At 44.3% G+C, this 71,191-nt stretch overlaps 2 protein-coding genes across 16 annotated transcripts; both read left to right on the plus strand.

Annotated features, from left to right (window-relative positions):
• Positions 1 to 9,827: 9,827 nt before the first annotated feature.
• Positions 9,828 to 20,412, plus strand: MON1B (MON1 homolog B, secretory trafficking associated). Of its 2 annotated transcripts, none has more exons than XM_024233626.3 (6): positions 9,828 to 12,014; positions 12,232 to 12,389; positions 14,192 to 14,518; positions 15,079 to 15,898; positions 16,279 to 16,426; positions 18,865 to 20,412. In XM_024233626.3, exons 2-6 carry the CDS (start codon positions 12,242 to 12,244, stop codon positions 19,063 to 19,065), a joined length of 1,644 nt encoding a protein of 547 aa, XP_024089394.1. In that variant the 5' UTR covers positions 9,828 to 12,014; positions 12,232 to 12,241; the 3' UTR covers positions 19,066 to 20,412. The 2 variants fall into 2 exon arrangements, with proteins under 2 accessions (XP_024089394.1, XP_024089395.1); XM_024233627.3 differs by having other exon boundaries at positions 9,828 to 11,980.
• Positions 20,172 to 47,511, plus strand: SYCE1L (synaptonemal complex central element protein 1 like). 14 transcript variants are annotated; one of them, XR_008514699.1, is made up of 12 exons: positions 20,179 to 20,271; positions 27,077 to 27,136; positions 28,841 to 28,900; positions 29,096 to 29,170; positions 29,728 to 29,775; positions 30,048 to 30,102; positions 31,845 to 31,908; positions 32,758 to 32,827; positions 32,910 to 32,997; positions 33,202 to 33,274; positions 33,465 to 36,236; positions 37,058 to 37,770. XR_008514699.1 is itself a non-coding variant. In XM_054534165.1 (12 exons), exons 1-12 carry the CDS (start codon positions 20,211 to 20,213, stop codon positions 46,674 to 46,676), a joined length of 864 nt encoding a protein of 287 aa, XP_054390140.1. In that variant the 5' UTR covers positions 20,179 to 20,210; the 3' UTR covers positions 46,677 to 47,511. The 14 variants fall into 14 exon arrangements, 13 of the variants coding, with proteins under 13 accessions (XP_024089396.1, XP_054390140.1, XP_054390138.1 ...); XM_054534165.1 differs by lacking the exons at positions 33,465 to 36,236; positions 37,058 to 37,770 and adding exons at positions 38,855 to 38,972; positions 46,585 to 47,511; XM_024233628.3 differs by having other exon boundaries at positions 20,172 to 20,271; positions 33,485 to 37,770.
• Positions 47,512 to 71,191: the final 23,680 nt, after the last annotated feature.

The following is a 71,191-nucleotide window of genomic DNA, read 5'->3' on the forward strand; positions in this document are numbered from 1 at the left end:
TTCCATATTCTCATCATCTTAAGTACATTTTCTTTTATTCCTAGTTGATAAGAATGTCTTTAATGAATAGTAATCAAATTTTGTCATATTCTTCACTTTTGATATGTCAATATATTGAATTCAATAGTCTACAGATTTTTGAATCCATATTCTTGAAGAAATTTGATCTGATTTTTCATTTTGATAATGTTTGTTATAGTTTTATTGTTATGGTAATTATCAAATTATAAAGTTGAAAAGTTTTTCCGTTTTTTTGCTTTTCTGAACAAAATTATACAACATTTGTAATACTTGTTACTTAAATATTTGAATCCACCATTGATGTCATCTAGGCCTGGAATTTTTATGGGAAAACTTTTAATTATAAATCTAATTTACTTAATGATATAGAGCCCTCAGGTTTTTTTAGTTCCTTGTGAATAAATATTTGTATTGGCGTCTTTCAGTAATTTTTCCTCTATATTCTCAAAGATTTTGCCATTAAAGTGCTCATAGTAGTTTCTTACTACCCATGTATGTCTATGGGATCTCCAATATGTTACCTTCTTTCAACCCTGCTATTGGTAATTTGTCTCCTGTTTTATCATTTAAGCAAAAGTTTCAGTAATTTTATGGACCTTTTCAAAAAATATATATATTGGTGCACTGATTTTCTCTTTTGATTGTATGTTTTCTGTCTCACCAAATTTCACTCTTATCTTTATTATTCCCTTACTTCTTAGTTACTTTGGGTTTAATTTCCTCCTTATCTTCCAACTTCTCAAGGTTCACATGTAGAACATTGATTACAGGCATTTCTTCCTATGTACATAAGCATGTAGTCATACATTTTCTTATAAGCACTGCTTTGTATCTTCCAAATTAGTTGTTGTGTCTTTATTTTCATTCAGTTCAAAATATTTTCTAATATTCCATGAGATTTATTTGATCCATCTGTCAATATGAAGTGTGTTGTTTTAATTTTCAATATTTAGAGATTTCAGATATTTTTGTTAATAATTTCTATTTTAATTCTATTGTAATTGAAGAACATGTTCTTTATAATTTTACTTGTTACAAATGTATTAAAGCTTGTTTTATCTTCCAGCATATGCTGTACCTTGCGAGTGTTCCATGTACAGTTTAAAAGGATGTATACTCTACTATAATTGAGAGGAGTACTTTTACAAATGTCAATTAAGTCGATTTGGCTGATAGTTGTTCACATTAGCTATACCCTTACTTGTTTCTACCTTAGTGTTCTGTCAATTACTGAGCATGGAGTGCTGAAATCTCCAACTATAATTAGGGGTTTGTCTATTTCTCCTTTCTGTTCTATTTGACATTTGTGTATTTTGAAATTTTGCATTCATATATATATATTTAGGATTGTTGTGTCTTCTGGATGAAAACATATTCTTGACCTTTGTATCATCATGATATGTCCCGTTTTAATATTTCTTATTTTGAAGTATTTTTTTCTGATAGTAACATAGACCCTCAGATGTTATAATACCTGCATTATCTCATAGTTTAAAATGTTTTGACATTTTACTTTTAAATGATCTGCTTTTTTTATATATATATATTTACAGGAGTCCCTTTTTTGGTTTTTATTTATTTATTTATTTATTTATTTATTTTTATTTATTTTTTTTGAGACGGAGTTTTGCTTTTTTTGCCCAGGCTGGAGTACAATGGCATGATCTTGGCTCACTGCAGCCTCCGCCTCCCAGGTTCAACTGATTCTCCTGCCTCAGACTCCCAGGTAGCTGGGATTACAGGCGCATGCCATCAGGCCCAGCTAATTTTATATTTTTAGTTGAGACAGGGTTTCACCATGTTGGCCAGGCTGGTCTCGAACTCCTCATCTCAGGTGATCCACCCACCTCGGCCTCCCAAAGTGCTGGAATTACAGGCATAAGCCACCACACTTATTTATATTTTGTATATATTATATATTTATATTTATAAATTTATTTTTATATTATATATAAATATATAATATATACATATATATTAATTGAAAATATTCGTTGAAAATATAAATTATATTTATAAATAATATATAAATATATAAAATATATTTATATTTTATAGCCCATTTATATTTTTATAGACCACATAATTACATTGAGATCTTGTAGCGAGCCTATAGTTAGGCCCTGATGTTATATATAGTTGGACAATCTCTGTTTTAATTCTATTTATTTGTATTTAATGCGATTTTTAACATAGTTGAATTAGTGTCTTGCATCTTGCCGTTTGTTCTCTATTTGTCCCATCTATTCTTTGTTCTTTTGTTCCTCTTTTTCGTCTTTCTTTTGGATGGCATACACTTAGTATTCCACTTTATCTCAACTCTTGGCCTATTAGTTAAATTTCTTTGGCATTTCTGTATTTTTTTTCCCCATGTTAACAAAATGCTTCTTTAATTCCTCACAATATATCTTCAAATAATAATTCTTCATGTAAAATGTGAAAGCCTTACAATAATGTGCTATCATTTATAACTTCGGTCGTTTGTGTTATTGCTGCCACACATTTTATTTCTACAAATATTATAAACCTCACAGTACATTGGTTTTGCATTTAGATAATCAATTATATTCTTAAATGAGAAAATATACTTTACTATTTATCCACGTTAACAATTTCTAGTATATTTCCTTCTTTTACATACATCAGTTTTCCAACTATTATTTAACTTTTATTTTCAAAAATTTTTATTAACTTTTCTTATTGTGTAGATCTGCTTGTGAAAAATTCTCACAGTTTTTCTTTGGAAGTCTTTATTTTGCCTTCATTTTGAAAGCAAGTATTACAGGGTATAGAAAGAAATCCTTAAAATTCCTGCTACCTGAAGCTCAAACACACCAATAAGAATAATACTAACCTCTCCATAGAAAAATAGACAAAGAATTTTATAGAAAATTCACTAGGAATACTTTCAAATATCCTTTGAAAACTTCCATATTTTTATCAAATATATAAAATGCAGGTTAACAGATTTAATTTTTTCTACAGCACTTAAAATAATGTTCCCATTTTTTTCTTGCTTGAAAATAGTTTTTCATAAGAAGTCTGCTTTAATTCTTATCTTTGTTCTTCTTCTTGTAATGTGTCTTATTTTTTCTGACTACTTATAATTTTGCTTTTCACTGTTTTTCAGCAATTTGTTGAGAATATGCCCTGGTGAGATTCTTTGCATGAATTTTGTTAAGCTGCTTGAATATGTGAATTAATTTTTATCAAATTGGAAAATATTATTTGCTATTTTTAAAAATTTTTTCTGTACCCCCTAATTCATCTACCCTGGGACTTCAATTGTATATATATTTGCCTCTTGGTATTGTCAAAAAATGCACTGAGGCACAACTTATCTTTCTTTTTAGTTTTTTTCTCTGTATTTTTAATCACTAGTCTTTTGTTTTTCAGTGTCTAATATGCTGTTAATCGTACTCATTGAAATTTCTTTTAAATATTGCGTTTTCCATTTATAGCTTGTTCCATTTGGTGATTTAATATCTTCCATTTCTCTTCATTTTTATTCATGTTGTCATGGATATCCTTGGATATGTTGGCCATATTTATAATTGCTAACTGTATTTGTTTCTAAAGACTAATTTTTTTTTCCTGGTTTTGGTCACACTTTCACACTTCCATGACTAATAATTTTAATTGGATGTTTGACATCAAAAGTATTATGCTGTATTGTTTCTCAAATTCGTTTTCTCATTTTAAGAGTGTTAGGCTTTGTGTTGTCAGGCAAACCAGTTACTTGGAGATCAGCTTAATCTCATATGACTTTGGGATAGTTTAGCACTTATATTATGGCGTGACAGTTCTGCAGTCTCACACCAACGCCCTAGGTAATTAACAAGGACGTTCCATTCTGACTATTCAACCAAATGCATGAGCACATTCACTGTGTGAGATGGTCATCTTACAGCTCCCTAGCTGTTCTTTGCCCAGCTAATGGTTGATCCCATATGCTCACTCAGCTTTATATCCAGCAAATATTCAAGGAGACCACTCTACAGATATTCAGAGCCCTTTTTCTGCAGGGCTCCCTCTTCTTAGAGAGTTGTTTCACAACTTTTAACCTTTTAAACTTTTATATTATAGTTAAAACTGTAAACTTTTATTTAATAGATGTTATATGTAGTACATATTCATACATTATAAACGTCACAGCACAATGTTATTTTTATTTAAACATTTATATGGTTTGTGTAGAAATTAAGAGAAAAAAGAATTTAAAAAATGAAAGTGTCTCTTGCATTTACCAAGATATCTAGCATTTCCAATGCTTCCCCAAGTATTCCCGATGCTTTTAGTTTTCCAAAGATCTAAGTTTCTGATGCAATTTCCCTGCAGCAAAAGGAACTTGATTTACCATTTTTTTGGAGAATAGGTTTTTAACTTTTTCATCATCTCATTTCACCAGCTGGTCCATCCAGTAAATCTTATTTTTATTTATTTATTTATTTACTTGTTTGTTTGTTTGAGACAGAGGCTCGCTCTGTCACCCAGGTTGGAGTGCAGTGGCACGATCTCGAACTCCTGACCTCAAGTGATCCCCCCACCTCGGCCTCACAAAGTGCTGGGACTACAGGCCCCACCCCGCCTGGCTACTTTTTGTAATTTTAGTAGAGATGGGGTTTAGCCATGTTGGCCAGGCTGGTCTCAAACCCCTGACCTCAGGTGATCTGCCTGCTTTGGCCTCCCAAAGTGCTGGGATTACAGATATAAGCCACCTCACCTGGCCACCATCCAGTAAATATTTAAATTTCATATAATATAGTTTTCAATTCCAGAGTTTTCAATATATTTGTTTTTAGAATTTTTATTTCTATGCTAAGCATATTGCCTTGCTTCGCTAAGAATTACTATAACTATTATTTTACAATTCTTGGCTGGTATTTTTAACATCTGGTTCATCTTGTGGTTGCTCTAGGTTGATTTTACTTTTTCTTGACAAAATACTCCATTTTCCTGGTTTTCGTATGCCCACTAATTTATAAAAATTAAGCTGAGAAGATGCTGTATTATTTTGTTTTATATATCAACCCACAGATCAAGAAACAGAACATTACAAGCATTCATAATCAGAATTTGATGGCATGGAGGAAACTGTGGGAAGGATGTAGCTGGTGACCTTGAGCAGCTGCTGAGCTTGAGGAAAGGCTTACTCAGCAGGCTGTGGGCAAGTATAAGGATCATAACGACTTGGAAGACTGGAATTTAAGTAGGTCCATTTGCAAGGATCAGACACCAGGGAGAGTCATGTGACTTCATGAAAAAAACATCTGTTATCATGTACTGGTTATTTCACTGTTTGGTTTCTCTAAAAGTCTGCACATTGGAATTCAAGCTACTTAGTTCATCAGAGGAGGCAAAGATGCACCTATATGTGGAATTATGGGACATTGCTTACTGGAATTTCACCAGAATTCCAGCCCATCTTAAGAAAACAAAAGAAGAAGGAGCCTTGATGGACAGGCAGAGACAGAGAGAGAGAGAGAGATACCAGAAAGGGAGCAGGAAATAGTGATATGGAGAAAGGACAAAGTGAGACAGCAAGGGACATAAAGGAAAACACAAAATAGTGCCTAGGACTTGAGGACAGGAACTCAGTTAGACCCTCAAGTTGAGCCTGAGCTTGATCTCTTACATACCATTTCTGTTTGATAATAAAGCATCCAACGTCAGGCCAGGAACAGTGGCTCATGCCTGTAATTCCAGCACTTTGGGAGGCCAAGGCAGGCAGATCACAAGATCAGGAATTTGAGACCAGCCTGGCCAACATGGTGAAACCCCGTCTCTACTAAAAATACAAAAATTAGCAGGGCATGATGGCCGATGCCTGTAATTCCAGCTACTCGGGAGGCTGAGGCAGGAAAATCGCTTGAAACCAGAAGGCAGAGGTTGCAGAGAGCCAAGATCGCACCACTGCACTCCAGCCTGGGCAAAAGAGCAAAACTCCATCTCAAAAATAATAATAATAATAATATTAATAATATTAATAAATACATAAAGCACCCAACCTCATAGCTAGGTGAGTATCCAACACCCAGCCCATGATCAAAATCTCAGGCTGTGCAATCACCTGACATCCCATGGTTAGGTGCCCATTCTTTACCAAGGCCTGGTCCCAAATCTGTTCAAAAGAAGAATCATTATCTACAGAAGAGAGGATAGATTTATTTCAAAATCTTACACATCTGTGTAGTGTTTTTTTTCCTATTGTTGCTTGCCAGATGCTCTGTAGTGCATCCCTATTTGCCATGGACAGTTTGAAAATCTATGGGTCTGCTGGATCATAAGCCCCAAGTGGTGGATTAGCTTAACCTGCAGTCTCAACTTGCTTTCTTTTGTTCTTCTCACTTGAAATCTACAGGCAATTCTGTAAAAGAGTCAAAGTCACACACTGAAATGTGGTATGTGTTGCCTCCAAAATCTAAAAGGCTTCCAAAATATAAAAAAACCTATCAAGCTGTTATAGACTGAACGTTTATATCAGGCTCAAATTCATATGTTAAAATCCTAACCCTTCAATGTGGTGGTATTTGGACATGGAGCCTTTGGAAGGTATTTAGGTCATGAGTGTGGGGCCCTCATGATATTAGTGCCCTTATAAAAAGACACCAGAGAGCTTGCTCCACTCTCTCCCTGTGCACACACAAAAAGTCATGTGAGGCCAGGTGCGGTGGCTCAAGCCTGTAATATCAGCACTTTGGTAGGCCAACGAGGGAGAATCACAAGGTCGGGAATTTGAGACCATCCTGGCCAATATGGTGAAACCCCGTCTCTACTAAAAATACAAAAAATTAGCTGGGCTTGGTGGCAGGTGCCTGTACTCCCAGCTACTCGGGAGGCTGAGGCAGGAGAATTGCTTGAACCTGGGAGGTGGAGGTTGCAGTGAGCCAAGATCGCGCCACTGCACTCCAGCCCAGACTACAGTGCGAGACTCGGTCTCAAAACAAACAAACAAACAAACAAACAAAAACAAACAAAAAAACAGTCACGTGAACACACAGGGAGACGGCAGTTGCCTCCAAGCCAAGAAGAGGCCTCAGAATGAAACTCATCTTGCCGGCACCTTGATCTTCGATTTCCCAGCCTCCAGACTGTGAGAAATAATTTTTTGTTGTTGTTTAAGCCACCTAGTCTATGTTCATAGCAGCCGAAGATGACTGAGACACAAGCATTGTGCATCTTTTTTTGTGTGGTAGATAGTGAGAGGTGTAATTTGTCTTTCTTCTTGGAGGAATAACTTGACATTGTCATGGTCATTGAACTCCCAGAAACTTCACTGAGGGGACATGCCATTTGTTTCCTACCCTCTCATTTGCATATGGCTTTCTAAGACATCTCATGTACAAGCTCACCGGATCCACTCAACATAATATCAATGTAGTAGATCACTGTGATGTTTTGTAAAATGTCAAGATAATATCAACAATATTGGAAATATGTTGATAATTGTTGAACCTGGGTAATGAGTAATAGGGGTTCATAATACTATTCCTTCTACTTTTATGTGTTTGAAATTGTGAATAATAAAAGATTAGGGCTGGGCATGGCGGCTCACGCCTGTAATCCCAACACTTTGGGAGGCCGAGGAGGGTGAATCACAAGGTCAGGAGTTCGAGACCAGCCTGGCCAACATGGTAAAACCCTGTGTCTACTAAAACTACAAAAAGTAGCCAGGCGTGGCGGCACACGCCTGTAATCCCAGGTACTCGGGAGGCTGAGGCAGGAGAATTGCTTGAACCTGGAAGGCGGAGGTTGAAGTGAGCCAAGATCATGCCTGGGTGACAGAGTAACACTCCCTCTCAAAAAAACATATAAATAAATTAAATAAATAAATAAATATATAAAAGATTAAACTACAAAGGTAATAAATACTCAAAATTCAAAAAAATGATCAATATCTTTGAGGACTATATTATGGCAGATAGCAGGTGAACTATAGGCCTCAGGAAATACCGTGAATGTATAGTCCTGGCCCTGCAAGATAAAAGAAAACTGCTTTTTGTGATTCTTGTAGACTGTTATGGAGAAAAGACATTGGCCAAGTCAATAGCCCTAGGTGATGGACTATGATATGTCCAAGATGATCAGGCAATTCTATCCCCTGGTTAGACTCATCTGTAGCTTGGGATTATCTGGGACTTACATAGTGTCCACAAAGTCAGGAAGTATAAACATATATAATGTCACAAAGACATCTTTGATCTGTTAAAAAAAAAAAAACAGAAAAAAACTCTGTGTCTGTGTGTGTGTCTACAATTTGTAAACACTCTGCAGTTCAAGCCATGAGCCGTAACTTAAAATCTACTGGAGAGGTTTGTTGAGATTTTTTTGGTCTTTGCTTTTCTGATTTAAAAAGAAAAAAAAAAAAAGGCAGACACACCAGAGATGGCTCTATGTTCCTTCACTTGTTCCCATCTCTCATCTTTGATTGCAGAAATTGTTTAGAGTGGCAAATCATCAAATATGGAATGCTAATAAAGCTCCATAATCTTACATCTGCAGTTCTGAAATCCAAAAAGCTCCAGAAAAATAATTTTTAAAAACTCACTTGGAGGTAAAACCTGAACTAAACTAACATAAGACGGCTTAGTGTTTCTCTTAGTGGGAGCAATAAAAAGTTTCACTCAGAAAAAATGAGTTTAGTTATCAGGTGTTTCCCAGTCCCTTACTGGGCTCTATATAATATATGGCACATGCACCTAATTTCATTTCTAAAATCAGGAAAAAGTGTGAATTTAAAACACATCTGGCACTAAGGGTTTCAGATAAGAGACTGTGTGACAACTGTTCTTAGTTCTGCCATTTTCCCCGGAAAACAATCATTAAAGTTCACAGAGCACATCAGCAAGAATTTTTAAAAGGAGCCTAATTGTGATATGGTTTTGTTGAAATACAAGGCAGGTGTAAAAGGAAAATAAATCTCAGGACCCCAAAATTACTAAGTCAAAGGGAAAAGTCAAGCTGGGAACTGCATCAGGCAAACCTGCCTCCCAGTTTATCCCTAAATAAGATAGCTACAAAGATGAGAAAGCTACATACTTCCCTCATAATTTGCCCTCTAGGGATTCCTTGTGGGCCGCAAGATCTTTACCCTAAAACGATTCTGTTGAATTTTACCCTGACAACATAAATTGATAGTTTATCTTCACAGGTGCGAGACAAAGGACCGAACCCCAAGTCATCCCTCTGCTCACCTGAAACAAATGCATATCTGATTGCTTCCTCTGAGGTAAAAATGCAGATTCACAAAGCTAGATGAAGGCGTGACTATTCCTCTACTCCCCTGATAAGGTTTGGATCTATGTTCCCACCGAAATCTCATGTCGAATGGTAATCCCCATTACTGAAGGTGGGGTCTGGTGGGAGTTGATCGGATCTTGGGGGTGAATCCTTCATGAATGGTCTAGCACCATCCTCTTGGTGACAGTGACTGAGGGAGTTATTGCAAGATCTGGTTGTTTAAAGTGTGTAGCCCCGGGCTGGGCATGGTGGCTCACTCCTGTAATCCCAGCACTTTGGGAAGCTGAGGAGGGTGGATCACCTGAGGTCGCGAGTTCAAGACCAGCCTGGCCAACATGGCGAAACCCCACGTCTACTAAAAATACAAAAATTAGCCGGACGTGGTGGCGGGCACCTGTAATCCCAGCTACTCCAGAGGCTGAGGCAGGAGAATTGCTTGAACCCGGGAGGCGGGGGCTGCAATGAGTCAACAACATCTCGCCACTGCACTCCAGCCTGGCTAACACAGCGAGATTAATAAATAAGTTTGCTTATGAGATGTTATTTTATTGTACTTTTTTACATGTTTATTATATATTATGTACTTCTAAATGTATTAGGTAAATATATTTTGTATGCACATAAATTTATTGTTTCTGTTATATAAATTTAATATTTATTACTTATCGATTACCTATTGTATATAAGGCACATGTGCTACATTGGTATTTGGAGTTCATTACCCTAACTATACTGTAATTAAAATAATTATCCTAACTAGTACCAAAGGCTTCCACTTAGCAATCACTCGAAGTGCGCCAGCACCTCCACTCACTTCACGTCAAGCGATTCCCATCATTGTTTCACTGGTGGAGAAACCGAGGCCCAGGGCACTTGGGGCAAGGCGTTCAGGGAGCTTTCGGTCCGGAAGCAGCGTCGGGGCGGGAATTCGAACCCTGGGTTCCCACACTCGTCCGTGGCCCAGGCCTTTTCCCAAACTGATCACAGGAAGTGACGACCCGTTCGCCCGGCGGACCGGGGGCGTCGGGCGGGTCCTGGTCCAAGTGAGTGCCCGCCCCTGCCCAGGGCTGGCGGAGTTCTTCCCCCAGCTGCAGGTAGACGTGGGAACTCGGCAGGGTACGGAGCTGCGGGATCCGATAGGCCCTCGAGGGCCCCTGGGGCGCCGCTGTTCTGCCCTGGGAGAGGGTGGGAAGTAAGTGAAATGCCGGAGAGAAAGCTAAAGAACGACCGAGAGACCGAGACCTAGAGAAAGAGGCGGAGGTAGGGAGATGAGGAAGGAAAGCGCACGTGGATGAGTAAAGGTGTCCATTTACACATTCAGAGACACAAATACAGGAAGAGACAGGGGCGCAGGCAGACACCCCGAGACAGGCTCGGAGAGTCGCAGGAAGAGACAGAGTTAGAGACGCCTAGAGCAAAGGAGATGGGCAGTCTAGACCAGGCGCGTCTACACCTGCGTTCGCCCTCAGGCTAAAATTGTCAGCTAGGACCGCCTTCCTTCCCCTGGCAGCCCAAACCCCTGGCAGCTTGCAGACTGCGGCTGCTGGCAACACCCGAGTAAGATCCTATCCGGCGGCTGCGCTCTACTTTCCAGGGAACAGTAGACCTTACAGGCGACGGGCCGCAGCTGCAGGGGCCGTCGTGCTAGCCAAGGGCGGCGCGCGGAGAACGGCGCGGCCTTGTCTTCGGCCAATCAGGACTCAGCGGCCTCTTGGCCGCGCCCACACACGCACCCCCGGTGGGCCTGGGCTTTGCTCTGCACGGTTCTGCCCGCTGACGCTGCCCACGCAAATGAGGTCAGCCGGGCTTTTTGCGGGTCTGGACAAATCTAAATCAGCCTGAGCTTTGCCTTCGCAACCCCCTAGCCAGGCACCACGAGGATGTCCGTGACTCACGCTTCCTTTTTTCCAAAGGCCGCCGAGCCCTTTGGGTGAACACGGAGAGACCAACGAATAGTTCCTCCTGCGAGACCTGCCTCTTACTTTAGGATCCGAGTCCTACAGACTGACCAGACTTGGCGCGGCACGCTGATTAGAAGCGGCGACTGCCCGTCAAGCATTCGCGCCTCTCCCCTCCCTTGACTTTCTTGGCAGGGTTAAGGAATAAGAGAAAGTGGAGTTGCCTCAGTTCTGGGAGAGCCCGTTTGTGGGTCCGGCACAGGTATCCATCCGGACTTAGGCTCCAAAAGTCCCCTTGGGAAACAAGGAATAGGCTCGAGCCTTCGATTGAGTCGAGGGAGATGTCAATCAATGCATGGGCGGGTGCAAACGCAACACAACGCACAGTATTGGTTAGGGTTTGGCGGGGGGAGTAGACAGCGGGGAAATAAGGCGGCTTATCTCGATTGGCCCAGAAAGAAGGCGGTCGCACCCTATGTACTCCGGGATTGGCTAGAGCGAGCCGCGCCCTCCCCTCACGCCAACCACCGGTAAGCGAAGTGGGCCTCGCTCTCCCCGGTTAGCAGCCGTAGCCAGATCCGTTGAAAGGAGTGCAGAGAGGTCTGATTGAGCTCCCGAACAGACCTGACGTAGATCCGGAAGTGGCCCGCGCCATCTCAACTATGAGGGGACACCCGTAGGCGGCAGCAGAGGGACGCCGCGAGGAGCCAATAAAGCTCCGCAACCGGAAGTGTCTTCTGGCAGGCGTCGCACCCGGAAGTGTGGCACCTCCCCGGCCGCACCCGGAAGTGTGATGCCACCGCCGCTACGGGGAAGTAATGGTATCCGGCCAATTGAGATTCGGGGTTAAAACAGGTGTTTGTATATCTCTATTTCCTGAGGCCCAGTAGCGTCTCCTCTTTTCGGAAAGTGTGGGAGGGGGGATGTATTTGGGCATGATTTTGAATGTCTCGTCCTATTGAAATCCGTGGGGAAATGAGCAGGAGGAGTGTGTCCAAGGGGGCCTGACTCTATAAAGGCTTTTCAGAAGTTTCTTTCACCGCCCGTCACCCTCGATTCCCCTCCCCCTCAGGGATGTGCAGATGGAGGTCGGAGGAGACACTGCTGCCCCGGCCCCCGGGGGCGCGGAGGACTTGGAGGACACGCAGTTCCCCAGTGAGGAAGCTAGAGAAGGTGGAGGGGTTCACGCGGTCCCGCCGGATCCCGAAGACGTGGGCCTGGAGGAAACAGGTATGACTCCACTTAGTGGGGTCTTAAAAGGAATCCTTAGGAGTTGTCATTGTTGGACGGGGGTGGGTGACCAGTAGGGAGTCTTTTGGGACTCAAGAGAAGTGGCTTAAATTAACATCGCTGGGTCGGGAGGAGGTCACTGTGGACACATGGTGCAGTTTACATCATTGAGGAAGTCATTGGGTGTCAACGGATGTTCACTGGGGGTTTGGTGTGAGTTTAGGTCATTGAGGAATCAAAAAGGGGGCTGTTAGGACCAAAGAGGGTCACTGAGGATTTAGAGTGTTTAGGTCAAAGAATGCGCTGAAGAAAGTCAATAGACTCCGAGGAGGACTGTTGAGAAGTTAGTGTTTTTGAGGAGTAGGGTGTTATTTATTAAATAAGTGGGAAGGGGAATCAGTGGCGTTCGATGGGCACTCAGAGTATTTACATCATTGAAGTCACTGGTAGGCTGTTGGGGAAGTCTTTAAGGAACCAAATGTTAGTGGATGTGTAAAGTAGTTCATTTGGGATTTAATGGAAGTCCCTGAGAAGTCTGTGCCATTGATCACTTTGGAATTAGTGGATGTAAATGGAGTCATTGGGAAGGATCAGTGGACATCACTGAGAATAAATGTGGGTAGGGAGGTTGAGGACTTGGGAATTAATAGCAGGTAAGAGCAGTTATTAGGAGGGAGTAATGATATTTGGGGACATGGGAGTGTCAGTGAATGTCAATGACAGAATATGCAATTATTGGGATTTTATGGGAAAACTATTGAGACATAGTTGCGCATGGACAATAATGTTTGTCATTGGGGGATGAATGGAAATCAATGGGAATAAATGGATGTGTCAGTAGGGGCTGTTGAAGTTGTGGGTTTTAGTGAATGTTAATGATGGTCATGGGTAGGGGCAGTGGAAGTCATTAAAGTCTTGTGTGTTAGTGGATATTATGATGGTTACTGTAGGGAGGGGAGTGGATATCAATGAGATTGAAGGTGGTCAGGGGAATGACTGAAGGTCTCTGCAGTGCTGGGTGTTAGTGGAGCTTAATGATGGTCATTGTTGGGGATGGGGGGAGTGGACATGGAGTAGAATAAATTGTGGATCAGGGCAGTCATGGAGGGTCATTGAAAAACCAGGTGTTAATGATTGTTATTGTGGGGTCACTGGGGTGTTTGTGAACCACAGTGGGAGTGAATAGTGGATTAGAGGAGTCCTAGATATCTGGGTGTTAGTGGATATTAACGACAGTCATTGGGAGAAATAGTGGACATTACCAAGAATATAAATGGGTGGCCAGGAGAGTTAGTAGGGTCATCAGGTATCAGTGGACATCACTGATAGGGTAGTGGCGGGGGTTGGGGCATTCAGACACTTAAGATATTAATAGATGTTAATGGTGGCCATTGGGTGAGCAGATATCAGGAGAAAAAATAGGGGTCAGAAGAGTTAATGGGGGATCATTGAAGATGAATAATCGTCATCCAGAGTCAATGGGGTGCTTTGAAGACTTTGGAATGACAGTTATTGAAAGGGAAGTAATTGGTCTGTAGGAACATAGCAGGTCCAGTGGAATAACAATGAGAATATGTTGGTTTATTAGGGTTTTAGGAAGATCATTGGAACCTAAGTGTTAGTGGAGATCCTTGCGGGGTCCTAGGGCAGTCATTGGTCATTGAGGGGCATAGGAGACACTTGGAGTTCTGCGTCAGCATGCAGGGGTCATGGAGGGGCTAGTAGATATTTGGTGGGTCCTTGGGGATGTGGGGTTAGTTAGGAGTTCACATGCAGATGACCCACCAGGGGCTCCATTTCAGGATCCAAGGACAAGGACCAGCCACCCAGCCCATCACCACCGCCCCCGTCAGAGGCCCTGTCAAGCACCTCTCGGCTCTGGAGTCCTGCAGCCCCTGAGAATAGTCCCACACGTAGCCCTGAGACTAGCTCTGGAGGCCAGGGCGGGGACCCCAGTGATGAGGAGTGGCGCAACCAGCGGAAGCATGTGTTTGTGCTGAGTGAGGCTGGCAAGCCCATCTACTCGCGGTACGGTAGTGTGGAGGCGCTGTCGGCTACCATGGGTGTAATGACCGCCCTGGTGTCCTTTGTGCAGAGTGCAGGAGATGCCATCCGTGCCATCTACGCTGGTGAGCAAACAGGTGGGAGGCAGAATGGGGGACAGTGACCGGGAATATGGCTGGTACGGGTAGGTCTGTCTGCCTCAGGCACTATCCAGCCAGCCAGGGTTGGGTCCATGTGTGTGGATGGTCAGCCAGGGCTCTAACTGTCAGTGGTGGGAGGTGGGGGGTTCATCTCTGTCTGGCCTGCTGGTTTCTGAATGATTGACTTGCTGGGATCTGAGTGACTAGCTGGATACTTCTGTGTCATCTGAGAGGATGACTGTGGGGGCTGTGTGGCTGAGCTGTGTCTTTCTGGCTCTGTGTCGGCCCTTGTACCATCTCTCCCCGCCTGCCCCTGCTCTGTGCTGTGTATCTAACCTACCTGTTCCTTTGTCCATCCCATCATGTCTCTGCAAATGTCCAGATTCCTCCAGCTTGTCCTTACCCCAGTCCAGGGGCCCACAGAGTGAGCATGTGGACTCCGGCCCAGTGTGTGTATGGTAGGAGAGGGCGGAAGAGCCCCACTGTCTCCCCCTGGTCATTCCTGATCCAGCTGTACCCCCCCTTCTTACCCCTTCCTTCCCCAGAGGACCACAAGCTGGTGTTCCTACAACAGGGCCCACTGTTGCTCGTGGCCATGTCACGGACTTCTCAGTCAGCAGCCCAGCTGCGGGGGGAGCTGCTAGCTGTGCACGCACAGATCGTGAGCACACTTACACGTGCAAGTGTCGCCCGCATCTTCGCACACAAGCAGAACTATGACCTCCGCCGCCTGCTGGCTGGCTCAGAGCGCACACTGGACCGACTTCTGGACAGTATGGAGCAGGACCCAGGAGCCCTTCTCCTGGGTGCCGTGCGCTGTGTGCCCCTTGCCCGCCCGCTGCGAGACGCACTGGGTGCGCTCCTCCGACGTTGCACAGCGCCTGGTCTGGCGCTGTCAGTGCTGGCAGTAGGCGGTCGACTGATAACAGCAGCCCAGGAGCGGAATGTGCTGGCCGAGTGCCGGCTGGACCCAGCTGACCTGCAGTTGCTGCTCGACTGGGTGGGTGCACCAGCCTTTGCGGCGGGTGAGGCTTGGGCACCTGTGTGCCTGCCCCGCTTCAACCCTGATGGTTTTTTCTATGCCTACGTGGCCCGCCTGGATGCTATGCCCGTCTGCTTGCTGCTGCTTGGCACCCAACGTGAAGCCTTCCATGCCATGGCCGCCTGCCGGCGCCTGGTCGAAGATGGGATGCATGCCCTCGGTGCCATGCGTGCCCTTGGGGAGGCTGCCAGCTTCTCTAATGCCTCATCAGCCAGTGCTCCTGCCTACAGTGTGCAGGCTGTGGGGGCGCCGGGCCTCCGGCACTTCCTGTATAAGCCGCTGGACATACCTGACCACCACCGCCAACTGCCCCAGTTTACCAGGTAGGCCCTGACCCTAAGGCAACTGGCTGGGTGGGAAGGCCTGTCAAAGCAGGAAGTTCAGCATCTCAGGGATGTGACTCAGGAGAGATAACCGGCCATGCTTAAGAAAGAGGGAAGAGAACAAGTCTCTGTCTGATGATGGAGCATCAGCCACAGACCTAAAGGAATCCCCCTCTTCTGGTGGAGAGCAGGGCCCTAGTACTCAGGGAATCCCCTAGTTTGATGAGGGAAGGTCAGCCTCCGACCCCTGAGAATCCTCAAGTCTCATGGGAGAGGCTCAGCTCCCTAACTTAATTGAAATCTCTAGACTGAGGGAGGAAATGGGCCAGCCAAGAAGGCCCTGGACTAATCTTGCCCTCCACCTCCCTCCATCATGGCAGCCCTGAGCTAGAGGCCCCCTACAGCAGAGAGGAGGAGCGGCAGCGGCTATCGGACCTGTACCACCGCCTGCATGCTCGTCTCCACAGCACCTCCCGACCCCTGCGCCTCATTTACCACGTGGCTGAGAAGGAGACACTACTGGCCTGGGTAAGTTGGGCAGGCCTCTGAGTGAATTAATTCCCCACTTCAAGCCTCCTTTCCCCATATTGTATCCCCTCCAGCCATAGCGCCTCCACCACACACAGCAGGCCTCTGGCTGGGCTGTGCCTTGCCTGCGACACTGTCCCTGCCTTTACACACACATCTTTGAAGCCCCTGACAACTAATGACCATGTCTCTAATCTGACATTAGCCTCACCCTCCTGTGTGTTTCTCCCCGATTAGCAATCAAGACAGTGTCTTTGACTTTCCAGAGGCCCCGTTAACTACCATTGCTGTGCCTGCCGATTCCCCAGCAGCCCAATCCATGTGTCTGTAGGTACCCCATTCATCACCAGCTCATTGTGACTCCATGAGTCCCCAGCACTCCTCAGACACTACAGGCGTGGTCCCTTGCTGTGCCCTCCACCTGGGGTATCCTTCCCTTTGGTCTCCTCTGGGCTCCAGCCTTCACTTCCTATGGGTTTGCTAAAGGTCAGCTACTAAGGGAGGCCAGTGAAGGGGACCTCATCAGAAATGGCACCTGCCATGTAATGCATATTTATTAATTTATTGCATGACTGCTGTGAATCAGGCATTGTCCTAGGCTAAGAATTTTGTTTTTAAATTTTTTTAACTTTCATTTTCAAATAACTTTAGACTTAGAAGGTGCAAAAACAATATAAAGAGTTTTTATATTTATATTTATAAAGAGTTATAAAGGGCGTGGTGAAAACCACACCTGGTCAGATGGTGGTTTTCCTAACTCCATCATTCTTTCTACATTTATTGGCTGGGATTTTACTATAAAGAGTAACATGGGGCCGGACATGATGGCTCACACCTGTAATCCCAGCACTTTCGGAGGCTGAGGCAGGCTGATCACTTGAGGTCAGGAGTTCGAGACCAGCCTGGCAAACATGGCAAAACCCCATCTCTACTAAAAAAACAAAAATTAGCTGGGCATGGTAGTGTGCACCTGTAGTCCCAGCTATTCACGAGGCTGAGGCAGGAGAATCGCTTGAACCTGGGAGGCGGAGGTTGCAGTGAGCCGAGATTGTGCCACTGCACTCCAGCCTGGGCGACAGAGTAAGACTCCATTTCAAAAAAAAAAAGGAATAACTTTTCCTTCTCCTATTTATTGAATTTTTAATTTTCTGTCAATATTATCTCATGGATTTTTCTTTAATTCAGTGAGGTAAAATCCTTCTCTAGTATTTATTTTGGTGTTCAAATTGCCTCTGATTTAGCCAGTGGGTAGCCTGATTTAGCCAGGCTGATCCCTGTGTCTGTGACACGTCCCCTTCACTATATGAGCACATCTTACTTGACTTTCTCTATTCCAGTCCTCAACTCAGCCATTTTTCCATGGAGCCCTTGTACCTTTTAGTAGAGATTGGAATTTTAAAACCAAGATATGGGCCAGGCACGGTGGCTCATGCCTATAATCCCAGCACTTTGGGAGGCCGAGTGGGGTTGGGGTTGGGGGTGGCGGGGGGGGGGGTGGCGAGTCACAAGGTCAGGAGTTCGAGACCAGCCTGGCCAACAGGGTGAAACCCCATCTCTACTAAAAATACAAAACATTAGCTGGGTGTGGTGGCATGCGCTTGTAATCCCAACTACTCCGGAGGCTGAGGCAGGAGAATCGCTTGAACCTGGCACACGGAGGTTGCAGTGAGCCGAGACTGTGCCACTGCACTCCAGCCTGGGCAACAGAGTGATACTCTATGTCAAAAACAAAAAAACTAAAACAAACAAAAAAAAATATGTTAGGAGCAGAATTTTAAACCAAGTGATCAGGGTGGCCTCCCTGAGCAGATGGCATCTGAGTGGAGTAGGGAGGTATTGAGCTACATGGATATTAGGAGGAAGAGTACACCTGGCAGAGGGAAAGGACTGATATGCTGTGAGGTGGGACTGAGCCTGGCTATGTTTGAGGAATAGCAAGGAAAGGGTAGAGTGGCTGGAGCAGAGGGAGTGAAGGGGAGAGCTCTGGGAGGTGGCACAGGAAAGGTGCTAGTGACTTTGTGGGGTCAGGCCTCTCCATGTGGTATGAGGCATAAATTGAGTTCCTCTTTATATTATTCCCTGGCTGTAGATGATGAAAACATAGTTGTAGGAGCTTAGAGCAGGACCTTGTACACAATAGGTTACTGACAGAATATTAAACATTGTTACTGTTTTCCCCAGTCCCCAATGAGCAAACAGGTCTAGTGAGTACCCACACACACAACCAGCATCACCCAGTTGAAGTCACTAGGTCCAGCTGAAATTGCACAATATCAGCTTACCTACCTTAGCCCAGTATCTAGGCAGCACCCGGTAGGAGGTGCTGCCAGGTACAGGTTCCAGGTTGCAGGAGGCAGACATGCAGCTGCACTGGGGTAGGCAGGATTGTCCATAGCCAGCTCTGGCCCATCTGACTCTGTCTCCTCCCAAACCCCCAGGTGACCTCCAAATTCGAGCTCTATACCTGCCTCAGCCCTCTGGTGACCAAGGCAGGTGCAATCTTGGTAGTGACCAAACTCCTGCGCTGGGTGAAGAAAGAGGAGGACCGGCTCTTCATTCGTTACCCACCCAAGTACTCCACACCACCAGCCACCTCTACGGACCAAGCTGCCCATAATGGCTTGTTCACTGGACTCTGATAGTTGGAGCTCCCAGACCAGGCAGTGCTGGGAGCAACCACCTTTGTTTTTTACCTTCTGTCTACCCTGGAAATGTGTGTGGTGGTGTGTCCATGGCCAGTCATTGTCTCCCTAAGCAATGGGGCAAGGTCTGAGGGCCTGCCGATGAGAGAGATGGTGGCAGCCGCCAGGCAAGCAGGCTGCTTTCCCTGCCCGGTCATGCACCTCCTACTCTGGGGAAATCCTTAGGCCTCCCTCTCCCTTCCCTCTGTCTCATCTCCTCCACTTGGATGATGCTCTAGCGTCTGTCAGGGACTGTCCCCTCCAAACTTGCTTCCGTGGTCTGCCTCCTAGTTGAATCTCAGCCTTGAGTGTCCAGATCTGGCCAAGGTGTCTAGGGTGGCCCACAGGGGTGCTGGAATTGGCACTTCAGGGCCAGGCTATGCTTGGAACTGGCCTGAGGGTATTTTAAAGAAAAAAACTACATAAAAGGCCTAAAAGTAAGACCCACAAGGATATTCCTTTGCCCTTCTTGTACTTTTCTTCATCTTTACCCTGCCAGAAATGACTCCCCACTCAATGCTGGCTGCTGCTAACATTAATGAGAAGGTGGCCTCCAGTGTCCACCTGTGGAACCCAGGACACAGCACCTGACTGCACACAGTGGCTGAAATCCAGCATTTTTACATAGGAGATGCACTTAGCCTCTAAGCCTCATTTTACTCCTCTGTGAAACAGAGATAAGTAACCCTCTTTCATGAACTCTTTGATGAAGATTTGTAAACGAAAACAGACTCGAACTATTGTGTACCACCACATAGCACATGCACATCTGTCCCAGACTTTGACAACCTGCACAAGACAAGCAGCCTAAAGCAGGAGAGACCTCCCTAGGGTTTTGTATGTGTGCACACTACCCTCACTCCCCAACTGGCCATTACCCTAGTTCTGCCCTTGTTTGTGGAGTTACAGCCTCAAGGCTGCAGCATGTGTGCTGGCAATCAGGGCCGCAGTGTGTTCCGCGCCTGCCCAGAGCTGACTCCTGATTCAACCAATGGCGTAACCGCGGGTTGCACGCCTGCGCGCTGAAAAGCCTTTCACCCTCACGTGGTTTCTTTTTTAACCAGTCATCAAGCAAGGCTCGCGCGCAGGCTCTGCGTCGGAAAATGGCGGGGAAGCTGAAACCTCTGAATGTGGAGGCGCCAGAAGCCGCTGAGGAGGCTGAAGGTATTGAGGGCAAGTGGGCTGCACTCCTTTCTCTCCAACCAGGGCAGAAAGGAGGGAGGATTCGTCCCATTACAATAATGAAATAATGATACTCTAATTTTTTTTAAATAAAGTGTTAAGCCTTTTGTTATTGAAGAAAAACAATTTTTTAACCGTTCAGCAGAGTGGAGATAAATTAACAGGCATATTCTTATCACCGAGATTAACTTTTGTCAACTCTAGTGTATACATTGTTGAAAGTAAACAACACGTAGTTCAGTACGAAAGTCTTCAAACAAAAGTGGGGCGGTGGGGATGTTCTCATAAAAATCACCTTGCTGGAGCCACCCCTTATTAACAGTAATTCCCAGTGTCGCCGTTTCACACCTAACACATATGACACTTTGATGGACTCTTAAACCTCCTAATCGAACATGGCCTCCCCCACAGCCTCTTTTCTCCAGAGTATTGACTTGAATGACAGGCAAAGGAGGGTGGAGGGGTGTCGGCCTAGACACTTGGAAATTGTATTCCATCCAAAAGAAAAAAAAATCTCAGGCCGGGCATGGAGGCTCACGCCTGTAATCCCAGCACTGGGAGGCCGAGGCGGGCGGATCACGAGGTTAGGAGTTCGAGGCCAGCCTGACCAACATGGTGAAACCCCGTCTCTACTAAAAAACTATATATACATATACATATATATATGAGTGTATGTGTATATATATATATAATTAGCCGGGCGCGGTGGTGTGGGCCTGTAATCGCAGCTACTCAGGAAGCTGAGACAGGAGAATCGCTTGAACCCAGGAGGCGGAGGTTGCAGTGAGCTGAGATCATGTCACTGCACTCCAGCCTGGGTGACAGAGTGAGACTCCGTCTCAAAAGAAAAAAAAGAAAAAAAGAAAAAATTCTCCCTTGGCCGGGCTTGGTGGCTTATGCCTGTAATCCCAGCACTTTGGAAGGCCGAGGCGGGTGGGTCACCTGAGGTCAGGAGTTTGAGACCAGCCTGGCCAGCATGGCGAAACCTCGTCTGTACTAAAAATACAAAAATTGTCCGGGTGTGGTGGCGGGCGCCTGTAGTCCCAGCTACTCAGGAGGCTGAGGCAGGGGAATTGCTTGAACCCGGGAGGCAGAGGTTACAGTGAGCTGCCATTGCGCCACTGCACTCCAGCGCGGATGACAGAGTGAGCAAAAAAAAAAAAAAAAAGAAAACAAGAAGAAAAAAATCTCCCAAGGCAGTAATGCATTTGTATGCCACTAGCATTTTTTTTGTTATAGAAATATTCAAAGGGTGTCAACGTAGAGAAAATAGCTTTAAACAAAGCCCGTGTGTACCCATCAGTATGCTTTAACTGTTGTCACCTTTCTGCCCTACTTTTATCTATCTTGAACACCCTTTTCTGCACACTCTTTAAACCACTGTATTAATAAACACATTAGACTGCATCCTTCCAGACCTACCCATACAGACATCAAAGTAATGATTATTGCTTATTGCCTGACCTAGGATGTGAGCTCCATGAGAACAGAGACTGTTTACCTCTCGCTCCCTTGCACCTAAAACAATGCCTGCTTGGTGTAAAGTAAGCGCTCAGTAATTTTTTAATGTGTGACTAATGAAATAACTTCAAGAGCAGAGAGCTCTTTTAGATTAGAGGCACATACTAAGTGCCAGCATTCAACAAAAGACAGACAGAAATCAGACGGATGCAAATAGATCTCATTTATTAACTGTGTAATGCAGCTGCCACTGCAATTAAAAAAAAAAATTTAGTATCAGCCTTTCAAATTCCTCAAAATTAAAGTTATGACTAACTTCACCAGCAAAGGAAAAATTGAAGGATGTATCAAGTTGCCATTTCTAGCTCATCAAATTGGCTTTATAAAGGGAAGAATAGTATCTGGTATTGACGACCTTGTAGAGAAACAGGCCTTTTCCTGCCTCAGGGAAGAGAGCTGACTCAAAGTAAAGGCTTTGCTAGAGGCAATTTGGCAGAGTATTTTTAGCATCTAAAATGCTCTTCCACTTCTGCAGTGACCATGCTATGTAATCAAAGGCAAATACGTAACTGTATGGACCAGGAATGGTCACTTGAGTGTCGATGTCGGCACAACACAAGAAATAGTCACAGAAATGGCCAAGTCTAGGTTTATGTGTGCATGCTGTGGAGCGTCTCTGTGGTGGATTTTTTTTTTAAGAGGCAGAAAAAAAAATTCTAATTTAAATGTATTAAAATTCAATTATAAGTTGATAGGATTATTATTGACACACAAGGAGCTCCAAAAGAGATAGTATTTTTATTAGAGACAAGCCAGTTGGGATTGAAACAAAAATGGAGGGGGGTATAGCCCTGTGTATGTTGCACAGAAAAAGTGTCTGAATGGTAAAGGCCTAAGTGATAACTCTGGACAAGGGATTTGGATTTTGGGAGTAGTGCAGAGGTAGAGGCATTTTTGTGATTTATTGTTCTATTTTTCTTTTAGAAAAATGTAAGTAGTCATATATAATTTTAAAATATAAGGGAGAAGAGGCAAAATTTTGAATGGCAACTGAGGATCCTATATTCATATTGGATCAGTATTAACATCCAGGTTTTGATTGTTGTACTGTGGTTACCTGGTAGATTCCCTTTGTATATAGGAAATAGACACTGGAATAGTAAGGAGTGATGGGCCAAGACGTCTGCAATGGGGAATCTGATATAAGGGCAAAATGGGAGCACTGTGGCCTATTTTTACAACTTTTGTGTACATCTGAAATTATTTCAAAATAAAATGTTTAAAAGGGTGCTCTTACTGTGCTGGCCGTTTTCTTTTGTAATGGACTTTGTGTGTGTGTGTGTCAAAATGTTAGTTGGATTATTTAAAAGATTTACTTATTACCCACTCTTGGCCTTATTTCATGACTAGCACTAGAAAGCAGAGAGAGGAAAAACATAGATGGAGCTTTTGCAGAAATGGTTGCAAATACCAGCCATAAAAAAGATGTGGAGACAATCGGGAAATTAATGCATAGCCTGGGTAGTGGGAGATATTACCTAATGAGTATTAATCTTGTCAGTTGTGATTATAGGATTGGGGTCATCTAAGAAAATGTCCTTAAGTAGTTGAGACTCCTAATGAAGTATCTGGGAATAAAATGTCAAGAAGCCTGGGGCTTGCTTAAAAATAATTTGACACTGGAAAAACATAGCTGAAAGAAATAGGGTGAATATTAATGATTGTCAGATCTGGGCAACGAGCATATCAGAGTTAATCATAATATCCTCTCTACTCTCTTGTGCATTTGAAAGTTCTCATAATAAGGTATTAAAAATAAAACAATCACAAACACCTCCCCTTGTTATTAAAGTAGCTTTACTTTTTGTCTTATTTCCAAAATATTAAGAATATTTTTAAAATTAAAAAAATCTCAGGAGAGGACATGCCAAATTGTTCGAAGTGATTGTATCAGGGGAAGCAGTGAGATTTAGGATTAAGGAGAGAAGAGAAAATTTCATTTTTAACGTCACTTCTTTGTTTGAATTTTTTTAGAGTTTTACTTAGTAAGAAAGTAAAAATTAGAGCAATACATGAAATGTATTTTACTAAAAGACCAAGTGTTGTCACCGAACTGCTGGCAGTGGTTACTTCTGGGAAGGGGAGCGACTTGGAGAAGGGGCTGCTGGTGAGGGGAGACTTTTCCTTTTTGTTTTATTCTTCCACATTTGTTTGTTGTGTAAGTTATTCTACATGTGTTTATTTAATTTAAAAATTAAAATAATACGTACTAATTTATAAAGGATTTCAGGCTAAACAAAAAGACATAAAGAAGGTGAACATACCACCAAATATTTCAAAAAAGATCTAATAAGCTCAGGTTAAAAAAACCCTGATTTACAACATGGATTTTAATGGCTGCAAAGAATTTCATCCTACAAACATGCTGTAATTAATCCCCTAAGTTATCTTCAAGTTACTTCCTTTTTTTTTTTTTTTTTTTTTGAGATGGAGTTTTGCTCTTGTTGCCCAGGCTGGAGTGCAATGGTGCCATCTCAGCTCACTGCAACCTCCATCCCCCAGGTTCAAGTGATTCTCCTGCCTCAGCCTCCCGAGTAGCTGGGATTACAGGCGTGCATCAACACGTCCAGCTAATTTTTGTATTTTTAGTAGAGTCGGGGTTTTGCCACGTTGGCCAAGCCGGTCTTGAACTCCTGACCTCAGGTGATCCACCCGCCTCAGCCTCCCAAAGTGCTGGGATTACAAGCGTGAGCCACTGCACCGGGCCATCACTTCCAAGTTTAAAATTATAAGCGGTAAAACAACATCTCGCCCACCATTCTTAATTATGTCCTTAAGACACATTCCTAGGAGTGGAATTTCTGATCAAGAGGAAATGAATAAGGTTTTGGTATTTATTCATCAGAAAGTTTGAAATGAAACAGTTTTTGCCTGTCCAGTTGGCAAAAAAAAATGAAGAAGATTAAAAACATACTTTCCCGGTAAGAGTGTGATTTTTGGGCCTGAGACAGGTGAAAAGCAATTTCCTATCAGCCAAATTCCATAATATACATTCCCTTTGATCCACCAGGTAGCATCTTGGTAGTACTCTATGTGTACCCAGTAGATGTACTCTAATGCAAGCACAAGGAATAATGCACAAGGATGGTGTACTAGGTTAAATTGTGTCCCTCCAAAATTCATGTCCACCAGAACTTCAGAAATGTGACTTATTTGGAAGTAGGGTCTTTGCAGTTATAATTAGTTAAGATGAGGTCACATTGGATTAGGGACGGCCATAATTCAATGGCTGGTGTTCTTATAAGTAGAGGGAAATATAGACACATAAAAATATGAGAGTGGCAGGTGAAGACACAGACAGGGAAGACCCAGTTTGTGGTACTTTGTTATGGCAGCCTGACAACACAAATGCAGATGGTCATTGTGGCATTCTTTGTAACAGCAAAATAAGGTAAACAGCTTAAATATCATCAATAGGATATTGCTTTGAAATTACGGTATATCCACACAGTGGAATGCCATGCAGCCACTTAAAAGAATAAAAAGATCACTGGTGTACATTGTCAAATGAAAAATACAAGATGGGGTGCATCACGTACAACATGCTACCACTTACATAGAAAATGTGGGATGTGGCGGGCCATGGTGGCTCACGCCTGTAATCCTAGCACTTTGGGAGGCCGAGGCAGGAGGTTTGCCTGAGCTCAGGAGTTCGAGACCAGCCTGGGGAACACAGTAAAACCCCATCTTTACTAAAATACAAAAAATTAAACAGGTGTGGCGGCGTGCGCCTTTAGTGACAGGTACTCAGGAGGCTGAGGCAGGAGAATCGCTTGAACCTGGGAGGCAGAGGTTGCAGTGAGCTGAGATCGTGCCACTGCACTCCAGCCTGGGTGACAAAACAAGACTCCATCTCAAAAAAAAAAAAAGAAAGAAAGAAAATGTGAGAGGTATATTTGTATATACATTGAATTATCTCCAAGTACCTACACATAGCTTGTAATGCTAGTGGCCTCTGAGGAGGAGAATTGGAGAACTTAAAATCTGAGGGAGAGGGAATTTTCACTGTATACTATTGTGGGTAAGCATTTCTTCATTAACTTTTTGGCTATCATGTTTTGTGAGCTGCCTTTCATCTTCTCTGTTCAATTTTCCTTAGAGAGGCATAGGTCACTGAGATTTGACTTTTACCACTGATTTCAAGACTTAAGGTTGTTTTTATGTTAATATTTTCGTGTGGTTTTTCTTGTTTGAATTTTAGAAGTAACACAGGCTCATGTTAAAATATACACAGAAGTAAATATATATATATATACACACACACACACACACACACACATACATATATACATAGAAGTGTATATGGTGAAAAGTGTGGTGAATCAGGGTTCAAGTAAGGTCTGTTCATTTAATTGATTGATATATGCCTCAAGTCTTTTTTAATCTGTAGGATTTTCCCTCTCCCTCATTTTCTTCTTTACAACTTATTTGTGGAAGAAACCAGGTTTTCCTGTGCAGTTTCCCACAGTCCACATGATGTTGAGCGCATCCCCAGTGGTGTCATTTAATGTGTTTTCCTGCCCTTTGTATTTCCTCTGAATTCATATTTAGATGTGGAAACCTGATGAGATTCCCCACACCAAAAGGTGGGGGGTTTTGGGGCAAAAATCCTTCATCAGCCGTGTTGTGTTCCTCCATCTAGAGGCTCATAGGGAGCACTCCCCAAGGCAGCTTGTAAGTGCATCCTAAGCTGCAGTCCTCAAACTTAGCTGAAGTAAACTCTCTATATTAAAAATAAAAATGAAAATCCTTTGAGCTGGAGCTGCAGGGTATAAAAAGAAAAAGAGAGAGGCTCATAATATCCAGTTGTCTTTTTTTGATGTTAGTAGCCATTAGTAACTGTTACCTAGATCTATCAGTTCATTAAGAATTTATAAATAATGAGCTATAATTATTTCAAAGAAATTCATATGAAATCTTCCTGCCCTATTGTTCTGGTTAGAACTTCATAATGATCTTGAACAGCAGCATCAGCAAACATGCATTCCCTTCTCTCACCCCTGAGTTTCATTAAGGGGAAGTTTGTGGTGGTGTCTTTTAACCCCTCAGGGAGAAGCTGACCTTTAGGGATCCTGATTTATCTAGCACACACTATAAACCTCAAGGGCAAGAGACGGGGTCCCTGCCTCGGATGGAAACCTGTCCCTCATCCCATCCTTAGCCCCAGCCCACGGGTGTCTGCAGAGCTCACTGGGACTTCCTACCTCCCTTCTGTCTCCCGTCTCACTCTCGCTGTGTCCTGTAATTTTGATTTTCCTTTCTACAGGGCAAGCCAAATCTTTGAAGCCTGAAGACGTGCTGGCAATGGTGATAAAGCTGCAGAAAGGTCATGTGTCTCTTTGTTTCTGAGCCTCAGCCTGGGGTTTCAAGTCAGAAAGACTTGGTACAAATTCAGCCCACTCAACTCACAACCTCAGGAAATTATCCCATTGCACTTTCTCCCTCTTATACAATTTAATTATTTGAACCAAGAATACAGTCCCACAGTTCAAAATTCAAGAAGTTTAAAGGAATGGAAAAACCAGTTCCACCACCATCCCTACTCCCCCCACACACCAGTCATCCATTTCCCTGACTCACGGGCAAGCAGCTATTGTTTTTCAATTCTTAAGTATCTTTCCAGAGATTTTTAAAAAATGCATTCATGGATGTATATTTTTTGTCCTCCCTTTACATACAAATGGCAATGCAGCTGGTTTTCCACCTTGCTTTGCTTTTTGCGGGAAACCTGGGAGCCAGTGTGCACCCAGAATCTACATCAGAGCTGAGGCAGTGCTGGCCAGAGGTTAGACCCCCAGCCCATTCTCATCTTAAAATACTATCACATCAGTCTATTCCAAACAAAAGCAGCAGCCTCCGCCTCTCCCATTCTGTGGCTGCCTGCAGAAGAAGTGCACTGGGACTGCTGCCTACGGTAAAATTAGGGAGAGAAATTGCAGGGCCAGAAATGCAGTGACCCAACCTGATCATTTCCAGTAAAACAAAGACACCCAGAGATTTCTGTCAGTCATAATCAGCACCGTGGAGAGCACCCACTCTCCTGGAAATCACAGAAGCTGGAGTTGGTGACCTCGGAAAATCCATGGTCTGAGTTTATTAACCCCAGAGCGTCTGAGGGGTCAGCAGTGAGACCTGGCAAGGGTTGGGCAGCTTTTTGCCCCAGTTCCATGTTGGCAACCTTGAAGCCAGAGAGGGATGAGAAGGAAGTCTTCTGCATACAGAGCACTGAAACAGGGGCTATGAGAAGTTAGAGGTGACTCCCTAAAGGGATAGTGATCACCCTGTCACTGGGAAACTCGCAAGCTGCCACCAGCAGTGTAAAAGCAGGGTTTCCCCATTTCTCAGATGAGGCCAGTACCAGAGCCCAGACTGACAGAGTGACAACCCTTCCTGCCTGGCCTTTGACAGGGCGGGGCAGATGGGACGTCTCCATTGGCTCACACCACACTCAGAGTTACATCTAAAGGCTTCCACGATGGCCAAAGAGGCCCTAGTGATATCACTTCCCACTTCCCCCACCTTACCTTCTGCTACTCTCCACTTGCTCACTAGACCTGAGCCACACCAGCCCCTCACTGTTACTTTGGACACGTGCCTCACCCGCTCCTGCCACACTACAGAGAATTTGCACTTGTTCCCTCTGCCTTGCTGCACTCTGCCTGGAATAGGTCCCCCCTCCACACTCTTTACCCCCACAGAACTGCAGGACCTGCTTCCCTCTTCTCATCTGGGGCCTTTCCATATCTCCAGACATGCCTTTTACCCTTTTGCTCTTCAACACTTTGCCTCACTTTATTTCTCTTCACAGCAGTTACTGCCACCTGAATTGATTTATTTATCTTTGCTCATTGTCCATCTTGCCAACCCAGAATGCAAGCCCTTCAATGGGCTCTGGCAGAGCTCAACACACAGCAGGTGCTCAATATATGCCTGTTAATTGATAGCAACAGACACAGTGCTTCTCCGTTCTGCCTTGGACAGCCAGACACCAGTCTTCTCTGGCTCAGTCTTTCTTTCTTTCTTTCTTCAGAGGGAAGCCTGGAGCCACAGATAGAGGACCTGATTAGCCGGATTAACGAGCTTCAGCAAGGTAAACTTGGGGACCTAGACTGGCCAGCTGGGGCCAGCAGGAAGGGCCTGGATTTATAATGAATCCACTTCCTCATCTATAAAATTTAGGCCCCTCTAGGGTTGTTTGAAGATGAATATGCAATGTCATATTTGCGAGAGAACAGCAAGGCTAGAGACTACACTCACACAGTGTCTTCTTCCCTTCTTGGCCCAGCAAAGAAGAAATCCAGTGAGGAACTGAGAGAGACCCACACTCTCTGGGAGGCCCTGCATAGGGAATTAGACTCCTGTAAGTGGGGCCAAAAGAGGGACCCATCAACACTGAGGATGTTCCTGTGCATACCTCAGGGCCTTTGCACAGGCTGTTCCCTGGCCTACAGTGCTCTTAGCTCACATATTCTGTATGGCCTCTCACTGTCTCATGTCATCTTTCAGCTTTCAGCTCAAATTTCACCCTGACAGGCCTATCTTGATGGTCTCATCTAAGAATAGAATCCCGCCCTCTCTTGGTCATTCTCACGCTCCTGGCTGATTTGTTTCTTAAGAGCCTTTATGTCCACCTGACATTGTGTGTGTATTTCTTTATAGCCATCTCTCTCCTCAGTGTAAACCTTGTACATTCTTCAGGGTCTTCACTCCTTCAACATTTACAAGGAATGTGGGCATAGAGGGGGAGAAGCTGGATCAGGATGGTCCTTGTGGGAGATGGTTGCAAGGGTGGCAAGAAGATACCTCACCTCTCCTAGGGCTGTACTACACCTTCTGTGTGGCTTTCCCCTTATATGAAGTTGCATTGGGGATGGCAATGGGGTGCCTGGAGGCAGAAAGTGTCATTGTGTTTTCCAGTGAATGGAGAGAAAGTGCACCTAGAGGAGGTCTTGAGCAAAAAGCAAGGTACTTACCAGTTGCTGTGTCTTCCTTATTCTACTCTTCCACCCCACACAAGTCCATACTCCTCAGAGCAGCCACAGGAATCCCACTGAAACCTAAGGCAGGGTGCTTCCCTCTCTGCACAGATCTCTCCCTGGATTGCTACATCACTTGGAGTAAACACCCAAGTCCTCACAGTACCCTCCAATGCCTCACCTGATGTGGGGCCCATTACCTCTGGTCAACCCTGACTCCCCAAGACCTCTCAAAGGGTCCCCTTGGTTCCTTCCCCACAGAGGCACTGAGGATCCTCCAGATGCACTGCCAAGAGAAGGAACGCAAGGCTCAGAGGTAAGAGGCCCTGCCTCAGCTCTTCCCTACCTCATTCCCCAGCTGAAAAAGGAGGGAGCAAGAGCTGTGGAAATGAATCTTGGACACAGAAGCCTCATTTTACCTTTCTATAAAACAGAGCAGCCAGACAAAAAACTTCCTTGGTTATCTCTGATATTAAATGATTGTGTTAAGATTAATTTACTCATTTAATTATTTGTTACTAATTTCTTTATCAAATATATTCCATCCATTGGTGTTAGCCTCAGTCTTTCTCTGTTGGCTATCCAGCTCCTTTGATATCCATTCACTTGCTTATTTGTCTGCTTATTTTAAGCCACAGTCATCCACTTGCCCACCCATTCATCTACCCACCCATCTAGCCATTCACCTACTCACTCATTCATCTGTTCATCCAACTGTCCAACCATGTCATCCAGCCAGATGGCTATTTTCTCTCCAACCTTCCACCTAACAGTCTTCCATCCATCCAATCATGCATTCATCCTCTCTCTATCCTTCCCATCATATATTCACTTAGCCAACCATCCATCCAGACATCTATCCTTCCTTCTAGCAATCCTTTCTTTCTCTATCCAGCTATTATTCTTCTAGTCATCATTTCTCTAATCAACTATCATTTCTCCAGCCAGCAACTCACACTTCCAGTCAACTGTCTATCCAGCCATGTATCCATCCATCTCTTCATCCTCCCGAGTAGCTGGGATTACAGGCATGCGCCATCACACCTGGCTAATTTTGTATTTTTAGTGGAGACAGGGTTTCTCCATGTTGGTCAGACTGGTCTCGAACCCTCGACCTCAGGTGATCCTGCCTGCCTTGGCCTCCCAAAGTGCTAGGATTACAGGCATGAGCTACCACGCCTGGCATCCTCTGAACCTTTACTTAGCACATTCCTGTTACCAGAGGTCTCACATCCTGGTGCACCATGATTTTAATTGCATGGGGAAACCTGATGTTAGCTAATGTGTGTATACTTAACCACACTACTCACACTGTCTGATGAGCATTTATACTCATTTATGTAACTAATCCTCACAATGACAATTATAGGAGTTAAAGGCTAATGTCACCTTCCCACCACTACCACCATTTTACATACGAGGAAACTGAGACCCAGAGAGGTTAAGTAACTTGCCCACGGTCACAGTGAAGTAACAGATCAGGCTTCAAGCCAGGATGTTATAGAATCTATGGTGCCAAATTACCACACGCCTCACAAAGCTTTCTTGGGAAGGCAGAGTTCATTCCATGGGGGACAGGATGGACAGGTAGTATTCTCAACAGAGGCCCATGAAGGTTCTCATTCAACAGGAGAAACGAGAAAGGTGAATGCTGTGAACAGACATCCCACCTCCCACTCCTGCTGGAGTGAATAATGGGTCATTCAGAGAATATGACTGAAGGTTGTCTTTCCCTTCCCAGGAAGCACATGTTGCAAGAGTGCATGGAACAAATTTTTTGTCCATAACTCTCAGGTTTCAGAGTCCCAAACAGAGGAATCTGGGGTAACTCCCAAGCCTGGGGCCTGGCAGGCCACTGTGTAGAAAGTGGGGACAGGGCTTGCATCAGGGAGAGTTTGTTGGAAGAGGTGCTACGGGAGCCAAAGCTTAGAGGATAAAACCCATGAAGGGGCTCCCAGCAGAGGGAGCATGGGCAGGATCTGAAGGCCTGTGCATGAGGAGCCCCCGTCAGGGTGTCAGGCCTAGCATGTGTTCTCATTCCTGGGTGTCGGCCTCCAGGTTGGATGTCAAAGGACAGCTGGAGGATCTGATGGGCCAACACAAGGACCTCTGGGAATTCCACGTGAGCCATTATCATTGCCTGCAACCAAAGCCATTCCTCCCCTGGCTTTAGTGTCCCACTGACTGGCCCAGAGACCACCCCTGCCCAGGCCCAATGCCGCGGGATAGTCCTTGATTCCTTGCTTCCTCTTGCCCACCTATTCAGTCCCTCAGCTTTTATCTAAAATCAACTTACGTCTCACTATGCCCCACTGCCACAACCAGCATCACCTGCCCAGACGGGTGCAGTACCATTGTGATCCTGCTTTCCCCCTGCTCACCTAGTGTATGTTCACCTTGCAGTGGCAAATGGCAGCCCAGAGAAAGCCATGGTCAGGTCATTCCTTCATTCAGCTAATGTCAATGGTTGCACCGGTCAGCATTTTAGGCAGGGAGAGAGGGTAGCAGATCAAAGAGGCCACGTCTTTGCTGTCCTAAGCTGGTTGGGGACAGTGGAGGCACCAAGAAAGTTAGTGGCTAGATCGTGGAACTTCAGTGGGAAGGCCTCTAAGCAAGTGACATCTCAACGCAGAGGTGAAGGAAGTAAGGGAAGAAGCCGTGCAGGTATCTGGGTGCAGAAGGAAGGCTCTGGGGCTGGACGGTGCCTGAAACCTTTGAGGAGCCGCAGATTGGGGAGTGGAGGATGAGGAGAGTGGGAAGAGTTCAAGTTTGAGAGGTGCCTGGAGACATGGAGAGCGTTTGGTGGGGAGGTCTCCAGCCACAGCAGAAACTGCACATTGAGTTAATAAATAGTTGAATGAATGAATGACCTAATGTAGGTGAAGACTTCGCGAGAAGCACAAAAGGGGAGGGGCGGGCCGTGTAGCCAAGAGGACGGCCAAACGGGGAGGCCTCCTCTTTGTCCTCGCAGATGCTGGAGCAGCGACTGGCCCGGGAGATCCGTGCCCTGGAGAGGAGCAAGGAGCAGCTGCTCTCGGAGAGTGAGCCTCCCGCGCCAGGTGGGCGGGGGGAGGGGGATGTGCCCGGGCCTCGGCCCTGCCCCTGACGCCCGCCCACCCGCAGGGAGGCTGGTGCGCGCCAAGCTGCGGGAGGTGGAGCGGCGGCTGCGCTCGCCGCCTGAGGTCGAGGGCGCCAGGGCGGTGAATGACGGGTGAGAGGGGAAGGGAGGCGTGGGCGAGGAGGGCAGGGGCAGGGCGGAGGGGAACCGGCCCAGGTCCCCCGCTCCGCCCCCGCCTGCCCCTTCCCCGGCCTGTGCCTCCCTCGGCGTCGTCGGGTCTCCGCGTCTCCGTGGCTTCCTCCTCGTACCCTGGACTCTCGCTCTCTTCCTCCTGTCTTCTCGGCCCCTTCTCTGCAGGCTGAAGGCGGAGCTGGAGATATTCGGGGAGCAGGTCCAGAGCGCCCCCGAGGTCGGGGCCGGCAAAGGAGAGGTAGGGAGACCGGGGAGGGGAGGTGGGGCGGGCAGGGACCGAGTCAGGAGACAGCGGGCGGGGGTCCTGGGAGCGGCCCTTGAGAGTGGGGTTTGTGGGGAGCAGGGCGGCCCCGGGGACAGAGGAAGCCGCGGTGGAGGCCTAGGGCAGACACGGGCGGAGGCGAGGAGCGCGGGAACCTGGTCCGCAGCCTCATCCCGCCCTCGGCAGGCGGGACCTGAGCTCCCCCGCGCCCGCGACGAGGAGGATCCGGAGCCGCCGGTGGCTGCCCCTGACGCCCTCTAGGCCAGCAGGACCCGCCCGGTCCCGACCCTCCCTCGAGACCCGCCAAGAAATAAAGGCGATGATTTCCGCACATGCTCGCGTTCTCCCCGGAGTCTGTGCTACACGGTGGAGCGGGGAGGGGCGTCCTGGGATCTCGAGGCGGGGCCTCTGCCGGACCCCGCCCACCAGTCGAGCCCTGGGCGCCGTACAGAAGCTCTGTAAATGCTCCTGAGCTCAGAGAGAGTAAGTGGGTGTCAGGATCCCCCGCGCCACGGCCTCATCTCGAGTTCCCAAACCATCTATGTTGTCAACAAGGGCTAGAGGGCAGGTGTTAACCCATTCCGGTCCTCGGGGCCTGTGCGTCTCCGGTGGTCTCAGGAAACCCAGAGTCTCTGCAAAACCCGCAGGCTGGCGCTGGCTCTGGGACATGCCGGCCCATCTGAGCTCCCCTCACAAATTGGGTTCTAGCCAAGGCTGCCTCTCCACCCTTCTCAAACACTCCAAAACACGTGTCCCCTCGGGGCCTTTGCCCTAGTTGTCCTTCTCTGGGGTCACATTCCCCAGGCCACCTCAGATCTGTTAAATGTGTTCGCCACTCCGGAGGCCGGCCTTGGGGACCCAACTCCAAAGGCACCCAGCACCAGGCTGCTGCCATTGACTGAGCATGTACTGACTAAACAGGCACTTGCCGATTGCCTGCTGGGTACCAGGCACCGTTGTAAGCCCTGGATTTTAAACAGCGCGGTCAGCGAAGGCCTCACCTAGGAAGTGGTATCTGAGCGGAGAAGCGAGGTGGAGAAGCCAGGTAGAGAAGCGAGGGAGTGAGCCCTGTGGGTGTCTGGGGAAAGGTGCGCCTGGCAGAAGACATGCCTCATGCCAAGGCTGGGAGGTGAGGCTGCACTTCTCTGTGTTTGAGGAGCCGTCTGGAGGAGGCCGGCGTGGTGGAGTGGAATGAGGTAGAGTGGGATGGGAGAGGACACTGGAGAGTTGCCAAGGACCAGTCGAGTTGGGCACTATCTAATATGTGTAGAAGAGGACCTGGCACACAGTCAGTATTCAGTGAATGCCAACTCTCGCATACTGTTGGGATGATTCACTATTCCCAGTCCCTAGAGAATGGGAACTGAGACGTGTGACTCACTTAGATCAGAGGCTTCTGTCCATTAAGTGATCAGTAAGTGGTTCATATGATTTATTATTATTATTATTATTCCCAGGCTACAGATGAGGAACACCAAGGTGTGTATATCTCTCAGAACAGAGATTTTTATAAAATAAATGCTCAATAAATGGTATCCATCATTTATTATTCTCACTGCTATTCTTGTTGTTATTCCCAGTTTAGTCATGAGGAAAATTGAGATAGTGAATCTGTACAGTAAGCCCTCAATAAACGTTGGGTCTTATGGTTGTTGCCATTATTATCCCAAGTCCACAGATGAGGCCCAGGGAGCTTTGGTCCCTGAGTCACCACTCGCATCTGGGCACAGCTGACTCCAGGCCCAGGCTGCGATCCCCTGCCCCACTGACACCACCTGCTTGCTAAGGCCAGTCTCCAGGAATCTCTAAGGAACCTCAGTAACCTCTTCGTCATGCTCTCTGTGTCACACAAATGGGGTCAGCCTGGATATTCTGCCGACATACCACTGGGCACCTAGGATTCGAGTCCTGGTTTCCCTGTTCACCGGCTGGATGACCTCAGGCAAATTGCTTACTGTCTCTAAAACTCAATGACCAGCCGGGCGCTGTGGCTCACGCCTGTAATGCCAGCACTCTGGGAGGCTGAGGGGTGGATCACGAGGTCAGGAGTTCAAGACCAGCCTGGCCAAGATGATGAAACCCCTTGGTTTGGTGGTGGCGGGTGTCTGGAATCCTAGCTACTCAGGAGGCTGTGGCAGAGAATTGCTTGAACCCGGAAGGCGGAAGTTGCAGTGAGCCAAGATGGCGCCACTACACTCCAGCCTGGGCGACAGAGCGAGACTTTGGCTTTTGATTTGCCCTGTGTTCTCCCGATTCAACTGGCCTTCCTGGCAGGGCTACTTCTCCTTTCATTGAAATAGTTGGCAGCTGCCTGGGATGTCTTCACTCACTTCCTGTAACAGCATTCTCAGGGCTCGCATTCAATTACCATAATTCTCAAGCTGGCAGGGCTACTTCTCCTTTCATTGAAATGGTTGGCAGCTGCCTGGGATGTCTTCGCTCACTTCCTGTAACAGCATTCTCAGGGCTCGCATTCAATTACCATAATTCTCAAGCTTCTTAGCTTGTACTTCAGGTTCAAATGTGAACGAGCCTGGGGGAGCTCAGTGTCGCCAAAAGGCTGAAGGACATTCTTTTTTATTTATTTATTTATTTTATTATTATTATTTTTATTGTATTTTATTTTATTTTTGAGACGGAGTCTCGCTCTGTCACCCAGGCTGGAGTGCAGTGACGCGATCTCGGCTCACTGCAAGTTCCGCCTCCTGGTTTCACGCCATTCTCCTGCCTCAGCCTCCAGAGTAGCTGGGACTACAGGCGCCCGCCACCACGCCCGGCTAATGTTTTCGTGTGTGTATTTTTAGTAGAGACGGGGTTTTACCGTGTTATCCAGGATGGTCTCGATCTCCTGCCCTCGTGATCCGCCCGCCTCGGCCTCCCAAAATGCTGGGATTACAGGCGTGAGCCACCGCGCCCGGCCAGGACATTCTTGGAAAAAGTAAGCCAGAAAGAAACCCACTGAAAAACAGGAGAGGAGTCAGAGGAGGGGCCCGAAGAGATGCAAACATGGCACAGCCTGAGTAGCAAGCTAGACGAGGCACGGAAGAGAGAGTGGCCAAAGTGACTGCAGTACAATCTCCCGGAGGATAATAATATTACTACCTAATAGAGCACACTAGTTAGCAGAACAGAACCCAGGGCCAGACTGTCTTTGTTAGAATCCCAGCTCTGCTGCATACTAGCTGTGTAACTTCAGCTTACACAGTTAAGTTACTTAAATTCCCTTTTGTTTTTTTTTTTTCTTTGAGATGGAGTTTCATTCTTGTTGTCCAGGCTGGAGTGCAATGGCGAGATCACGGCTCACTGCAACCTCCATCTCCTGAGTTCAAGGGATTCTCCTGCCTCAGCCTCCCAAGTAGCTGGGATTACAGGCACCAGCCACCACGCCCAGCTAAGTTTTGTATTTTTAGTAGTGACGGGGTTTCACCATGTTGGCCAGGCTGGTCTCAAACTCCTGACTTCAAGTGATCCACCCGCCTTGGCCTCCCAAAGTGCTGGGATTACAGGAGTGAACCACTGCGCCCGGCCGAAGTTACTTAAATTCCGTATGGCTGGTTTCCTTATCTGTAAAGTAGAAAGTTATTGTGAGGGTTAAATAAATAGATAATATATGGAAAGTGCTTAAAACCATACTTGCTACATCTTAAGCCCTGTGTTGGTCGTAGCTGTCATTGTTAAAAAGAATTTTCACATCCTCATTTGGTCATCATCCTAGGAATCTTACATAATAAACATTATATATTTTTTGTTACTTTACAGTTAAGGAAACTGACGGTGACTTCACTGAAACCAGGGAAGAACTAGTATTCAAGGCCAGATCTTCTTACCCCTAATTTGGAATTCTTCCTCTTCTCTATGCCACACCACACTGCACTCTTCCATTTCATCCAAGTTCTTTTTTTTTTTTTTTTTTGCTTCGTTTTTTGTCAGAGAGTTAAGATCACAATTGACTTGACTTTATTCTTCCAAGTTCAGTGATCCAGTTGGCATTTATTGAATATCTGCCATATCCCTGGCACTTTGTTAGCCACTGAGAAAGCAGAAAATGTATCAGTCACAGGTTCTGTCTTCAAGGAGCTTAAAGACTCACTGGAGGGAGAAAAGAGGTACACAGTAAACAATAGCAGACCTAAAATCGTGTGCTCCTGAGAGGCAGTGATCCATTGGAAAGAAGACCACGCCAGGAGTCAGGCAGTTCCTTTTGTGACTCAGCTCTGGTTCACTGTGTGACCTTATTGGGGACATATAACTAAAACAAAAACTCCTGCCAATCCAGAAAACTTCTCCACAAAAAGCAGAAGAGAAAGAAGACAGTTCTATTATTGAATAAGCATTAAACCAGAAGGTGATGTCACAGGCAATCACAAAAGAGATTGCAAAGGCGGAGAAATAAATCTCACCCTTTAATGTAGCCAGATACAACCCATTCAGTGATGAACAATAACCAGTTCTCAAATAAAGACTTAATAGCACGATTTGTCACTCATAGTTCATCCTAAATTGAGGTAACCCTCTGTGTTAGTTAATTGGCTTTATCCAAAGGAAAATTCAATGATGGGACGCAATTCTGGAGCAAGGCACCTGCAGGCTAAAGCTAGACCCTTACACTCTCACAGAAATTATGAGACAGGGACGCTATCTTCCTTGATAAAATTTCAAAGAGATGGTTCACAGGTCCTTTAGAAAGACAATCATAGGTCATAAAGGTGGTGGGAGGTTTATTAGCTTTTAACAAGATTAATATGCATTTCAAAGAGAGAAATAACAAGTTTTTTAAGTAGATGCTCTCAGAAAAGGCAAAGGAGAAGGGGTTGGGGAAAATTGGGAAGGGGTAGGGTAGGAGTATATTCCCTTATTTTCAATAGGGAGAATGAAGACTCTCATTATATTATTTCTTTTTTAAAATTTTAAATTTTTATGGGTACATCGTAAGTATATATATTTATGGGGTACATAATATATTTTGGTAGAGGCATACAATGTGTAATAATCACAAAAGGGATAAATGAGCTATCCATCACCTCAAGCAAGCCTATTATTATTATTATTTTGAGACAGAGTTTCACTCTTGTTGCCCAGGCTGAGGTGCAATAACGCGATATCGCCTCACTGCAACCTCTACCTCCCGGGTTCAAATGATTGTCCTGCCTCAGCCTCCTGAGTAACTGGGATTACAGGCATGTGCCACCACGCCTGGCTAATTTTGTGTTTTTAGTAGAGACGGGTTTCGCCATGTTGGTCAAGCTGGTCTCCAACTCCCAACCTCAGGTGATCCGCCCCCCTTGGCCTCCCAAAGTGCTGGGATTACAGGCGTGAGCCACCGTGCCCGGCCATCTTATTTCTAATTCGTGTTTGCCTTTACAACTGTGGGTAAATCACTTCATCTTCCTAGGCTTCCTTTTCCTCCTTGTTAGAAAGAGGTGGAAGATCTTTGTTAGTGTTCATGAACTACTGTTCTAGGGGAAAAAAAAACCAGCACTAAATGCTTTCATTCTTGGCCAATCATAGTGGCTTTCAATTTTAATTTAATTTAATTATTTATTTATTTTGAGACAGGGTCTCACTCTGTCGCACAGGCTGGAGTGCAGTGGCCTGACCTCCGCTCACCGCAATCTCCCCCTCCCAGGTTCAACCAATTCTCCTGCCTTAGCCTCCCGAGTAGCTGGGACCACAGGTATGTGCCACGATGCCCAACTAACTTTTTCTATTTTTAGTAAAGAGGGGGTTTCGCCATGTTGCTCAGGCTGGTCTTGAACTGAGCTTAAGGAATCAGCCCACCTCAGCCACCCAAAGTACTGGGATTACAAGCATGAGTCAACGCGTCTGGCTATAGTGGCTTTTTAAAACACCTTTAAAAAAATTTAAATGATGCCTTTGGAGAGGGGCATGCACACTTAGATCCCCATAATCCATCCTCATTCTGCCCTTTTCCCTTTTGTCTTGTAGCTCACCTGCCTAGCCCTTCCAGCTTCCATTGTGTAGTGTTCTATAAGGTGCCCAGATGTATTAAACATGGGCTAATAAGAAAAGAGAAAGAGCAGTATTAGTCATATTTTCTGGGAAGACTTATGGGGCCATAGAACTTTTTGTGATCCTTGGTGAGTAGGGAGGATTTTAATTATAAAACAATAATATTTTTGTTCCAATTCTTATATTTTCTTCCTTCTGTTCTCAGACTGCATTACCACCCATAACACAATGTTAAATAATGGTGTTGATTTTAAAAATCCGTGTTTCTTCTGATTTTAAAGGAAATGCATATTTTTCGTCATGATGTTGTCTTTTGAATGTGTGTATATTTTATGAAGAGACTATACCCATCCAATTGAATTTCATTGAGATTTCAAAAATTAAGAATGAATGTTGAATTTTACAAAATACTTTTGAGCATCTGTTAAGGTGATTTTTCTATTTTGAAATACGTATTATGGTAAATTTGATTAATAGATTTCTTCTAACGGAGCTATCTTAGCCATGGTTGAATCAAGGTCTAGATTCAGTTTGTGTTTTATAAACCAGAACGCAGCTCTCACACAAGAGTAACTGTGCTCCCCTTCATTTCACTTCTGAGACTGCTTTCATAATAATATTTTATATTTTATATTATTTTAAATATTATATTTAATATTTTAATATTTTTAATAATATTTTTATAATATTTAATATTTTAATAATATTTTTAAAAATTATTAAAATATTATTTCTGATGCAATTATTTGTACTCATTTCCTGTTTTAGTTTGCTAGGTCTGCTGTAATAAAGGGCCACAGACTGAGTAGCAGTTCTAGATGCAGGAAGTCCAAGATCAGGGTGTCCTCAGGGCTGGTTCTTCCAAGGGCTGTGAGGGAGGATCTGTTCCATGCCTGTCTCCTAGCCTCTGGTGGTTTGCTGGCAGTGTTTGGCTTGTAGCTGCATTATTCACTCTATGCCTTAATTTTCACCTGTTGTTCTCCCTGTGTACATGTCTGTCTCTGTATCCAAATTTCCCCTTTTAATAAGGACACTGTAATATTGAATCAGGGCCCACCGGAGTGACCTCATTTTAATTTGATTATCTCTGTAAAGACCATGATATGGTTTGGCCCTATGTCCCCCAACAAAGCTCATGTCGAATTGTAATCCCCAGTGTTGGAGGAGGGAGCTGGTGGGAGGTGATTGGATCATGGGGGCGGTCTTCCCTCTTGCTGTTCTCATGATAATGAATTCTCAAAAGATCTGGCTGATCAAAAGTGTGTAGCACCTCCCCTTTCATTCTCTCTTCCTCCTGCTCCCACCATGTAAGACGTGCCTGCTTCCCTTTTGCCTTCTGCCATGATTGTAAGTTTCCTGAGGTCTCCCAAGGCATGCTTCCTGTACAGCCTGTAGAACCATAAGCCAATTAAAACTTTTTTCTTTATAAATTACCTAGTATCAGGTAGTTCTTATAGCAATCTGAGAATGGACTAACACAGACTATATCTTCAAATAACATAATATTCAAATGTACTTCGGGTTAGGACTTTAATGCATGAATTGGGGTGGGGGGGTTGTGTGTGACAAAATTCAACCCATAACACTGCCCAATAGAGAAAAAAACATTTAATCAAGTAGATAACTTGAATATTGGGATATTTTGTATGACATTGTAGGCTGGAACTTTTAATCAATTATTTAAATAGACTTAACCTAATTTGTTGAATAGTCAGACAACTTTGAATATGCCTATTTCTCATGGGGTTAGAAAAGTTGTCATTTTTTACCATATTCCACACTTAACTTAATTACAGATTTCAATCGCCAGAACTTTCATGCCTTGTAGACACAATGCACATTATCCTTTAGGTCATTTGACTCACGTACCCATTTTTGGTTAGTTTGGTTGCCTCAAAAATATAAATGTATGTATTAGGAAAACACATCTAGATTATCCATATAATTATATTATTTGTCCACCTAAATACAAAACCAACCATTGTTCTGACCTCTGGCTACCTCGCCTATTGCTCTTAATGCATATGTTTATTAGTAATACTTTTCCATAGACTCCCAGCTCTGTGTGCAGCTCAAGCTGTGGTCCAGGATTCAGAAAAATCCCTCTGGAAGGGGAGGCTCCATGCTGCTTTGATGTAAACTTTGCCCAGACAGGGAGGTTTCTCATCAGACAGGTATTACAAAGAATCACATTCAACTGTTCCTCACTCCTTTATATTCACCCAGTTAATTATTCATGATAATACTACTTAGTTATAAATAGCACATCTCAACTAGTCTCATGGGCATCCACTCCTGAAGGAAGCAAACAGTGGGGAAAAATATTTAATACTTGCCAACTGAGGCCGGGCGCGGTGGCTCATGCCTGTAATCCCAGCACTTTGGGAGGCTGAGATGGGCGGATCACAAGGTCAGGAGATCGAGACCATCCTAGTTAACACGATGAAACCCCATCTCTACCAAAAATATAAAAAAACTAGCCAGGCGTGGTGGCGGGCACCTGTAGTCCCAGCTACTCAGGAGGCTGAGGCAGAAGAATCACTTGAACCCGCGAGATGGAGTTTGCAGTGAGCTGAGATTGTGCCACTGCATTCCAGCCTGGGCGACAGAGTGAGACTCCTTCTCAAAAAAAAACAAAAAACAAAAAAACTTGCCAACTGAACTTAGTAGTTTCTCCAGGTTTAAAGCAACTCATCTGATGGAAATATGTAACTTAATTTAGCTTCCCTATAATAGATACTTTGTTCTCTAACTGTGCTTCCCTACCCTTTTTAAATTTTTCCTATCAGATGGTCTCTGAACACAGGAAAGCTGTGGAAACTTCAGGGAGGGTGCTTGGCCTGCTCTTTGCTAACTTGATAGGCAAAATGGTTACTTGGTTGGCTTAATTTAAATTTCTTTAGTAATGAGAAAAATTGAACATCTTTTCATATTTTTAAGAACCATTCTCATTTCTATTGTGAATTATCTGTTTACCTCCATTTACCTTTTCCACTGGGTTGTCTTTTTCTTATTGATTTAAAAGAAGATGCTAGCGCGGTGGCTCACGCCTTAATCCCAGCACTTTGGGAGGCCGACGCGGGCGTATCACGAGGTCAGGAGATCGAGACCATCCTGGCTAACACGGTAAAACCCCGTCTCTACTAAAAATACAAAAACATTAGCCGAGCGTGGTGGCAGGCGCCTGTAGTCCCAGCTCCTCGGGAGGCTGAGGCAGGAGAATGGCGTGAACCCGGGAGGCGGAGGTCACAGGGAGCCGAGATCGCGCCACCGCTCTCCAGCCTGGGCGACAGAACGAGACTCCATCTCAAAATATATATATATATGTATACACACTATATATATTTTTATATTTACGTGTGTATATATATATATATATATATATGTAAAGAGATCAAAATTTTTGCATGCTATTTAAATGAAAAACATTTTTCCACTTTATCTTTTTTTAAACAGGGTCTCACTGTGTCACCGAGGCCAGAGTGCAGTGGCACTATCTCGGCTCACTGCAACCTCCGCCTCTTGCGTTCAAGTAGTTCTCCTGCCTCAGCCTCCCAAGTAGCTGGGATTACAGGCGCCCGTTACCATGCCCAGGTAACTTTGTTCGCTGAGATGGAGTCTCGCTCTGTCACCCAGGCTGGAGTGCTGTGGCATGACCTCAGCTCACAGCAACCTCCTTCTCCCAGGTTCAAGCGATTCTCCTGTCTCAGCCACCCAAGTAGCTGGGATTACAGACACGTGCCACCATGCCCGACTAATTTTCGTATTTTTAGTAGTGACGGGGTTTCACCATATTAGCCAGGCTGTCTCAAACGCCTGACCTCAAGTGATCCACCCGCCTTGGTCTCCCAAAGTGCTGGGATTACAGGCGTGAGTCACCATGCCCTGCTAAAATTAATTGATTTCTTCCAAGTGTGTGCAGTCATGTTTTACTTCTGTGATCAAACCTATTTAAGAGTTATAAAGATTCCTTCCAATTGTATCTTATGAAAGCCAGTAGGCATTTAATGATGTCTTTTCTGGAGTCATTGTCTTTATATTTTATGCCTGATTTTTGGAAAGCCTGTTTTACTTTCTGTGTGTCTTCTTATTTCTGAAGTCTTATTAAATCTGCATTATCTAAAATGCCCATTACCTATAAATTTCTCTTCCACTCTGAGATTAAATATCTTTCTCAGTGGTTACCTTTGTTTTTTTAGAACGTTTTATTGTTTAAAAATCACAGTCAAAGCTTCAAAAAACATACACCCCAAAATATCCCAATTCCAGTATCCTACTACCCAGAGGAGAGCACATGGCTGTTCTTCCCCTTCTGGTGCCCACAGCACTAGCCAGGACCCCGCCCTGAGGAGACCACTTGCTCACCCTCCTGCCCGCCATATGTTAAGTCACCGTTTCTGATACATTTATTTATTTATTTAGTAAGATGGAGTCTTGCTCTGTTGCCCAGGCTGGAGTACAGTGGTGCAGTCTTGGCGCACTGCAACCCCTGCCTCCCGGGTTCAAGCAATTCTGCGTCAGCATCCCGAGGAGCTGGGATTATAGGCACCCACCATCACATCCAGCTAATTTTTGTATTTTTAATAGAGATGGGGTTTCACCATGTTGGCCAGGCTGGTCTCAAACTCCTGACCTCAGGTGATCCACCCACCTCAGCCTCCAAAAGTGCTGGAATTATAGGTGTGAGCCACTGCTCCCAGGCCCTAATACTTTTATAATTTAGTTTATATTTGAACTATTTGGAATTTATTTTGTGCCTGTACATAATCTGGAGAGAATTTACTGAATAGCACATGTATCCCCCCAAATGCAATGCCATCCTCGCCATATACCAAATAATCATATCTATTTTGGTCAATTTCTAAACTGTTTATTCTATTCCTTTATCTAGTTGCCTATTTATACACAAATACCAAATTTTTATTATTATACCCTTAAAGAATATTATGAAACTGACTTGGTGAGACCTCCTCCACATTTTCCTACTATTTCAGAATTTTTCCAGGATAGTTTCTTTCCTATGCATACTCTAGAATCATATTGTCTATTGCCAAAAAAAACAAAAAACCAAAAAACCTGGCTGGGCGTGGTGGCTCACAGCTGTAATCCCAGCACTTTGGGGGGCCGAGGCAGGCAGACTATGAGGTCAGGAAATCAAGACCATCCTGACTAACATGGTGAAACCCTGTCTCTACTAAAAATAGAAAAAATTAGCCAGGCGTGGTGGCATGAGCCTGTAGTCCCAGCTACTAGGGAGGCTGAGGCAGGAGAATCACTTGAACCCAGGAGGCAGAGGTTGCAGTGAGCAGAGATCACACCACTGCACTCCAGCCTTGTGGCAGAGTGAGACTCGGTTTCAAAAAAAATTAAACAGCAGCAACAACAACAAAAAACCTCTATTATTATTTGATATTTGTATTCAATGAAATATATACATTAACATGCAGGAAATTAGTATCATTATATTCAGTCTTCTAAAGGAGAAAATCATCTGTTTTATCTGTTTAATTTTTTTTTTTTTTTTGAGACAGAGTTTCACTCTTGTTGCCTAGGCTGGAGCGCAATGGTGTGATCTCGGTTGACCGCAACCTCCTCCTTCCGGGTTCAAGCCATTCTCTTGCCTCAGCCTCCCAGTTAGCTGGGATTACAGGCATGTACCACCGTGCCCAGCTAATTTTGTATTTTTAGAAGAGATAGGGTTTCTCCATGTTAGTCAGGCTGTTCTCGAACTCCCGACCTCAGGTGATCCGCCTACCTTGGCCTCCCAAAGTGCTGGGATTACAGGCGTGAGTCACCACACCTGGCCTAATTTTTATTTTATGTGTTTTTCTCCTCTGTATATCTCTTTGAATTCTATTTTACCTGATAATAATGTTGCTACAATTTTTTTTGAGACTGAGTCTCACTCTGTTGCCCACGTTGGAGTGCAGTGGCACTATCTCGGCTTACTGCAACTTCTGCCTCCTGGGTTCAAGCAATTCTCCTGCCTCAGCCTCCCTCCTGAATTGCTGGGATTACAGGCACCTGCCACCATGCCCAGCTAATTTTTTATATTTTTAGTAGAGATGGGGTTTCACCATGTTGGCCAGGCTGGTCTCGAACTCCTGACCTCCGGTGATCCACCCACCTCAGCCTCCCAAAGTGCTGGAATTACAGGCGCGAGCCACCATGCCCGGACAATAAATGTATTTTTAGGAATATTTTTCTTCATATGTTTCTTTACTTGACTGTCTATTTAGGTATCTAATTTTTCAGGGTTTGTTTAATAAAACTATACTGTCATTGACAATTCATAGCCTAATGAGGAAGGCAACCCAGGACAAAGGGTTCAAAGACACAGGTACATACTAGAGTGTGGGGAGGCATGCAGGCACAACCTAATGCAGGTAATGCTACATTGTTAAAGGCAAGTAGGAATTAGTCAAGCAAAGAAGAGAGCAAAAGAAACTCTCTGTAGAAGAAGGTCATGGCGAACCGAGAAGGCATGAGCACTGTGAGTATGATACATAAATCTCTCCATCAGAATCTTTTGATCCAGTGTTTGGTTTATGACAAAAGATAAGGTCAGAAACCTATGTACAAACAAGATGATTAAGACCTTTCCTGCCACATCAAGCTGATTGAATTCTACCTCGAAATGTGGAAGGGATACACTAAGAAATATTTAACTATTAGAACCTGAGGGGGCTCTTTGATACCTGTTAAAAGTTGAACAGTTCCCCGTTCTTAATAAGGCATCTGGTTCAGTATAAATTCTCAGAAAATAATTACCATGTGTGTAAATAATCCAAGATAAGGCAGAGGTCAGCAAATGTTTTTCTTAGAGGGCCAGATAGTAAATATTTTAGACTTTGCAAGCCAAGAGGTGAAATTGAAAATATGTAAATACTTGTATAACCATTTAAAATGCAAGCATCTAAAAGTATTAAAACATCCATAGATTCTAAGCCCTATAAAATTAGTAATGGCTAGATTTGACCTGTAGGCTGTAGTTTGTGGACTCCTGGCCTAGAGAATGGATATTTAAATTTTTAAGGGAGTATAATGCTTTCATTATGAAAGAAAATGGAAAATAATTCATTGGCATGTGGAAAAATGAACAATGAGAGAAAATGTTATTTTGGGAAATAAAACCAAGGAGAGAATTGGCATGTTAGTCTGAAATTATTGCTTCTGTAACATGCTTTTAGCATGACATTTGAGTATAGCACTGAGACGGACAAGGTGCCCTACAAGGCCAAAAATGAGTTTTTTGTTTCTGGGAATCAGTAAGAATTTATGAACCTTAAATAAAAAAACATTGCTTTGTTTTTCAGATACTATTCAGTATAAGAAGTGTCCAGATGATCAATATCAGAATACTCAGAATTTACTGTCTTCCAAAGGATGTGAACTTCTTGGCTTCTGAAGACCCTTTGGGGATGGCTCTGGCCTGCACAGCCCTGCGTCTCTGTCCTTACCGCAATGGTCCTTGGGGTATTTGTGAAGCAGCAGGAAATCCCCTCAGTTAAAGCCAGTACATGGGCTTTCAGCTGCATCCTGCTGAAAGTCCAGCCTCCGTCACACTGTGCTTCCTCTGCTCTGCCCTATGCATTGGCCACCCCCACACAGCTACGTGGTGACTCCAACAAATAGCATTTGGAGTTGCATTTACTTTGGCTATTTCTATCATTCTGACCAAAACCATCACTGTAGTTCTGGCTCTGAAGGCCAGAATGCCAGGGAGAATAAGATGGTGATTGGTATCAGGATCTCCTGATTTTGTCCTTTTTATATTCTCCCTGATCTAAGTGGAATCTATCTCCTGATCTATCAACTCAGGCTGAGAAACTTTCCTCCCTTCATTGACACGGACACACTCTCTACGCTTGGATCTGTAGTTCTCACACGCAGTGAGGTTTCAGCACTGCCTTCTACCATGTCCTAGGATACCTGGGCTCCTTGACCCTGGGGAGCTTCACCTTGGCTTTCCTGGCCATGGGTTTGCCTGACACCTTCAATAAGTCCAAGTTCTTGATGTTCAGCATGCTGGTGTCCTGCAGTGCCTGGGTCACCTCCCTCCTTGTCGACCACAGCACCAAGGGGAAGGTCCTGGAAGCCATGGAGGTCTTCTTCATCTTAGCTTCCAGTACTGAGCTACTTGGCTGCATCTTTGCCCCCATATATTACATTATTCTTATAAGACAAGATATGAATACCCTCCAAGGTCTGAAGATTAAAATAGGTTCTGGAAGCAGTAAGAATTCCAGAGGTTTATTTCTAAAAAGGGGGGAAAAAAAGAGGCGACATCCTGAATTTAAAAATTCACTATTATCACAATCAGATACGAGTTAATAATTGAATCAAACTCACTACCTCCGAAGATAAAGTCAGTCTCATATCTTTAAAGGAATTAAGAGCAATACCACCCTCAGTTATCCTGTTTCATAGTGTGAATGTTATGGACATTTCCCATCCATGCCTTTTTCTTCAATGTATGCAATCTTCCATGCAGCATTTCTCTTCCTTTTTATGTAATAACAACCTACATAAGTCAGTGTCTTCAGCCAACAATCTTGCCTAATTTTCCAGTTTGGAGATTGTTTGCCTTCACAGACCTTCCTTTCCCTTCCCCTGTAAGCTCTATTGCCTAGGATTCCAGCCATCTGGGTTCTGAGTGGGGTTATCCAGAAGGAAGCAGTGTTAGAATAATGGTGACTTTTTCTCAGTGGCTTTACCTCCTCCTAGACAAATCTATTCTGCTTGCAGCCTCCATCAAGTGATCCCAGACCCTGGGCACTGGTAACTCTGCCTCCCTCATAATTTCTCTCTCTCTCTCTCTCTTGTTTTTTTTGAGATGGAGTCTCCCAGTCACTCAGGCTAGATTGCAGTGGCATGATCTTGGCTTACTGCAACCTCTGTCTCCCAGGTTCAAGTGATTCTCCTGCCTCAGCCTCCTGAGGAGCTGGGATTACAGATGCCTGCCACCACGCCCAGCTAATTTTTGCATTTTCTTTTTTAGTAGAGACAGGGTTTCACCATGTTCTCCAGGTTGGTCTCAAACTCCCGACCTCAAGTGATCTGCCCACCTCGGCCTCCCAATGATAATCTCTTTTTAACTGCTATTCCCATGTTTGGTTCTCAGATCCTCCAGCACCTGCAGTTCCGTGCTGTATTAGTCCAGGTTCTCCAGAGGAAAAGAACCAAAAAGATACACACACACACACACACACACACGGAGATTTATTATGGGAATTGGCTCATGTGAGTATGGTGGCCGAGAGGTCCCACGACATACCATCTGCAAGCTGAGAACCAGGAAAGTCGGGGTGTAATTCAGTCCAAGTTGGAAGACCTGAGAAAGAGAGGAGTCAGTGGCATAACTCCCACTCTGAGACTGAAGGAGGCACTGGCTTAAGTCCCTGGAATCTAAAGGCCTGAGAACCAGAAGCTCTGATGTCTGAGGGCAAGAAAAGATGGAATGTCCCAGCTCAAAAAGACAGTTAATTTACCTTTCTTCTGCCTTTTTGTCTTATTCAGATGGTCCCTCAATAGATAAGATGATGCTCCCTAACACTGGTGTGGGTGAGTCTTCTTCCCTTAGTGGACTGATTCAAATGCTACTCTCTTCCAGAAACAGCCTCATAGACACAACCAGAAGTAATATTTTTCTATCTCTCTGGCAGTCTCCTATCACAGTCAAGTTGACACATTAAAATTAACCATCACACCTGCAATTATATTCCCTCTGCTGTAAATAAATTCTTTCTTTTTATCTGATTAGACCCTGACTGACAATCTTGCTACCAGGAGAAGTGCCAGGAAACACATCCTCCTATGGGATTCTGGTTGGGGTTGGCCTGCTTGTGCATGAACACAATCATGATCTTATTGCAGGTGGAAAATGGAATACTGGTTCCAGCAGACAGGGTCAGCGTCTACCCGTACTCATTTGTCTTACACCTCATTGCACACCAGGCCGGCTTCCATCTGGCAGGACATAAATTCCTTTGCATGACATTTTTATGTGGATGCTGAAGTATGCCTGGCCTATTTGTGTGGTGGGCTAGAAGTGTTGCAGAATGAATTTCTGCCTCCCTAAGCCTCAGAACAGTCTTCATCTATTGACCGATAGGATTGGGTGTATATGCCTGTTAACAATGTATTGCCTCTCAGCTCCAAATTCACCTTTACCACCTGCTTTGTGAAAATGGATCAGGCCCTTGAAACAGTTTCCTTTGCCAGCTGACACGATCTTAAGCTTTGCTCAGTAGAGGGCGCTGGGGAGACATTTCCGCTTTGGTTCTGGTCTTCAGGCTAGGTAGGTTCCTGCAGGGTGGACGACTTCTCCAGCGCAGGTTCCTGCAGTGCATGGCAGCCAGCAGCGTCCCAAGACACCACCTTTGGTAGTTTTGTAGCAGTGACTCTAGTGAGATACCTCTCCATGAACAACGTTCCCCAACACCTTAGAAGATGGATTTCTGGCAAGGTTTAGAGGGCAGATTTCCAGAAAGTTCTACAAAGGCAGCACTACAGCAACTTCTTTGCCCTTCAGTGAGTCACAGCCATGACCTGTCCAACTAGGACCTGACCTCACCCTGTGGGTAGAGGGTCTCCCTTGGATGCTCCAGCTCAGCCCTGCAGGCAGTAGCTGCTACGCAGGTCGGCTATTTCTATATTCTTTAGAGTTCTCTTTGCTTTTTCCTAGTCAACCCCTCGCTGCCCCAATATCCCATTTTAGTTAATAATGATGTATTTTAAACTTTATCTGTTCAAATTATTGCACAGTTTTTCTCCCTTGATTGGACTCTTACTGTCCATAAATTATCCAGCTCCTTTGGCCTTTGGCTGGAATAAGTTTGAGGCATGCTTTTATTTATTTATCTATTTATTTATTGAGATGGAGTCTCACTCTGTCACCCAGGCCAGAGTGCACTGGTGTGATCTCAGCTTACTGCAACCTCCGCCTCCCAAGTTCAAGTGATTCTCCTCCCTCAGCCTCCTGAGTAGCTGGGATTACAGGGGCGTGCCACCATGCCCGGCTAATTTTTGTATTTTTAGTAGAGATGGTGGGGGGAGGGGGGGGGCCTCACCATGTTGGCCAGGCTGGTCTCGAACTCCTGACCTCAAGTGATCCGCCAGCCTTGGCCTCCCAAAGTGCTGGGATTATAGGCGTGAGCCACGGTGCCCAGCCAGGTGTGCTTTTTTTTTGTACTGGCTCCAGGGTGTCCCCCAGTGGCTTGGTGAAAAAAATACATCATGGGCTGCTTTTCCTTTCTTGCTGTGGGAATGTAAAAGGAACTGATGAGGATGAAAGATACGACTTGTTGACAGCCCTGGGAGTCTAGAAGGAGGTGGAAGTCAGAAATGTTGCAGTTGTTCAGAACGAATTCCTAGTACTGTCACTAGGCCAGTGCTGGCATGGAAATAGAGATTAGCCAAACACCCCAAAGCGGGCTTAGGCCTGAGTGCACCTGGTGATTGAATGTGAGATCGGGAGGGCTTTCCAGCAATAGAAATATACACCTTCCTATTGCTCCAAGATGCCAAGCAGAAAGTCAACATACATTTGAATAGGTTCTATCAAAAGAACAGTTCCTTCTCTGATGTAGATCATGAAGAGAGCAATTATTCTCTCTCTATTCCCATGCAAGCTAAGGGTATGCAAACAGATGACCATTTCTGGGTTATCTCTATGTCATAAACTTGTTTAATGCAGTTGCTGCCTTGGCATCCATTGTTAGGCCTGACATAAGTTGTTTGAAGTCCAGTTGTACCCTGTCACCTTTGGCCTAGTTAAAACTTCCTCTCCCCATGTGGCTGTTTGCAGTATAGCCCACTTGTTCCTCATCCCACTGAACCCAAACCCAACATATCCCTCAGCTGCTGACCTTGATAAAACCCAATGGCCAACACCAGAGTCGTGTAGATGAGTTCCCCCTTCTCACACGTATTTTCCTTAAACTAGCAAATTCACAACCCCCTGTGGAAAGCCTAAGTGAGACACTCCTGGAGCCCCTAGACCTTGATAAAGGCAGGCTCCTGCTGGTCATCTCTCATGTCATGCATTTCGGTTTCCCATTTTCCTTCTGTGTCTCCTGACTGACACACCTGAACCTTACTAGGTAAGATATAAGGAGAATAGGAAACCAAAATGCAAGGTCCAGGGGCTCCAGGAGTGTTATCACTTACAACATGCTCTCCTAGAGAGTGGCTATCTTGGCAGAAATAAACTGGACACAGATCAGACAAGAGCCACAAAGCGTGTCTGCCAGATTTCCTTTGAGAGAGACAGCTGGCTATGGATCAGACTCAGGCATTAGGCTGTCAATCAGGATAAAGAAGCATCATGTGAAAGACACACTGTAAACACCTGTGAACACCGACCCTGGAGCCCTAGCAGGGCCAAGCTTTATCACCACTGTCCAGAGAGGCCTGAAGAGCAAATTAGAGGAAAATCTCAACAGTCCAGTTATTCATCTGAAGAAAGGCTAGAGAACAAAACTAATAAGCATCAGAAACACATTTGTTGGTATGGTTTGGCTTTGTGTCCTCACCCAAATCTCATCTCAAATTGTAATCCCCATGTGTCAGGATAGGAACTTGGTGGAGGGAGGTGGTTGGATCATGGGGGCAGTTTCCCCCATGTGGTTCGTGTGACAGGTGAGGGAGTTCTCACGAGATCTGCTGGTTTACAAGGTGCAGTTTCCCCTTCTCTCTTTCTCTCTCCTGCTGCTGCCATGTAAGAAGTGCCTTGCTTCCCCCTTCATCTCCCACCGTGATTGTAAGTTTCTTGAGGCCTTCCCAGCCATGCGGAACGGTGAGTCAATTAAACCTCTTTTCATTATAAATTATTCAGTCTCAGGTATTTATATCAGTGTGAAAATAGACTAATACACTTGTGTTAGTAACTGAAAGCTTTGGAACCCCTGTGTGTTTGCTGTGACTCACTGATTCTCAAACTGTGCTACATGCTACAATCAATAGCAGTGCTACGAAGTGCCCAGAATCCCTTTCAGAAGGTATAATTCACTCAGTTTGGGATAACGCCCGAGTAGATTTATTTTAAAATTTTTCAGTTGGTTATGTGCAGTTGGAGTTGCAAACCATTTATCCAGACATAAAAGGATATCTATTGACTAAGATAGTGCTTCTGGAAATGTGATCCCTGGAATAACAGCATCAGCATCACCTGGGAACTTATTAGAGATGCAAATTATTGGGTCCCACCCCAGATCTATTGAATTGGAAACTGGGGCAGAGCCCAGCAATTTGGGTTTAACAAGCCTGCCAGGTGATTCTAATGCCCAGGTTTGAGAATTCTTGAACTATCACAAGGAAGAGTTCCTGAATTCTTCCACTTTTTGTGATGGAATAAGAATAAAAATACCCTTTGGAGTCAGGAATTTTGGGTTTAAACCTGGAATCTTCCTTGCAATTAAAAGTGTGACCCAGGACAAATTATTTTGCTCTCTAATCTTCAATTACATCACTTGTAAATTAGAAAGTCAGATAATCCCAGTTTTAATAAAGTTGTTGTGAAGATAAAAGATGTCAGTTTCTCTCCCTTCCTCATTAAGGGGATTATGAAGTCTGTGGTTTGACAGGAATGATAAGCATATCTATGTGTTTGCCCTGGATCCCAGCTAAGAATACTAAATAGTCTGTCAATGTAATACTTTTTATCAGTGGCTTAGATGTTTCCCCAAAGTGTGGGACAAAAATCACTTGTGACCTCTATACCACTGGTGCTGAATAGCATTGAATCACATGGTAGAATGTTATTCTCCTTTCAAAAATTTCCAAAAATTGTTTAAATACATTTTAAAAAAACATCTTATTTTGGTTTAAAGTGCCTGAAACACATCTCTAAACTTCTAATGCCACCTTTAAAATAACGCCTTTGACAAGCAAAGATATTTTTCTACACCTTAATACATTTGTTTACCTTCTTTTGTGGACAAGTAGCACTAGGTTTTCATATATGATAATAAAAATGTTTTAAAAATAAATTTAAGTTTAAAAATGAGTTTACTGAAATAAACACTTAAAACACACTACAAAGTTGTGACCAGTGAAGGCATGCATCAATGTCACTGTTTTCCATACTTCAAGCTGAGCAGCAGAAATCCCAGCCTTAAATAGTTCACAGGGAGAGAGGAGGACTGGTATACGGAAGCTCTGAAAACAGTAGTCAGAGTCAACATTCTTATGGGATAAGTGTGAGTAATTTATATGATGCCAAACTACCAGGGTTAGGGTATAAACAATTTAGCGGAGGTTCCTGTGAAACAGATCTTGAGGGTTTAGATTACATTGCGCAAGAATGTTTAATAACTCTTTAAAACTGGTTTTTGCACCTTAAACACATTGATAGAACTCTAGTATGCAGAACAAGGAGATCATGGTTGTGCCAACTTGTTCCTGCTCAGGGAATTTTATAAAACTGTAATAAACTCAGTTTGAGTTGAATATTAACAAAATAAAGCCCATTCAGATGGAGGAAGGGGTTAGTAGGATAGAGGTTCTGAAGTGTAGATTACGAGAGTTACAGCTGAAGGATTTAAGAATATTTATTCTGAAGAAGAGATACCTGGGTACTAAATATCATCTTTGTATATCTGAGCATATATCATGGGATAAAGGAACCAGAGAGGCAAATGAGGACTTGCTAACAGATACCGCTGTCGAGCAGTAGAATCAGCAGCCACGTTGGATAGGGCAAGCTCCATAACCAGAGATAATCCACCAGGGAAAGCAGCAGGTAACGAGCGTGCCAGAGCCAGTGTGGATGATGGTTGGGATGTTAAGGTAAGTTCATGTGTGTGTTGGGGTGGGGGGAGTGTAGAAAGAGAATTCATGTATGGAAAGTACCTGCTGTGTTACAGACTCTTACTAACACTTTGAGTCATCCTCTTGCCCATGAGGGGGCTGAGGCTCTGAGAAGTTTTGCAGCCTTCTGTAGTTCTCATAGTTAATTCTCCATTTAAACTCAAGTCTATTGATCTTCACAAGCATTGCTGTGCTTTATTCTGAACTCTGTTCCCTTCCAGCTCTGCATTGTTATTGCTTCCTCGTGGGTTGTAACCCAGACAGAAACCACGAAAGTATATTTCATGAATGGGTGCTTTTTACAGTCTCTGGCTAAAGTCACCAGCAGCCAGTGTGGGAGAGAGAGCTTGAGGTCCCTGCTACCAAACTCAATGCCAAGTCAAGCCCTCCAGGACACCTGATAGAGAATACCTGTACTGAAATGCTGTCAATCAGGGTGAATGTTGCACTGCACCACCTGGATCCCACTTTGGGAACAGAGGGCTTATTCCTGCAGCTGCTAGCAGTACTGCTGCTGCTGGAAAGCTGCCCTCAGTGTCAGTCCGCTTCAAGAACCCCCTCAGCAAGGGTCAACTCCGTTAAAGTTATGCCTCTTCTTGCGGGAGGCCACATGCAATAACCAATTGGCTTATAAGTGTAAAAAAGCCCATGGGTCATGAAGACCTGACCCTCGTGGCTGAACATGGGGCAGCTTGGAATGGCCAACCCATCTTAAAACTCTCCATGAGGGTGGCTCATGCTTTCATTGAAATTTCTCCCTCTGCTCAATCCTGGCTTCCTTTCTTTCCCTTTCTTTCTCTTCCATGGGAGTTGATCCCAAGATCAGTCCCTAATCAACATTCAGAATGCTGATCTCCATTTCAGTCAGCTTCAGTAGTCAGCTGCAAAATCTCAGCTCAGCATCTTCCCATATGGCTTGTCTTCTGTTTCAATTGTTCAAATAAGTAAGAGGTCTGGCTACTGAACTGTACTCATTCATTTATTCTTTCATTCAACAAATACTTAACCACCAGCAACGTGGCAGTGAGTGCAGTAGGCACTACTAGAACTACTGTAATGAGGAAGGATTCTGTTCTAGCCCTCAATGAGCTAACGGGGAAGAAAGACCATGAACAAATAATTACATAAAGAGTGATGTGATGACTTTATGAGAAAGGTTTTGAAGAACTGCAGGGCACTACCAGTGAGATCACAGGAGTCTAGTCTAGTCTATTCTAGTTTAGAGAAATCAGTAAGATCCTCTGAACATGGTGACATTTAATCTGAGACCTAAAGACTAAGGGAGGGGGGCATATGGGAGATGGGGTAATTCTAAATAGAATTAACAGCATTAGGCAGAAAGGATATTTGTATATTTGAGAGAAATAAAAGCCTGATTGGCAACCACGTAGTGAAAAAAACAACTGAAAATAAGGCTTGCACAGATACTATAGGGACTTATACATTTTTTTGGTACATTTATAAGCATGAAATAGTTTTATGATGTGACTTGGACTGATGTTGTTTCACATTATTTAATTCTACCAAGAATTGTGTGCATTGTTTGCCATTCCCCCACCACCCTTTTTTTTTGAAACAGAGTTTTGTTCTTGTTGCCCAGGCTGGAGTGCAGTGGCGTGATCTCGGCTCACTGCACCTCCGCCTCCTGGGTTCAAGCAATTCTCCTGCTTCAGCCTCCTGAGTAGCTGGGATTGCAGGTGCCCACCATCACACCTGGCTAATTTTTGTATTTTTGGTAGAGATGGGGTTTCACCAGGTTGGCCAGACTGGTCTCGAACTCTTGACCTCAGGTAATCACCCTGCCTCGGCCTCCTAAAGTGCTAGGATTACTGGCATGAGCCACTGCGCCCAGTCTTTTTCCCCTTTTTTAAATAGATGGGTGAGGAAACTTAATTTCTGAGAGATTCTGTGTTTTGTTCAAGGTCAAAAAACAGCTCAAAGAAGTCAAACGAGGTCCACCTGGATCCAAAATCTATATACCTTCTACTATATCATATCAGAGTCCTCTGACTGTCTTTAGAGGAATGACATTTTTAATTTGAGTCAATGGAAGCTATAGCTTTACAGAGTAATGACCTTTACCGTATACCCTATTTTAATTCCCTTTAAGCCTGAGGGCCCTTGAATAGTCGGTTTCTACCAAAATGAAGCTGAAAAACAATTACCAAAGTACACTAATGACCTCCATGCTATAAAATTATTCACGAGCTAGACCATGGCCAGACTTCTCTAACAAATCCACATCATCCATTTCAAATTTTTAAATTAAATTGATGGCTCCTTAGCTCTGATATGTCACTTTTTTTTTTTTTTTTTTTTTTTTGAGACAGAATTTCACTCTTGTTGCCCAGGCTGGAGTGCAATGGCACAATCTCGGCTCACCGCAACCTCTGCCTCCCAGGTTCAAGCAATTCTCCTGCCTCAGCCTCTGGAGTAGCTGGGATTACAGGCTTGTGCCACCATGCATGGCTAATTTTTTTTTTTTTTTTTTGATAGGGACAGGGTTTCTCCATGGTGGTCAGGCTGGTCTCGAACTCCCGACCTCAGGGGATCTGCCCGCCTCGGCCTCCCAAAGTGTTGGGATTACAGGCATGAGCCACTGCGCCTGGCCTGATATGTCACTTTTAAAATTCCAAAGGCCCTTTTCCATGAAAGGATCCAGGAATTACTGGCTTCCCATCACCCTTCACGGTCCTTTGTTCATTTTGCCGAACTAGGGTTGCCATTAGAATGGTTCACTGAAGCTCATTCTTTCCGGACATTGCCCAGGTGTCCTGCTGTGAAGAAAATTGATATTTTTATTGTGGCGCTTTCAGTTTGCATTGCAAACACAAGTATTTTTGAAATTTTGAAATAGAACTTATAATACTGTGTTAAATTCCTGTTGCTTATTTCCTCATATCTGCCGGCTGTGTTCTCACGTCCATCTTTGTCTTTTCTGGAGCACCACTATCCTAGCTCAGATTGGCATTGCCACTTGCATGGCTACGGGAGAACTTCATTTCCCACTCTGCCTCTAGTCTTGTTCATTTCCATTTATCAATCACATTGTAGTCAGAACTAATTCACTCATAGCTCTTTACTACTCTGGTTTCCCATGAACTACAGGGTCAAATCCAAAAACTTTATTCCAGAATGCAAGGCTCTCTCTAATGGTCTTTTGTGAACCTGCCTTTCCAGCCATACATCTCACTACTACCTCCCACCATTCTGGACCCCTCCCTGTCCACCCGCAACTCATGCAAGGCAAGATTTCTTTTCAAATACGACTTTTCTCCCTTCGTGGTGTTTAATCTGATTGTATTTTATCTTCAAACACCAGAAGTTATTCATTTTTAAGTGCCCCTTTATCATATAGCCTTCCTTGACCTCTCTGAGAGCAACCTCTATTTCCTCTGTGTTTAATGATCAAACTACTTATACCATGTCTAGATGAAGTATGATCATTGATGTTATACACCTTTGTGTGCTGGCTGAGAGCTTATATTCTAAGGGATGAGGTTGTACCTTATTAATTTTCATATTATCTCATAGAATAATAAGTATGACAAGTTACTGAGTAATTGCTGTAAGAAGAGAACATCTTTGGAGCATCTAACCAACTCACCATGACTCTTAAAAAATCATCTCCCTCCATCAACAGCACTACATGGTGCTATCATTCCCAACAGTCATGTCGTCAAATGTAATTTTGCTCAATTCACTTGCAGGCATCTGAAGATTACGGAATTTAAAAATAAAATGTAATCACTCACGTGCTTAGTGGCAGGCCCTCTGCTTAATGTTATTACATAAGCATCAGTCATTCAGGTATGGTCTTTTCCCATTGTGTCTTAGGTCTTATAGACATTAAAAGAATAATAAAAGGGTGTATGTTTGTGAGACAAATAACTTTGGAGAGCAAATTAAAACATTTGGATGAAATGGACAAATTTCTTGAAATACACAAATCCCTTAAACTGATGCAGGAGGAAATAGAAAATCTGAATAGCTCTATACCTAAATCGTTATTTGGAAAATGTTAAAATTAGGTCCATGTCTCACCATCCACCATGAGAACAAGTGAATAAAGGATCTAATACAATAATATGAAAGCATACAAGTGCTAGATGGAAACACGGGTGAATTTCTCTTTATTCTGATGTAGGAAAAGGCTTTCTGGCTATAACTCAAAAGCCAGAGGTGATAACTTTGACTACATAAAAAAATTTGCATGGAAAGAAATACCATAAATGTTAAAAAAGTATGTTACATATATTATGGATAAAGATTTAATATCTACAATATATAAAAAACTCTTGAAAGAATAAATTTCAAAAATGAGGATTCTTTAAAATATAAACAGCAAGAATCAAGACTGCTTATGCAGAATTATAAATATGTAAAAATAATGCAAAATAATGAAAAGGAAATAAACCAATTTTTTTTTTCCAGATGGAGTTTCTCACTCTTGTCACCCAGGCTGGAGTGTGGTGGCGCCATCTCAGCTCACTGTAACCTCTGCCTCCAAGGTTCAGATGATTCTCCTGCCTCAGCCTCCCGAGTAGCTGGGATTACAGGCACCTGCCACCAAGCCTGGCTAATTTTTTGTACCTTTAGTAGAGATGGGGCTTCACCATGTTGGGCAAGCTGGTCTCAAAGTCCTGACCTCAGGTGATCTGCCCGTCTCAGCCTCCCAGAGTACTATAGTTATGAAATAATGACAATTGCTACTTTTTTCCTTTTTTCTACTTCTCTGTGTTTTTGAAATACACTAAGTACATATTCCTTTTATAAGCAAATAGATGTTATTATAATAAAAAATGTTAAAAGACACAAAGAGATACTACTACAGGCTCACTAATGTGTAAAAATATTAATACACATTGTGGGGAGGATGTAAAATAACCGGAACACTCAAACATTGCTGGTAGAAGCACAAAGTGGTGCAAACACTTTGAAAAACTAGTAGTTTTTTCTCAATTTAAACACACATTTACCATATGATTCAGAAATTCCCCTCCCCTGTATTTACCCAAGAGAAATGAAAATACATAGCTTCATAAAAAAGTATACGTAAGGCCTGGCGTGGTGGCTCACACCTGTAATCCCAGCACTTTGGGAGGCCAAGGCGGGCGATCACGAGGTCAGGAGTTTGAGACCATCCTGGCTAACACGGTGAAACCCTGTCTCTACTAAAAATACAAAAAATCAGCCAGGCGTGGTGGCAGGTGCCTGTAGTTCCAGCTGCTTGGGAGGCTGAGGCAGGAGAATGGCTTGAACCGGAGAGGCAGAGGTTGCAGTGAGTCAGGATCACGCCATTGCACTCCAGCCTGGGTGACAGAGCAAGACTCCGTTTAAAAAAAAAAAAAAAAAAAAGTATATGTAAATGTTCATAGCAAATTTTATTTTATTTTTTATTTTTTTGTCAGTTAAGCAGACTTTAACGCAAAAGTCATTACTGGAGGTGAAGAGACACATTTCATATATAAAGTTTTAATTCACCAAGAAGATTAAACAATTGAACATTTCATAGCAAATTTTATTAATAGTTGCCCCAAACCGGAAACAACCACTGTAATCAGAGTTTGAAATCAACATGCTCCACATTCAGGCCACTATCATAACCACAAAGATAATGAGAAAATAGAGCAGGAAAATACTTTGATATACTTAATTTCTGTGAAAAAAAACAGGATGTTTTTCTGATGTCTGTTTCTTGGAGACAAGTAATTGTTCCTCTCATTATGGCCTCAGACGAGAAACAAAGCAAACAAGAAATGAGATCGTTCTAATCCTTCTATATTTTTGCCCAAATGTTAAGCCACAGGGTAAATAAGATTCTCGGGTATGGATGAAAATAGGGCTACTTTGTCAAAAGTGGAGTAGAAAAAAGAGGTGCTTCCTCGCAGATGAGAAAGAGCTTCCTCTGGGTTGGGAAGGGAGTGAGGGAGGAGAGAAGCCAGGTGGTCTGTGAATCTGGACTTGGAGGAGGAGTCCCAGGTTTATGCAGTGTTTTCAAAGAAGTCTCAGGACTTAAAGAGACCTGCCCAGTGGCATATTTATACAAACATGGGATTGGCAAAGAGCCCCCCTCTGCCCCGCCCCCCGCCCCCCACATCCTGCACACACCATGGAAATGGCCAAGGACCTCTTGAAAGGTCCAGAAGTCACAGATCTCTCAAAAATCACCTGGCAGAATAGATGGCCAAGAACCAAACGACCCTCAATGAACCCCTACACTGTAACTCCTAACATCACCCTGAGAGGTTATGTCAGAGGCGTTTGAACCAGAGAGACTCCATCTTGAATAGGGGCTGGGTAAAATAAGGCTGAAACTTTGCTGGGCTGTATTCCAAGGAGGTTAGGCATTTTAAGTCACAGAATGAGATTAGGAGGTCAAACATCACAAACACCTTCTTGATAAAACAGCTTGCAGTAAAGAAGCTGGCCAAACCCACCAAAACCAAGATGACAATGAAAGTGACCTCTGGTCGTCCTCACTGCTCATTATACATTAATTATAATGCATTGCCATACTAAAACACACTCCCACCAATGCCATCACAGTTTACAAATGCTATGGCAATGTCAGGCAGTTACCCTATATGGACTAAAAAGGGGAGGAACCCTCAGTTCTGGGAATTGCCTACACCTTACCCAAAAGACTCATGAATAATACACCCCTTATTTAGCATGTAATCAAGAAGTAACACTAAGTCTAAGCAGCTGGGCGGCCCAAGCCGCTGCTCTGCCTATGGAGTAGCCGTTCTTTATTCCTTTACTTTCCTAATAAACTTGTTTTCGCTTTATGGATTCACCTCTAATTCTTTCCCTCGGGAGACTCAAGAACCCTCTCTTGGGTCTGGATCAGGACCCCTCTCTGGTAACAGTTGGAGCATATAATTACCACCCACCTGTGAAAATGTGGGCCACTCGAAAATAAGTTAGTTATAAAAATTAAAGTTGATATGGTTTTGATTTGTGTTCCCACCCAAATCTCCAAAGTCGAATTGGAGGAGGGGCCTGGTGGGAGGTGATTGGATCTCGCGCGTCAGCGTCCCCGTTGCTGTTCTCACGATACTGAGTTCTCAGGAGCTCTAATCCTTTAAACGTGTGTGACACCTCCCTCTTCTCACTCACTCTCCTGCTCTGCCCTGGTAGGATGCCCCAGTAAGACGATGCTTGCTTCCCCTTCGCCTTCTGCCATGATTTTAAGTTTCCTGAAGCCTCCCAGCCATGCTTCCAGTTAAGCCTGCGGAACTGTGAGTCAGTGAAACCTCTTCTCTTCATAAGTTACCCCCGTCTCAGATAGTTCCTTATAACAACGGGAGAACGGACTAATACAAAGAGTGTAGCTTTTTTCACACCTGTGTGGACTGAGATTCATACTGTCTATATATACATGGCAGGTGTCTTCATTTTAACCTAGGAGGATGTTTGAGGAATGATTTACACTGGTTTCCCTTGGGAAGACAGGATGGGGAGACACATTTTCTTCATTTCATGCCATTCTGTTTAAATTAATATATGTTAAGCCTTTAAATAATTTTTTTAAAAAGCCAAAAGGAGAGGATTATGAACTGCTTTTTGTTTTAGTATTTATGTGTTTAATTTGTTCTATAAGTACACACAAAGCCGAGTGAAAAGGTTCTAATAGAGGTTTGGGTGTGTGGCTTTAAGTGGCTTCTATTTTGCAAGGTTTCTATGAGGTTAAACAGTAAATATAACAGTATATATTGCTTTAGAATACATATTTGTTTCCATGCATAAATAACATGGAAAAATTACTTTCTGGTAAAGTTGCTTAATTCCTACCACTGACAACAACGTCTTCACATAATTTGCTTCAGAATCATGTAGGGGCCTCAAAGACCAGAAAGAAAACAAGCAGCTCAGGGTGGTTTGTAAAGTGCGGCAGGGTGCGTACCGTGGCTCACGCCTGTAATCCCAGCACTTTTGGAGGCTGATGCAGGAGAATCCCTTGAGGCCAGGAGTTTGAGACCAGCCTGGGCAACACAGCGAGACCCTCACCCCCACCACCTCTGCAAAATATATTTTTTAAAATTAGCTGGGCGTGGTGTTGTGCACCTGTGGTCCCCGCTATTCAAGAGGTTGTGGCATCAGAATCACTTGAGTCTAGGGAGGTCCAGGCTGCAGTGAGCTGTGATTGTGCCACTGCACTCAAGCCTGGGTGACAGAGCAAGACCCTGTCTCAAAAAAACAAGATCGCAAAACAACAACAAAAAACCCAACCACCCCCTCGCCAAACACACAAACAAAAGTGCAGTGGTAAAGATTTGCGTAGGGGAAGGCGGGCCCACAGGATATTTTGAAGTCATCAGGGGCTCTGCTGGCAGCCAACTTGTCTTTCCTGTGTGTTTTCATGCCTTCCAAAAGTGGACCCTGGCAATTCGGGCGAAAGTGTCCCGGCCCTTGTAGCTCCTAGCCTAGAACGCTGAATGTTCTGGAGATTTGCTGAAAGCTACTCTCACCAGGAGATGGTAGCGTCGGCTCAAAGATGCTCCAAGCGGCCCCAACCGCCTTTTGACGCCATGCAATATGTTCAGGGAACACCAGAGGGCGCCACGGCTTCGCGGCTGGACGCTGAGCAGGGCTGGCTCCGAGGCTTTGCGGAGCCTCCTGTCTCCGCTCCCCCGCCCACATGTGCACCTACTCAGAAAGAGCGCCCTGTTACTGTCCACGTAGGTGTGACTACTCTGCGTAGACACACGCCGCCCCCAAGCTGAGACAAGGCCACTGAGCCACCAATTCCAAGCAAGGTTCAGAAGGAGCTGCCATCTTTTTAGCACCTCTTTTAGAGTTAAGTCACGGAGGGGGAAAAAGCAAAGAACTAGGACGAATTGCATGCATGTTTCAGTATACTCAGCACAGATGCGCACACTAAAAGATCATATCTATCCACATAGATGTGTAGTTTAACATAAGAAAGTAACTTTATCCTTTACCTTTATCCTTTACCCCGCCCGCTTACTACTCTAGGTGATTGATTTACCGGGTGGTGGAAAAGAGATGCAATCCCATATTTGTCTAATTCTAACTCATCCCTTCTTGTTACAGCCTTGACTTCCCCTGCAACGCTGGAACAAGAGAAAATTCATTCGAAAATTAAATTCAGTGTCACTTGTAATTTTTTTTTTATGGGGTCTTGCTCTGTTGCCCAAGCTGGAGTGCAGTGGCACGATTTTGGCTCACTGCAGCCTCGACCTCCTGGGTTCAAGTGATCCTCCTGCCTCAACCCCCAAGTAGCTGGGACCACAGGCACAAACCACCATGCCCCTCTAATTTATTTAGTTTTATTTTTATTTTTTTGTAGAGACAGGACCTCACCAGATTGCCCAGGCTAGTGTCAAACTCCTGGGCTTAAGTGATCCGCCTGCCTCGCCCTCCCAAAGTGTTGGAATTACAGGCGTGAGCCACTGTCCCTGGACTTTTTTTTAATTTTCCAAACAGATCACTATTGTACTAAATAATTTTACCGACTGCTAAATAGAAGTTTTTCTACCAAAAGCAAGTTCTGGTTAAGTGAAGTATAATATGGAATTCTGGCCTAGTTAGATTCTCAGGAGCATTGCGTAATACAGTCTTTTGTAATCACAATAGCACCTAGAAAGTCCAATTACCATATACATTCTAAAGCAAGGCTAAAGCCTCACAGCTTGTAATCCCAGCACTTTAGGAGGCCGAGGCAAGTGGATCGCTTCAGGCCAGGAGTTTGAGACCAGCCTGGGCAACATAGGGAGACCCTGTCTCTACGAAAATTAAAAAATTAGCTGAGCATGGTGGTATGTGCCTGTAGTCCCAGTTATTCAGGAGGCAGAAGCTAAGGCAAAAGGATCACTTGGGCCCAGGAGGTTGAGGCTGCAGTGAGGCAAGACCTTGTCACTGCACTCTAGCCTGGGCAACAGGGTGAGACTCTGTCTTAAAAGAAAAATAAAATAGAACAAGAGTAGGTGAAACATGCTGTGCTTGTTCCCTAAAATGTTAATAAGTAAAACAAAGTGCATGTTCTCAGGTCGAGGTGAGATGTGAATGAGTGCTGACCCAGGAGTCTTTTTCACGTGGGTGACTGCTGGCTGCAAGGCCTTTATAATCAGCAAAACAAAGCTATCTGGTAAATCAACATGAGCTTAAAGTGACATTAACAAAAGAAAAAAGATCGAAGCCATGAATGTAACAATTTTTCTCTATCCTGCCTTGGTCAGCCCACTCTTGGTGGTGCTAAGCTTTTGTTGCTACACTTTGAAGGTGTTTTGAGCGACTGAAAAATTGTCAGGAGAAGGCTCTGGATGGTCAAGTACTACCCCAGGCCAGATGTTCCCAGGGCCCTCAGCTGTTTTTTATACTGTAGGCTGAAGAAGAGATGACTTACAGAGAGCATTGCACCTGTATTCAAATAGGCACATACTCGGGGGAGGTTTGAAGAGCTCTTAGTGATCAGATGTAGACCTATGAACAGAAGATAGACACAGAGGCAGAGCATATATCCTTTAAGGAGAAACATTGTCACACACAGCATGATCCTATAGTGAAACGGGTAGCCTGGTTAAGGGATCGGTAAACACGTGAAGGACTGATGAGATATTAACACATAAGCAGGAAATTCTTTCCACGGATGGTACGTGCTAAAGTAGATGCTGGGAGTATGACAGAGACCGAGGCAGGCTCTGTCCTTGCCTTCCCAGGGCTTCGGTCTGATGGGAAAAACAGGCATTACAAGCATGGGTGCATGAAATGTAGTATAACTGCGGAAGTCAGAGAATAATTCCCAGGGGAAGGTTGTCTAATCTGTGACCTGCAAAGTGAGTGAATAGGAGTGACTTAGATAAAGAGAGTGGGAGAAAGAGGATTTTCCCATGGGAATAATCTGCCTTCCCAAACACAAAGGTATCTGTGACTTCCTATACACATGTGACTTTTCCAAAACATGAAGAAAGATGTCCTAACAAACTGTCCCAAAGTTTTGTGATTGAAAACCACGATCATGTATTTGCTGATGATTCTGAAGCTTGGGCTGGGCCTGGGTGGTTCCTCTCTTGGCTTACCTGGGACCCCACGTAGGGCTGTCATAATATGTTAGGTCAACTTGGGTAAATGGTCCAGATGGCCTCAAGTTTCTGGCAGTGGATGCTGGCATTCTCTGTGTCACCTTCATTCTTCTCCACCTGGCCTCTTATCCTCCAGTAGACTAGACTCAGGGGAGCATTTCAAAAGGGTAAAGGAGGGTGTTTCAAGGTATTTGGGGGCCCGGGTCATAAAACTCACATACAAGGCAGCTCACTTGAGCTCAGGAGTTCAAGAGCAGCCTGGCCAACAAGACGAAACCCCGTCTCTACTAAAAAGTACAAAAATTAGCCGGGCACGGTGGTGCACATCTGTAATCCCAGCTACCCGGGAGGCTGAGGCAGGAGAATTGCTTGAACCTGGGAGGAGAAGGTTGTAGTGAGCTGAGGTTACACTACCGTACTCCACCCTGGGTGACAGAGCAAGACTCAGTCTCAAATAAGTTTGCAAGCTCTCTTTTAAGCAAATCCTTCTGTCATTTTGAGGTGAACTGACAACCCCCTCTCCTTTGTGTTCACGAAGTCTTTTGGAAATCAAGTAGAAGCATGTTCCTGAAGCCATACCAAGCATAACAAGTGTCTTCCGCTCCCTAAGGGTACCTCTTTGTTCCTTTAACCCAAAGAAGCAACTGTAGACATACAAATCAAGAGTCCAGCAATTCTTCATAGTTATGAGTCGGAATTGGTGTTATTTAATCAACCTTAATGCTGGCAAAAACTATTCCTTTGTTTTGCTTTGGGGAGAACTGGAGTCTCTTTGAGGTGGCAGGAATAAAGATCTGTTGATTCAACGCATTTTGTGTTAGATCAGCTAGGTTCTGCAACATGACATGCCCCTGAGCATCAGGTTGTCTGTATTTTGCTAAGATAGGAAGGATCCCCTCGGGGACAGACAGGCCTGGGGCTAATTATTGCTGCAGGGTGGATTCATCGCTGAATCTTTTCACTAACAAAGACAAATTATCTCATAGATTTTACAAGGCCCTAAAAAATTAGGTGAGTGACTGTAAATGTCCAGCCAACACATGAACCCAGAGTCAGCAGACGGCACCCAGCCAGAGAGACTCCTCATTTTGATTTGCATAAAGATGAGACTAGGTTACCACAATGGGGCAAAGAGTTGATGAGATCTTTCACATACCATGGTTTTCTTTGATCTTTACTGCAGTCATTGAGAGGGAGGCATTATTATTACTTTCTTCTGCAAACAAGGAAACTGGCTTGGAAACCTCAGAATCAGAGTCAGTAGAGTTTGGGTTTTGTGGACGTCCAGCTCTCAACACCAATTCCACCTCCACCATCCATTTGCGGTGTGACGTTCAGCAGGTTTTTAAACCTCAAATCTCTTCAAGACTCAGTCTTCTTATAATGGGGATGATAATACCTACTTCATAGGCTTGTGACAACAGAGGAGAATTCATTCACACCTGCACACACCGACAATGCCTGGCGCCTCAGCGGCGTTATCATTTGTGGTTAAGCAGTGGGCCTGAGGTCGGGCTGCTTATGTTCAAAGTCTGTCTCTGCTGCCTGCCAAAGGTCAGACATTTAAAACCTGTGCCATATTGCCTGATTTATAAAATGTGGACAATGGCTGGGCACGATGGCTCACGCCTATAATCCTAGCACTTTGGGAGGTCGAGGTGGGTGGATCACTTAAGGTCAGGAGTTCGAGACCAGCTTGACCAAAGTGGTGAAACCCTGTCTCTACTAAAAATACAAAAATTAGCTGGACGCGGTGGTGCATGCCTGTAATCCCAGCTACTTGGGTGGGTGAGGCAGGAGAATTGCTTGAACCCAGGAGGCAGAGTTTGCAGTGAGCTGAGATTGCGCCACTGCACTCCAGCCTGGGCGACAGAGCAAGACTCCATCTCAAAATAAATAAATCAATAAATAAAGTGAAGAATAACAGCTGCCCTAGTAGTTTATTGTGAAACTTGAAACTGGTAATGGTAGGGAAAGCCAACAGTAAGCACTTAAGTGAAGATGATAGTAATGGTTCTCTTAACCCTCGCGTGATCTATCCCAGGTCACAGAGCGTGTAAAGCCCAGGGCCTGGTTCCAGTTCCAGGTCTTCTGGATTTAAATTCTGAGGATTTTCTATGGTGAGACTAGAGCACAGGCTGAGTACTGTGGTTCATTCCTGCAATCCAAGCACTTTGGGAGGCAAAGGTGGGTGGATGGCTTGAGCTCAGGAGTTTGAGACCAGCCTGGGCAACATGGCAAAACCCACACCTGTATAAAAAATACAAAAATTAGATGAACGTGGTGGCAGGCAACTATAGTTCCAGCTACTTGGGAGACTGAGGTGGGAGAACTGCTTGAGCCCAGAAGGTCGAGGCGTCAGTGAGCCATGATCGTGCCACTGCACTCCAGTGTGGGCAACATAGTGAGACCCCATTTCAAAAATAAAGGAAAAAAAAAAACAAACAGTAGAGACTAGAGCACAGAATTAAGGGCAAGGATGGTAAACAATTTGAAGTTCCAAGACATGAGATTTCTGTGATGGCAGAAGAGACTTGAGCAACTTTCAAGAGACAATGGAAGCGTGGGAGGGCTGGGCTAATGCCTTCCGTGTGGCCAGGATGTGACCTCTCAGGATTTAATCAGACAGGCTCAGAATGAGGTTACGTTGCAAGACCTGCATAGCTTTTCTAGTCTGTGCACAAACTGTGTTGCTCACGGACTGAGTTATGAAGCTATTGGGTCTGGGTGTGAATGGCAGGGTCTGTCTTCAGCTCAATAGAGGAATCTCTGCCATAGCCACAAGGAAGCCATGTTACTTTATTTTCCTTCCTTTATCTCTGTAGCTGCCTCTTTTCAGGAATTACTGGGGGTAGTCATTTATATCTGTAGTAAAGAGTGTCTTCTGTATCATTCACTTTTTTTTCTTTTCTTTTCTTTTTTTTTTTTTTTGAGAAGGAGTCTCGCTCTGTCGCCCAGGCTGGAGTGCAGTGGCACAGTCTTGGCTCACTGCAACCTCTGCCTCCCAGGTTTGAGTGATTCTTCTGCCTCAGCCTCCCAGGTAGCTGGGACTACAGGCAGATGGCACCATGCCCAGCTAATTTTCGTATTTTTAGTAGAGACGGGGTTTCACCATATTGGCCAGGCTGGTCTCAAACTCCTGACCTCTTGATCTGCCTGGGCCTCCCAAAGTGCTGGGATTACAGGCGTGAGCCACCGCCCCTGGCCCCATTCACTCTTTTCTGGCACTACCACTTGACTAAGGTCAAATGGCTATTTGTGTTAAGATTCCATTTCCTTATCTGTAAAATGGGTAACAATGTATCTATTCTTTCTAAATAAAGTATTTCCTGGGATTTTAACTGAGTTCATATAACATAATGTAGATAAAGCACTTGTCAATTATTTACTAGTCACTACTTTACTACTTATTGATAATTCTATTAGAGATACAGTATTAGGGATATAGCAGGAAGAACGGGATTTGGTTCTTTGGTTATAGCCTGGAGGTCTGAGTTCGAGTCCTGGTTCTGTTACTGATGAGTTTTGTGATCTGGGAAAAGTAACTTTTTCTTTCAGACCTTTTTGGGGTTTTTTTCTTCAGCTTTTAAGTTCACGGGTACATGAGCAGGATGTGTGGGTTTGTTACATAGGTAAAAGTGTTCCATGGTGCTTTGCTGCACAGACCATTCCATCACTTGGGTATTAAGCCCAGCATCCATTGCCTATTCTTCCTGATGCTTTCCCTCCCCCTGCCCCTCTCCACCACACAGGCCCCAGTGTGTGTTGTTCCCTCCCTGTGTCCATGTGTTCTCATAGTTCAGCTTCCACTTATAAGTGAGAACATGCAGTGTTTGGTTTTCTGTACCTGCATTACTTTGCTGAGGATAACAGCATCCAGCTCCATCCATGTTCCTGCAAAGGACATGATCTCATTCCTTTTTATGGCTGCATAGTATTCCGTGGTATACGTGTACCACATTTTCTTTATCTAGTCTATCATTGGTGGGCATTTGGGTTGATTCCATGTCTTTGCTATTGTAAATAGTGCTACAATGAACATACACGTGCATGTTGTTTAGTTTTGTGTTTTCATCTGATTTTGGAGAAGATCAACATTATTAGGCCCATGAAATTGTCCTCAATATGAAAAGGGTGTCAGTGGACATGGAAGTCTGGGAAACTTTGCATCTTATGTTCTTTTTTTGTGGAAATCTTCAATACATACTATAGTAAAGACCCTGAGAAGTCCTGCAGTGAATAAACTTGTTTAATTTGGATTAAACTAAAATTTCCTGCTATAGTAGCAAATCACCATGCCCTGGAATATTCTTTGGAACATACTGAACTAGGTAATCTCCTAAGAGCCTTTTCCACTTTGAAAATCTTTTTTTTCTCTCTACTCACTTCAACTGTGTTCAGTGTTTCTTTCTGTAGTTTCAGCATCACATATAAGGGGCGATGCTCCCTTTGTTGATAAGAGGCTACACCTGTCAATTTTAAGCCCCTTGGCATGAGCAACTGACAGATCTATATTTACATAGAGCCGTGTGACTAAAATACCCATCCTTGTATGGGCAAAGAAGATGATGATCTGCAAAATCTAAAAGGTGCTTTGCAACATTTTTATTGCTGCCAATGCCATATTTTCCTTCTGTTCCCAGGGCAGCCTTCTTTTCGGGTATTGTATCCCATTTTTGCTACCCAAATGGAAAGAAAAACTTGGAAGCAGAAGCCTTTCATTGCCTTCTGAGTAGGGGAACCAAATAAGACTGATGGTCTGGAAACTAGAAAGTTTGGAATCTAATTCTGCCTGCATTTCTCCATCTAGAAAGACAGAAAGAAAGAGTGAAGCTAGATTGGTCTCTGTGTTCTTATCCAGCATGAGATGTTGTTTCTTTCTAGACGAATAGCATCCAGTAATCCAGTACCTGCTTTTAATCCAGCAGAAGTTCCACAGTTCGTCACTGTAGCCGCCTCTTTTGGCGGGGACAGTCTTGCTCTGTCACCTAGGCCGGAGTGTAGTGGTGCGATCTTGGCTCACTGCAACCTCCACCTCCCGGGTTCAAGATCCTCTTGCCTCAGCCTCCCAAGTAGCTGGGACTACAGGCATGTGCCACCATACCCAGCTAATTTTTATATTTTTAGTAGGCATGGAGATTCACCATGTTGGCCAGGCTGGTCTCAAACAGCTGACCTTAGGTGATCTGCCCGCCTCAGGCCTCCAAAAGCGCTGGAATTATGGGCATGAGCCACCATGGCTCATGCAGCCTCTTGCAGTAGCCTGCAGCCTCTTGTAGTAGCCTCTGGTCTTGTATGGTTTGCATTAGCTTCCTTGCACCAATGAACACCATCAGGGGTTGGAAGTAGCCCAAACCCATCTGGCTCTTTTAATGGGGCTGCACTTTACCCCTCATGCCAACATCAATGTCACCCTCATTCTTTGGGAAAATACTATTGAGACAGCCTTGTGTCCTGGATTCTAGGGATTTGGGTATTTTCTTTCTTTTTCTTATATTAAAATAAATAGCATTGACATAAACCCTAATTTACATTATGTGAAGGATTTTACTTAAATCCACAAGAGCAATGAGAATCAGACCTGGGCCTGCAAATAGGGCCAGTCACAATGGCATAGATTAAGACACAAGGATCAGCTTCCATTTTGAGGCTAAAGATTGTTTTTGCTTTTGTGGCTCTGTCAGGACCTTAACATCACTTAAGCATAATTGATTTGGGGGAACTGAAAGCTGTGAATGTGTACATTGGCTTCTGTTGCTCCAGAAGTGTTTTAAAGCAGTTCCGATTCCCTGAACTATTGAGCACAGGGAATCTCTCCCCAGAAAAAGCTTTAAGCATTGATTTTGAGGTTATTTACTGCACTCATCTCCCTGTTACCATGTGGGATCAGCTAATTAGGACCCATTTGTGGTGTGTCTGAATCACATCAGTAACCCCCTTGTTGGGGAAAAGGGGTCCATACACTTGCAGGTAAAGGACCATCAAACACCTGCACTGTGTCTCAGGGCGCCTCAGTGACTTTACTACTCTGTGAACTTGGGCCAAGTGTTTTGCCCCCTCTGGG

This window comes from Pongo abelii, chromosome 18 (genome assembly GCF_028885655.2).
Source record: "Pongo abelii isolate AG06213 chromosome 18, NHGRI_mPonAbe1-v2.0_pri, whole genome shotgun sequence".
NCBI classification, from domain to species: Eukaryota; Metazoa; Chordata; class Mammalia; order Primates; family Hominidae; genus Pongo; species Pongo abelii.

What these genes read in the sequence shown, in the direction of transcription:
- SYCE1L (XM_054534163.1), top strand. Translation starts at nt 20,211, where the DNA reads ATGGCGGGGAAGCTGAAACCTCTGAATGTGGAGGCGCCAGAAGCCGCT. An exon ending in GCATAGGGAATTAGACTCCT is followed by an intron (nt 29,171 to 29,727) that starts GTAAGTGGGGCC and finishes TGTGTTTTCCAG; the next exon opens with TGAATGGAGAGAAAGTGCAC. An exon ending in GGAGCAGCTGCTCTCGGAGA is followed by an intron (nt 32,828 to 32,909) that starts GTGAGCCTCCCG and finishes GCCCACCCGCAG; the next exon opens with GGAGGCTGGTGCGCGCCAAG.
- MON1B (XM_024233626.3), top strand. Translation starts at nt 12,242, where the DNA reads ATGGAGGTCGGAGGAGACACTGCTGCCCCGGCCCCCGGGGGCGCGGAG. An exon ending in CATCCGTGCCATCTACGCTG is followed by an intron (nt 14,519 to 15,078) that starts GTGAGCAAACAG and finishes TTCCTTCCCCAG; the next exon opens with AGGACCACAAGCTGGTGTTC. An exon ending in AGGAGACACTACTGGCCTGG is followed by an intron (nt 16,427 to 18,864) that starts GTAAGTTGGGCA and finishes CCAAACCCCCAG; the next exon opens with GTGACCTCCAAATTCGAGCT.